This window comes from Musca vetustissima, unplaced genomic scaffold (genome assembly GCF_032173495.1).
Source record: "Musca vetustissima isolate MV318-11 ecotype Yass unplaced genomic scaffold, APGP_CSIRO_Mvet_v1 utg130420, whole genome shotgun sequence".
In the NCBI taxonomy this organism is placed as follows: Eukaryota; Metazoa; Arthropoda; class Insecta; order Diptera; family Muscidae; genus Musca; species Musca vetustissima.
The window spans coordinates 1-52,081 of record NW_026883667.1 but is presented as its reverse complement, the minus strand read 5'-3'; the positions used below and the strand labels follow the sequence as shown (position 1 = coordinate 52,081).

Below are 52,081 nucleotides of genomic sequence, written 5' to 3'. Positions count from 1 at the left end.
GGGTTAGTTTGGGGGATCCTGTTCGGTCTAGATCCTTTCTCGGTAGCGTGTTGAATACGCACACCTAGATTACCTAATTTTAAACAGGCATTTAGAGCCTGAGGCAAACTTGTCGGGTTTGTAACACTCATTAAGCTTGGAAGATTACCATTAAGTCCTCGAATAAAGGTGTCCAAAGCCTTGTCCCTATATGTTTGGGTCAATACATCCAAAGCCTCGTTCCCTATATCCAGACAATCAATCTTGTCCAGAATCAAAGACAAATGGTGGTAAACCTTCTGGTAAAAATCTGTTATGGTTTGCCCACCCTGAGATAGGACGGTCATTTGATACTCTAAGGTTGAAATATCTCTCTTATCTGAAAAATGAAGCACTAAACACTTTCTTATCGCTTTCCAATTTAATGGGGTCCGATAAGACTCCAAAGCCGTGTCGGCCTCACCAACAATTTTATGCCTAACAGTGTGTAGAATTGTGAAGTATTTGGTTGTTCCCCTTTGTGACTCATAAATGTTCATGATCCTATCAACGGCTTTCCTCCACGAACTAAATTCTCCTGGCTTGCCCGAGAATTCCCTTAACGTCTTCACTATGTCTGGTATTCTCTCTCCTTCTGAGATATCCCCAGATCCTTCTATGTCGACATCTTTAGTGGCGGTAACATCCTCCCCCTGTTTGAGAAGGTTTGCCACCGTCTCACTTATTATTCGTTTCACCTCATTAGTCTGACTTTCCGTAAAGGGATTAAACCTTACGGGAGCTGCCCCAGAAGGCGAAGATGTCTGTCCTGAAACACTCATAGCTTCGACCCTTGTTATTAAGTTGTTTAAATCTTCCGGCATTGGCCGCTCGAAAAAAAGGAGAAAAAGAAACACCAAATCCTAGTTCTCGTCACAAATCTATTATCAAAATTTCTTTAAACTTATTTCAGCACGGATATGACTCTTTAAATTTGGATGCCACACTCTATTTTTTGTTTAACTTAATCTAACATTTCATATTTCTTACATTTGTTAATTTCGCACAAATATGATTTTTTGTAAATTTAGATGTCACACTTTATTTTTTGTTTTACCTTACTCTAACATTTCTTTCTTCTTACTTTGTTATTTTTGTTAAACGTATTCTAGCACAAATATGATTTTTGTAAATTAGATTTCACACTTTCACTTTCTGTGTTATTCCTTATTTTGTTTAATTTTATTTTAACATTTCTTCTTTTTTACTTTTGTTAAATTTATAATAACTTACTAATAATAATTTGATCATTTTCCTTATATCCCGGTAGTCCGCTAGTTCTTACGTAACATCCTTTTCGTACTCCTACTCAGGAACGGTTCTCGTACCGGCAGTTGGGATTTTTTAATCCTTTAACGTTGGGCGCCAGTTAATGTTAGAAGTTAAAGTTTATTTCACACTGCTATGGTGTTTCTTTATTTTGTTACTAACATTTATGTTGCGGTGCTATGCACCTCTCTTTGTTGGATTTACAATTATGATTAACTTCAACTTAAAACTAATATTATACTGCAGCCTGGTCGTGCTCGTTATTACGCTGAGTCATCACTTGCGGTGCGCTGGTATTAGTGCGCGTGTTTGTGGCGGATGACTGCCCTGGTGTCATATTCCTGTTGATTTGTCGGACTGCTTGCGCAGCATAATGATGGGAATGTTTACTAGTTGGTTTGCATATTTAGTTTGATGTTTATTAGGGTGAGCCGTTAACTTATATATTTTCGTCCGATTTAAGGTAAATTTTGTACCAAAGTCCCTATATATCTTTTGATTTGCACGGAATTTGGCATAGCGAACTGAATTTAGTCTAGAACGATGTGTGTTAAATTTCGTAAAATTCGGTTCAGATTTAGATATAGTTCCCATACGTAGTTTCGTCCGATTTTATGTAAATGGTGCACCAAAGTCCCTATATGTATGTTTCGACTTGCACGAAATTTGTCACAGCGTAATGAATTAGGTCTAGAATGATGTGTGTTAAGTTTCCTGAAATCGTTCTAATCGGTTCAGATTTAGATATAGCTTCTATATCGGACCAAATGAAAAATTTAGTGTAGGTTGCGGAATGAAATGTTTATGGATCAAATTTCATTTTACTGGTCCTTTCAAAATACGACGTCTGTTAAGATTCATCTGTTGAATATACCCAAAGTGGTGAAGGGTTTCATATAGTCGGCCACGTCCGGCTTTACTACTTTCCTTACTGGTTTCACAGTAAATTTATGTTTGCAACAACGAATCTATTCATTTTGCCCTAGTGGACCTCCCCCCGAAATGAAATCATATATACATCCCTGGAATATATGTATATGGTACATACATATCACATTTTTCATATACATATATGTGATTGTTGTTGTGTGATTGTGTTGATATAAATGGTTTTAAGACAAAGTTACAGCATTTGTATTTAATGTTCATTTAATTTGTTATGGTACTATTTAATTGGGTAACACTGTGTGTTAAGGTGCCAAGGTAAGATATGTGGCTTTGTAGGAATGGGCATATGGACCATACAATAATTTCAAATACACACACATTCATCTTATTCTTATGTGATTGTAATACATACAATTCATTACACATGAGATTTTCCCCTTGCTCTATATTGGGCTGGAGAGCTGTAATTGAAGTAAATATTTAGACACTGATATGGAGCACTTCAAACATAGGTATAAGTTAAGGGAACCATTGAGCCAACAAGTCAAAATGACTTAAAGATTTTTTACATAATATAATACGCACACATTCTTTAAAGACATATAGAACATCTCACATCGAATTGTAGATGTTTGTTCTATGACCATGACTATTCTCAGTTACTTAGTAAATCGTTGAAATAGTAACAACACACAATAACAATAATCTGAAGCAGGCACACATCTCTCATTCCCTCTTGAGATGTTGTCATTCCATTAAACTAAGTAATGCGGAGGCCAAATGTTAATAGGTAAATAATTATACCCCAGATGTACTAGATTGCGGTATATTTCTGCACGAATGTATGATATGTGTGTTTGCCACCATTAGGTACATGCACAACCGCATAAACAAAGCTATTCTTACTCAGGTATGTATTTTGTATTTATTAAAATATTTATGGAATATGTGTGAATGTCATCCTTGCAACACTTTGGGGAGTAAAGTAATGTATGATGGTTACGATGTGATATTTATATCCTTCACCACACTGTGGTACAGGGTATTATGTCTTTGTGCATATGTTTGTAACAGGCAAAAGGAAACGAGATAGACACACGGTTCCTTTTGAGAATATGCATAGAATCACTTTTTAAGTCGATTTATGCATGTCCGTCCGTCCGTCTGTCCATGTTAAATTGTAAACAAAGTACAGGTCGCATTTATTATCCGATATGGATGAAATTTGGCACAGCTCACTTATTTGGCCCAAGGACGAACCCTATTGAAATTGGGAAAAATCGGTTCAGATTTTAATATAGCTCTCATATATATTTTCGTCCGATTTAGGGTAAATGGGGCACCAAAGTCCCTTTATATGTTTCGATTTGCACGAAATTTGGCATAGCGTACTGAATTAGTTCCAGAATAATGTTTGCCAATTTTCGAGAAAATCGGTTCAGATTTAGATATAGCTCCCATATATAGCTTCGTCCGATGTAAGGTCAAGGGTGCACCAATGTCCCTATATATTTTTAGATTTGCACGAAATTTGGCATAGAGTACTGAATTAGGTCCAGAAAGATGTGTGTTAAGTTTCCTGAAAATCGGTCCATATTTAGATATAGCTCCCATATATATTTTCGTCCGATTTAATGTAAATGGTCCACCAAATACCCTATATATCTTTCGATTTACTCGAAATTTGGCACAGGGTAATGAATTAGGTCTAGAATGATGTGTGTTAAGTTTCGTGAAAATTGGTTCAGATTTAGATATTGCTCCCATATATATTTTCGTCCGATTTAATGTAAATGGTGTACCAAAGTCCCACCCAAAGTTTGTTTGATTGCCACACAATTTGGTACAATGAACTGTAGTTAATCTCTGGCAAGTCTCATTGAAATCGGTTCAGATTTTGATATAGCTTCTACAAGTATATTTTCGTTCGATTTTACACATAATTGACACAAATTTTGCACAACGTACTAAAGTTAGTATAACCTAGAAGTTGGATATAAATGCTTCGTCAAGGTGGGTCCAATCGGCACAAAATTTTGCACTACGTACTGAGGTTACTATAACATAACTTGTGGCAAGTTTAGTTGAAATCGGTTTAGATTTAGATATAGCTCTTATATATTGTTTCGTCAGATTTTAAGTAAATGGTTCACCAAAGACCCAAAGGATCGATTGACACAAAATTTTGCACAACGTACTGAAGTTAATATAACCTAGTGTGTGGAAAGTTTTGAAATCAGTTCAGATTTGGATAGAGCTATATATATAATAGCTCTATCCAAATATAATAGCTCTATCCAAATTTTCTCCCGATTTTAAGTTCATAATGCATATAACTTAACCTGTTTAGATTTCGATATAGCTATATATATTTCCTTTACATTGCTTTATATAATTTTGTCCCATTGTAAGAAGCAACCCTATATCTGACCAAATGAAAAATTTAGTGTAGGTTGCATAATGACATGTTTATGGATCCATTTTCATTTTAATGGTCCTTCAAAAATTCCACGTCTGTTGTGATTCATCTGTTGAATATACCCAAAGTGGTGAAGGGTATCAAAGTGGTGAATGGTATCAAGGACGAACCCTATTGAAATTGGAAAAAATCTGGTAGGATTAACCAATATATATTTTCGTCTTTGGTGCACCAAAGACCCAAAATTACGCCTATTAGTATAACTCAGCGAGTGTAAATTTTCGTTGAACTCGGTTCCGATTTAGATATATCTCTCGTTTATAGCTTCGTCTGATTTTAAGTAAATGATTCACCAAGGATACAAATTCAGGACCCATGATTCATCCCCAACTCCTAAGGCTTCTCTTACCTATTGATTTGAATCGAAAATAAAGTGTGTTACGTTTTATTGAAATCGGGACAGATATAAATAGCTCTCGTATATATTTTATCTGTCTGTTCTATCGTATGTACGAATGTATCACATAAACGGCTTCGTCCGACTTTCTTACTGGGTTCTATGTTTGATTCTGTTCAGGTCGTAGTAATAGATAAATACTGCATTTAAGTTCCAAAACTTATAGTTGGGAAATCTTTAACCCTGGCTAAAAATCACTGTGATAGATTTCATGCTGTTGGAACCCATTTGTACAATCCAATTCTATAAAAAAAAACTGCATGGTGATCTAAAATTCTACCAAAAGCTAACATATTTCTTAAACATTTTGTTTCATTGGTATGATGGAAGTTTCTTTCACTTTGAAAAAAAAGGTGTGACAATATTTCCGAATACATTTACCTATACCTTTACTAATACTATCCATGGAGAACCATGTCTCACACTATTTGTATACCCTACACAACTATGTTATCAGGGTATTATAGTTTCGTGTGGTCCCAAGGGTCTGTAACGCCGCGAAATATTGGTCGTAGGCCAATCTTTATGTATACTCATATCTCTACTATCTAAGTCGATCTAGATATGTGTGTCCGTCTGTCTGTCCATTATAATTTGTAAACACGATACAGGCCACAGTTATAGACCAATCGTCACGAAATTTTTCATGTAGAACGTGTTCTGACCAGAAACCCCATTTTGTGTTTGGTAATAATCCGTTAATATGTAGGGGATGGAATGGACCAACAAATTTAAATTTTGTCTGTTTTTCTGGACGCTCTAGAGTTCATAATATTGACTCGAACATTACAAAATTTTACAGAGAGTAAGGTCTCTGTATTTGTATTCTATGGCCTATGTATTTACTTCTGAAGGACATAGACCCGTTGATAGTATATCCAAAAGAAGTTGTGTATGTCATCGTATGTGAGAATTTTACGTAAATATAATTCTTACAGGCATACACCTATTATAATATACTTTAGTATTATCATTACCACATTAGAGGGAGTAAATTTCTCGTTGATGGCTAGAAAATTTAGCTTGAGGTTCCGATTATGGTCATGTTCGATACCTGTAATATTCATTAGTGATCATTAGTCGCTGTGGAGGCCACAATTATTAGTCTAACATTACAAATTTACCATTGGGAAGGGAATGTGGCTGACTAATTAGAAGGACTTTCGTTTGATAAAGATCGGCAACCGTTCTGTGTAAAATTGGACATTACATCCGAAGATAGGGCATTACATACCAAGGTGTGATCCGTCGATCCGGAGCGTTATGATCATATGATCATAACTCTCCGATTGAAGAATAAGGGTCCTTCAAAAATTCTACGTGTTACCAAATATTCATTCATATTCATTTGGTAACACGTAGAATTTTTGAAGGACCCTTATTCTTCAATCGGAGAGTTATGATCATATGATCATAACGCTCCGGATCGACGGAATATTCATTCATATTCATTTGGTAACACGTAGAATTTTTGAAGGACCCTTATTCTTCAATCGGAGAGTTATTATCATATGATCATAACGCTCCGGATCACACCTTCGTATGTAATGTCCTATCTTCGGATGTAATGTCCAATTTTACACAGAACGGTTGCCGATCTTTATCAAACGAAAGTCCTTCTAATTAGTCAGCCACATTCCCTTCCCAATGGTAAATTTGTAATGTTAGACTAATAATTGTGGCCTCCACAGCGACTAATGATCACTAATGAATATTACTAGTTTTTAAAAAAATTTAATTGCTTGATTAATTGATGAGGTTTTCAAAAATGATGGATATAGTTACACCAAACCTATGGTATGTATAAATATTAAGGTCTGAAAAAGGCACAAAATTCATAACACGTAAGAAAAGTAGTAAAGTCGGACTGGGCCGACTATATGATACCATTTATTATATTCAAGATATGCATCCTAACAAACCTCACATTTTTGAAGGACCATTGACATGAAATTGGACTAAATTAAACATGTGATATGTGTCTATATGTGAACCGACTTAACCCTACGACCAATAACCGGGTACATTTGTACCCTGCACCATAGTATGGATGGTTACTAAGTTTGTTTTTCCGTTTATAACTTATCGAAATAATCATTTCCGACCCTATAAAGTATATATTAAGTTGGGGAAAAAGAACTTCATTAATTTTTCGGCAGATGGCTGTACTGATAGATTTCTCGTAAAGTATAGATCAAACAATTTCAGATATATGCTCGTTGGAAGGGTGACATTTCGCAGTAAAAAAATATTTTGCCGTTTTTTGTTTGGACATTCAGTTGCGAGTTACAGGGAAGTGAACAAAGAGAAAATTCAGTACATTTTACATGACAAAGGAGAAAATGCAAGCCAATCGGCTAAAACTGTGAATAGTGTTTATGGTTCCGATACTGTAACAGTCAATTATGTGCAATTTTGGGTTCCGTTCAGGAATTTTTGAATTCCAGGAATTCCGTTCAAGAATTTTTGATGTTAAAGATGCACCTCGCACAGGTAGGCCGGTCGTCGAAAATGTTGATAAAATCGGAGAAATGATGGAAGTTGACAGGCTTGTTAGTAGTCGTAACATCGATTTTTTATGTTAAAGGTGCATCTCGCACAGGTATAAAATCGGAGAAATGATCAAAGTTGACCAGTATGTTAGCAGTCGTAACATCGCCCAGAATCGACAATACAACTGTTTTAAACCATTTACAGTTGACCAGAAACGGCCAGAATTGGTCAAAATGAAAGGTGTCGTGTTCCATCAGGACAACGCTAGGCCACACACATTTACAGTGAATCGCCAGAAACTTCGGGAGCTTGGTTGGGAAGTTTTAATGCATACGCTTTACTGTCCGGACTAGGCACGAAGCGAAATATGATATTTCTTCCATTGCAAAATTTCTTTAATGATAAAAAATTGGTATCTAGGGAGGATTGTGAAAATCGACTAGTACAGTTTTTTGCAATTAGAGAGCAGGACTTCTATGAGAGAGGAATTATGAAGTTACCTTTAAAATTGCAACAAATCATACAACAAAACGGTGCATATTTGGTCCAAATCGGACATTCCGAAGCATTTTAAATAAAATTATAGAGTAGATATTTTTTTGCCCTTTAGACTCCATTTCGAACTTAATGTTGGGTTTGTAAACATATTACGATATACAATCGATGGATGAAATCTAATACTCCGTTTTTTTCCACATGCAAGTTACAAGTCTTCAAAATAGTGACCAATTGTGGGAAAGGTAACACAAGGAGTGAAATGATGCGTCCCATTTTCGGTACTTCAAATGCTATGTCTGTACCTACTATCGACAGGATATTGTAGGGGAGAGGGGGAACACTTTTTATACCCTTCACCACACTGTGGTACAGGGTATTATGTCTTTGTGCATATGTTTGTAACAGGCAAAAATAATCGAGTTAGACCCATGGTTCCTTTTGAGAATATGCATAGAATCACTTTCTGAGTCGATTTATTCATGTCCGTCTGTCCGTCCGTCCGTCTGTCCATGTAAAATTGTAAACAAAGTACAGGTCGCATTTATGATCCGAATTGGATGAAATTTGGCATAGGTCACTTATTCGGCCCAAGGACGAACCCTATTGAAATTGGGAAAAATCGGTTCAGATTTAGATATAGCTCCCATATATATATTTAACCGATTTAATGTGAACGGTCCCTATATATCTTTCGATTTGCACGAAATTTGGTACAGCCTAATCATTTAGGTCTAGAATGATGTCTGCCAAGTTTCGTGAAAATCGGTCCAGATTTAGATATAGCTCCCATATATAGTTTCGTCCGATTTCATGTAAATGGTGCCCCAAAGTCCCTATATATCCTTCGATTTGCACAAAATTTGACATAACGTACTGAATTAAGCCTAGAGTGATGTCTGCCAAGTTTCGAGAAAATCGGTCCAGATTTAGATATAGCTCCCATATATAATTTCGTCCGATTTCATGTAAATGGTGCCCCAAAGTCCCTATATATCTTTCGATTTGCACGAAATTTAGCATAACGTACGGAATTAAGCCTTGAATGACGTCTGCAAAGTTTCGTGAAAATCGGTCCAGATTAAGATATAGCTCCCATATATAGTTTCGTCCGATTTCATGTAAATGGTGCACCAAAGTCCCTATATATGATTCGATTTGCACGAAATTCGGTACAGCGTAATGAATTAGGCCTATAATGATGTGTGCTGAGTTTCAAGAAAATCGGTTCAGATTTAGATATAGCTCCCACATATAGTTTCGTCCGATTTAATGTAAATGGTGCACCGAAGTCCCTATATATCTTTCGATTTGAACGAAATTTTGCACAGCGTACTGAATTAGGTCTAGAATGATGTGTGTTAAGTTTCTCGAAAATCGGTTCAGATTTAGATATAGCTCCCATATATAGTTTCGTCCGATTTCATGTAATGGTGCCCCAAAGTCCCTATATATATTTTCATTTGCACCAAATTTGGCATAACGTACTGAATTGGGCCTAGAGTGATGTCTGCCAAGTTTCGAGAAAATCGGTCCAGATTTCTGTATAGCTCGCACATATAGAGCTCACATATTTTAAGTAATTGACGCACCAAGACACCAATAGGAGCAAAACGTTCTGAAATTAGTATAACCTAACCTATGACAAGTTTGCTTGAAATCGCTTAATATTTGGATGGAGCTTCCATATATATTTTCGCATCAAACTCCTCATGTTAGTCAGATTCACATCAAATTTTGCACAACGTACAAAATTGAGCATAGAATTACGTAGTTGCGTTTTCAAGAAGTACAGACATAGCCCAACGTATGACCTATTTATATTTGTTTGAAGTCGATTTACATACTTTGTCGATATATCTAGGTAGATTCACATTAAGATAAATATCACATATATTATTTCATCCAATTTCATGTTAATAGTCCTGTTTAATATACCCATAGTGGTGAAGGGTATCATATAGTCGGCCCCGTCCGACTTTACTACTTTCCTTACTTGTTGCTTTTGATAATAATATGTGCAAAGTTTAAGTGAAATTTTATTTTCTGTTCGCTTCATATTAATTGTAACATTTTTTAAAATATTGACCCTTTGGTGGGTAGGTACTTGAAGAACTGGACCGATAAACGCCATCTTCAAGCATTATGCCAGAGTTTTTAAAATATTATGTTGTTCAAAGTATGCTTCAAATTCGATACGCCGTTCGCATTATATTATTGATGATATTTTGATGAGCACATTTTTGTCATTAGCCATAAGGCTTAGGATAAAAAAGAAATTTGTATGTATGCTTGGAATCATTTTAAAATTGCAGTATAATTAAAAAAATTCATGTCTAACGTATTTTTAATAGACTCATCAATGTCTTCTTAATTTTTTTCACCAAATGTAATCAATCGAACGACTGGCAGATATATAGAATGTATCACTCCATATTCTTAGTTAAAAATTCCGATTATCATTTTCCAAGAAATTTGTGTTTCAAAATTCTTATTCAACTTCCATTCATAGCTCATCTAAGGTTATTGATGTTTCAATTTCATGTGAAATTCAATTTCGAATTTATGCACATACATTCATTTGAATGTTCAATTCCAATATCCATGTTCATATGTAAGCCTACGATATTTCCAAGAATGTGTTGGAAATCCTATAATGTAAAAGGATTAATTATACAGTCCGGAAGGTTATGTGTTAGTAATGGATATTTTAAATATATATTAGGGTCTAACGGAACAACTTTTTATTTTTTTTTTTGAAAAATTTCTTTAAAAATTCGTTTTAAATTTTAGATTTCGAAAATACAATTTTTTCCATTTTTTCTCTCATTTCTCTACTTACCACAATTTGGTTTGCCTCGTGTACGGGTATTGGCAAATTCGACACCATGCTTATCCACACACCAGCAAACACCAACAGAGTTATGGCATTGGGTTGGCTTATAGAAACCCTGGACATCACAATCCGGTGCATATGCTCCTGTTCGATGTTGTGACATGTACATACACACACAAGCACACACCATGTATATACATATGGAGGCGATAAAAGGAAAAATAAATAGAAAAAAATCAAAAAAATTTAAAAATTTTCAGTCATTCATTCATCATTCGGAGTACAAACGAAAGCCATTATGTGCAATTAACAAAATCCGTAAATGAATTAAAAAAGGTTTTACAATAAGGAATTACATTGTTCAATATATATAAAAAAAATTAATTTGTTTTTGTTGGGCAAGGGGATAGTCAAACGAACAGACAGAGAGAGATATAGAGAGGAATTAGATAGAGATAGGTAGGTAGATTGGTTGGTTGGTAGGTTTGTCAAAGCAAAAGCAGAATTACGAAAAAATTTGATACATAATAACACTGTATATAAATATATGTTTGTGTTGTGTGTATTTTTAATAAATAATTAAAATATAGGCTATTAGTGTTGTTGTTGTTTTAATATTTTGAATATGAAATTTGTCAAAAGTAGCAAAAATTCGAAAATCATAAATTGTTAATAAAATATGCCAACAATGTTTAATTTATAATTAATATATAAAAGGGGGAGGAGTAGCAGGAAAATTACTTCATCGAGTAAATAAAGATATACTTATATTTTTATTAGGCTGGGACTAGTTTTAAAAAAGGAAAGGTGTTTTTAGGTGATATATTGGGTGTAAAATGTGAATTCATTACAAATTCACATACTAATTAAAGTGTTATAAAAATTTGTATGTGTGTTGTATATATTGGCTAGCTAGTTAAATGTTGAGTTTTAAATTCAAACATATTTGAGTATTTTCGTTCTAATATATATTTAAAGCTAAATTCAAAATTTAAAAAATTAAAGGTTCTCTATTAAAGACTTTTTCTATAAATGTCATATTTTTGGAACAAACTAGTAATATTTAGATTGAAATTTTATAGTTATGAAGAAACACCACTAAAATCAGTAATAATTTATACGTAATTGTAACCACAGCACCACTCTGTGTACCACCACTCTGTGGTACAGGGTATTATGTCTTTGTGCATATGTTTGTAACAGGCAAAAGGAAACGAGATAGACACATGGTTCCTATTGAGAATATGCATAGAATCACTTTTTTAAGACGATCTATGCATGTCCGTCTGTCTCTCTATCTGTCCATGTTAAATTATGAACAAAGTACAGATCGCATTTATTCCTTTTGCATTTATGATCCGAATTGGATGAAATTTGACACAGCTAATTTGTTTAGCCCAAGGACAAACCCTATTGAAATTGGGAAAAATCGGTTCAGATTTAGATATAGCTTCTATATATATTTTCGTCCGATTTTATGTAAATGGTGTACCAAAGTCCCTAGATATCTTTCGATTTGCACGAACTATGGCATGGCGTAATGAATTAGTTCTAGAATAATGTGTGTTAAGTTTCTTGATAATCGGTCCAAATTTAAATATATCCCCCAAATATATTTTCGTCCGATTTTATGTAAATGGTGTACCAAAGCCTCGATATTTCTTTCGATTTGCATGAAATTTAGCAATGCGTACTCAACTGAGTCTGGAATGATGTGTTTTAAATTTCGTAAAAATCGGTTCAGATTTAGATATAGCTCCCATATGTATTTTCGTCCGATTTAATGTGAATGGTCCACCAAAGTCCCGATTTGCTCGAAATTTGGCACAGCGTAATGAATTAGATCTAGAATGATGTGTTTTAAGTTTCCTGAAAATCGGTTCAGATTTAGATATAGCTCCTATGTATATATTCGTCCGATTTAATGTAAATGGTGCACCAAAGTCCCAATATATCTTTCGATTTGCACAAAATTTGGCATAGCATAATGAATTGAGCCTAGAATGATGTGTGTTAAGTTTCTTGAAAATCGGTTCAGATTTAGATATAGCTCCCATATATAGTTTCGTCTGATTTAATGTAAATGCTATACCAAAGTCCGTATGTATCCTTCGATTTGCACGAAATTTGGCATAGTGAATTAGCTCTAGAATGATGTGTGTTAAGTTTCCTGAAAATCGGTCCAGATTTAGATATAGCTCCCATATATATTTTCGTCCGATTTAATGTATATGGTGTACCAAAGTCCCTATATATCTTTCGATTTGCACGAAATTTGGCACAGCGTGCTGAAGTATGTCTAGAATGATGTGTGTTAAGTTTCGTGAAAATCGGTCCAGATTTAGATATAGCACCCATATATATTTTCGTCCGATTTAATGTAAATGGTGTCGTCACACGTACTGGAGTTAGAATAACCTTGAAGTTGGTATTAAATGCTTTACCATGGTGGGTCCAATTGGCACAAAATTTTGCTATACGTACTGAAGTTACTATAACATAATTGTGACAAGTTTAGTTCAAATTGGATTAGATTTTCATATATATATATATATATATATATGATTATAATTGATTGTCATAACTTTGTCCCTGGTCCTTTAAAAATTCGACGTCTTTTAGGTTTCATCTGTTGGATATACCGAAAGTGGTGAAGGGTTCGGCTCCGTCCGACTTCACTACTTTCCTTATTGTTTTTTTAATTTGTTTTTAATTAAAACTAAGTTCAAATTTTAAACAACACCACATGTTTCAGTATTAAAGTTTATTTTTATATATATGACAAATCAGTTTCCCCTTCGAGAATTGTATTGAGATCTCTAAATCGACTCAAAATTGTCTGAAAATATTGTGGTCCATAGGAATTTGAGATATAAAACCGATATTTCCAACATACCCTTGTTAATAAAAGGCTAAGCGAATATCGATTTTAAGTGGGGCTTGCGAATTTATAAACTACTCTGTTCCTGGCCTGGTAGTCTTTTAGAATAATATATTTTGGAACCAGTGAGCGGAGCAGTATAGTCGGACGGGGCCGACCATATGATACCCTACACAACTTCCACGAAAATCGAACTTTCCGTGATACTACATTCTGAGATTGGGCAATATTTCGCGATATTTGCACCCTCTTGATCGACTAGAGGCCAACAAATATTAATAATATTCAGTACATCTCTTCTACTTACTTGCCCCGATTGCTTTCACCAGGTGTTGTGTTGTGATGTTCGGCTTTCAATTATGGCCTATAGATCAATTCGAAAAAACACAAAAAAATAAGTTTTCGGTCCACTTCATCCCAAAATTATTATCTGATCATCACCGAATATTATAGGCGTTGTACTTGCCCATAACTGGAACCTCATGGAAATATTCAAAGCGATCAGCGCTATATTTCCGCCCTATAGTGTGGTAATGGGTTACTAAATAATATATTAATACGTAAGCACCTGTAAATATTTACGTGTAACTCCCACATCCAGGTACATACGACAATATAATTGGTATCAATTTAAAGGCCAACCACACCTCTTGGATATATTATCAACTTCTCGGCTCTATGTCCTTCAGGAGTAAATATATACGCTATAGAATACAAATTTTATCATTTTTCACACAAAAGTCAGGGTGAATTTGACCCGCTAAATATTGACCGATCTTTATCAAAACGGGCATGGTTATTCTCTGGCCCGATCCCTTTCTCAATGCAAAAATTCGCGGTGTTTGGGCCATAACTGCGGCCTCTGGAGCGACCAGAAAATCAGACAAAAATAAAGTTTTTGGTCCATTTCGCCCCCTTAATATTAACTGATCTTTCCATTGGCCAGAACCCATTCTACATGCAAAATTTCGTGAAGATTGGTCCATAACTGTGGCCTGTATCGTGTTTACAAATTATAATGGACAGACGGACGGACGGACAACATGTCTAGATCGACTCAGCTAGTCGGGATATGACGATCGGTATACTTAAAGGTAGGTCTAGGACCAATATTTCGCGGTGTTACAAACTTTTGGGGCTGCACAAAGCTATAATACCCTGACAACATAGTTGTGTAGGGTATAATTATATTCTTTAATTATAGTTTTCAATTCGCTTTTCTATTGAAATGCTTGCAAATAGTTCTCCTACTCACTGAAGCCAATACTCGTGTTCGGGATGTTCGTACAATATCCATAGACATAACATATTTGGAGGACCATTGAAATGGAATCGAACGAAATTAACTGTGTGTAGTGCATAGATATTTGAACTAAATTATAACAACCCATACACATAGCAATGTAAAGCTTACGAATGATTGAATAGGAGAGCTATATATAAACCGACCTAGCTATATCTGGAAGCTATATCTGAACCTGAAACGACTTCAATCCAATAAGCTATGCAATATTTCATGTAAAGCGAACAGACAAAGACTACCCGATGTGCACCAATTGCTTAAAATCGAACAAAAATATATATGAGGGAGCTAATGGAACAGGATCTATGGTGCACCATTTAAATAAAATGGGATTAAAGTATATATGTATGCTATATTAAAATCTGCACCGATTTCAAAATTAACAAAAAGCATTCTAGACTAAATTCCATACACGTTGCTAAATTTCGTGAATATAGAAAAAACATAGACTAATCAGTGCGCCAATTACATAAAATCGGATGAAAGTATGTATTGGATTATACATCAATCTGAATATAATTCAGTAAGCTGTTCAACATTTTGTCTCAATCGCACAAATATTGGCAGTATGGACAAATATATGGCAGCAATATCTAAATTTGAACCGATTTCAACAAAATTTCGCAAATGTCAAATTGCAGTAATTTCAATACGCTATGCAAACGTTGGTCCCAATAGGACAAATATTGCGAGTTTGGTGCACCATTCACATAAAATCGGACGAAACTATATGTGGGAGCTATATCTACATCTGAACCGATTTTAACAAAACTTCGCAGACATCAGTCTGGACATACTTCAGTACTCTGTGCAAAATTTTATCCCAATCGGACAAATATTGGGAGTTTGGTGCATCATTCACATAAAATCGGAAGAAAACTATATGAGAGCTATATTTAAATCTGAACCGATGGTGCATCATTTAGAATCACTCTAGCGGCTAAACGATCAAGTTCGAAGATGGACTATATCGGTCCACGTTTAGGCATAGCTCCCATATAAGGGTACCCTCAAATTTTCGGTATTTTGAGGTTCTTGAGCGTGTTTTTCAACCGAATTCGCTGAAATTTGGTACTTTGAGTTCTTATTGGGTAGCAAATCTCTCCACAAAAAAATTATAAATATCGGTTTTGATCATATTTTCCGCCGAATTAGTTGTAATTTAGTATTTTGAGTTCTTAATAGGTACCAAATCTCCCCACAAAAATTATGAATATAGGTCAATTTTTCGGATAGCCCCCATATAAGGGTACTCCCAATTTTCGGTATTTTGGGATTCTCGAGCGCGTTTTAACCGAATTTTCTGCAATTTGGTATTTTGTAGTCGTATATGGTAACAAATCTCCCTACCAAAAATTAATAATATTTGCCCCCCTTTTTGGGGTAGTCCTCATATAAAATTCATTTTTCCTGCGGAGGATAGCGAGATAAAAAATTATAACGTAAGGTTCGATAATGAACTATAGCCGCATTTAGACCTAGTCCCTGTGTGGAGGTTCCAGAAGGAGTGGACCGATATTCCCCATCTTTGAATTTGAACTAAGTTTGGAAGAAATAATAAGATGGGCAATGTTTGAATGAAATCTAAATTTTCCGAAACAGATTTGGTCCAAGGGGTCTAGAACCAATATTTCGATGGGGCACATTTTCACCTTGTTAAATGGTAAACACCCTCATTAGCCATAAGGCTGAAGGTATAATCCATTAAAAATTTCTGAAATTTGTATTATGGTTTCCATAATCCCTTTTTAGAAATGTAGGTATAGGTCCACTTTTAAGTAAGTTCCCTATGTTTTTATTTCAAGTACCTATCAGTATATCAATGGTGGAGGGTATCCAAAGTTCGGCCTGGCCGAACTTAACGCTTTTTTACTGGTTTATTATACCCTTCACCACACTGTGGTACAGGGTATTATGGCTTTGTGCATATGTTTGTAACAGGCAAAAATAATCGAGATAGACCCATGGTGTCCGTCCGTCTGTCCGTCTGTCCATGTTAAATTGTAAACAAAGTACAGGTCGCATTTATGATCCGAATTGGATGAAATTTGGCACAGCTCATTTGTTTGGCCCAAGGACGAACCCTATTGAAATTGGGAAAAATCGGTCCAGATTTAGATATAGCTCCCATATATATTTTCGTCCGATTTAAGGTAAATGAGGTACCAAAGTCCCTAAATATCTTTCGATTTGCACGAAATTTCGTACAGCCTACTGAATTAGGTCTAGAATGATGTGTGCCAAGTTTCGTGAAAATCGGTTAAGATTTAGATATAGTTCCCATATATAGTTTCGCCCGATTTTAGTTAATGGTGCCCCAAAGTCCCTGAAAATCATTTGATTTACACGAATTTTGGCATAGCGTATTGTATTAAGTCTAGAATGACGCGTGCTAAGTTTCGTGAAAATCGGTTCAGATTTAGATATAGCTCCCATATATAGTTTCACCCGATTTAAGGTAAATGGTGTACCAAAGTCCCTATATAGCTTTCGATTTGCACGAAATTTGAATAACGTCTAGAATGATGTGTGCTAAATTTCGTGAAAATCGGTTCAGATTTATATATAGCTCCCATATATATTTTCGTCCGATTTAAGGTAAATGGGGTACCAAAGTCCCTATATATTTTTCGATTCGCCAGAAATTTGGTATAGCCTACTGAATTAGGTCTAGAATGATGTGTGCTAAGTTTCGTGAAAATCGATTCAGATTTAGATATAGCTCCCATATATATTTTCGTCCGATTTCAGGTAAATGGTATACTAAAGTCCCTATATGTCCTTCGATTTGCACGCAATTTGGAATTGCGTACTGGATTGAGTCTACAATGATGTGTGTAAAATTTCTTGAAAATCGGTTCAGATTTATATATAGCTCCCATATATATTTTCGTCCGATTTAAGGTAAATGGGGTACCAAAGTCCCTGAAAATCATTCGCTCTGCACGAATTTTGGCATAGCGTACTGAATTAAGTCTAGAATAACGTGTGCTAAGTTTCGTGAAAATCGGTTTAGATTCAGATATAGCTCCCATATATAGTTTCGCCCGATTTAAGGTAAATGGTGTGCCAAAGTCCCTACATATCTTCCGATTAGCACGAAATTTGGTATAGCGTACTGGAATGAGTCTAGAATGATATGAGTAAGATTTCTTGAAAATTGGTTCAGATTTAGATATAGCTCCCATATATAGTTTCGACCGATTTTAGGTAAATGGTACGCCAATCTCCATATATGTCTTTCGATTTGCACCATCGATGGTGCACCGAACTCCTCATGTTTGTAATATTGACATGAAATTTTGCACAACGTACAACTTTGAGCATTTTGATGTTTGCTTTGAATCGATTTACATAATGTTGTCCCATTGTAACAATCGATTGGCATGTTTATCGATTGATCTAAGTCGGTTCACATTTAGATAAACGTCACATATTTTAGTTCATCCAATTTCATGTTAATGGCCCTTCTGTTAGGATGCATTCGTTTAATATACCCATAGTGGTGAAGGGTATCATATAGTCGGCCCCGTCCGACTTTACTACTTTCCTTACTGGTTTTATCTTGTAGATATGTTGCGATTTTTATAATAAAATCGAAGGTTTTTCATTGCAAATTATCCGATGCTGATACGCTCTTGTGTTAAAAATATTTTCCATGCACATTTGACGTAATTTGACAGTTTGATTTTTCTTGAGTTATAAAATATTATAGGGTGGACTATAATATTTCTTATTTATATTATCTGAAATAAGGATTTTCTATAGTAGGACTATGAATAAATACTATAAGATACAAGGGACAACAAGAAATCTGTCTACCGCAAAACTTCACATTATGGTAGTACATATTGGATCCTATATATATACAGTAACCAACAATGGACTTAAAATATATAAACTAAGGGGGGTTGAGGGGCAATACTATGAAATATATAATGAACAACAAGAAAACGTTATCCTATATTAGAACATCACTAATAAAATATCATCACAATTGTATGCAACAACATTCTATATATCTACTTCTTCTATAAATATTGTTGAAAATATATTATACAGTGGAACTTCAATAACACACAATGACAAGGGATAATTTTTAAAATTAGTTATTAAACTGTTGAGAGACCAACAGCTTTATATAATTTACAGAAGGTATTTCATTTATACATATTCGGAATTCCACAGTTATAAGAATTACTGTATTTTTTCAAAATTTTATTTTGAATAGGCATATTCAAAATAACCCTGTTGCACTGTATTCAATATCTAAATGCCTGCTGAATGATTTTGCCTGAAGAATCCTAATAAATTTAAAATAACAGCATGTTTTTGTAGAATTCCAAACGAAAGAATTCGAGTGACTTACGACCAAACCTTTATTTATGTTTATAGATGTTTTCTGATTCAAATCAAAAATAAATGACATATTTTTCAAAACCAAGGAGTTTGGTCGTAAGTCACTCGAATTCGTTCGTTTGGAATTTTACAAAAACAGGCTGTAAGTATCAATGAAATCGCATATATGTGAGTATGTTTGTAAAAGAAAACTAAAAATAAATCTTCCACTTTCTGAGTTTTTTTTTTAATTTCTTCCATCTTTATGTTTGTTGTTGCTTGTTCTTTGTTTTGTTTTCATTGTATCTTGTTGTTTTTTGTTTATTTTTTTGTTTCAGTAAAAAAGTTTAAATAAAAGAAAACAAAGAAGAACGGAAATTAAGATGTCCACCTGTACCTATCTCACCTGCAAAATCGCCAGCGATTCTTCGTCGTACAGCGGCACAAGGACGATCTGTTTTCTCAAAGCAACGACACCATTCGCGGGTATTTATCGAATTGTCCTGATCCAAATCGCAGGTGTCAATAAAAGGTTTAATGCATCGTTCATTTTGATCATGTTCCAGATCGTACATTTCCTGCAGCGACAAATAGCCATCGTTGTTCAAATCCAAATGTCCAAACATCCATTTGGCTTCGGTCTTGCAGGCGGGTGGGAAATGAGCTTTAGATTTTTGACTATGTTGGCGACGTTTCTTGCTATCGGCCATAATCACAGAGAACCAATCGAGTAGGCGATTACCAATGGCGGTCAGTTGTTGAGGTTTGCATTCGGGTGATTTGGAGGGATAACCTGCAGAACGAGAAGAGGAGGAAGTGGAATATCCTTAAAACGGTGTTGTTGGTTTGTTAGGAGCAGGTTGAGATTGGGAGTGAGTTGCGTGAGGAAAATGTTTGGCAAACTTACCATTGTTGATATTGTTGTTCTTTTGATATTTCTGGGGCTTTTCAATCACCTCATTGTAGCCACGGATTTTATGTTTATCCTCTTGATATTGCTGGTTATCCTGAAATCGATAAATTGAGGTTATTAGATAATTTTATTCCAATTTTTTAAAATAATATCACGAATTCGATAAAGAAAACAAATTTAGGAACATTTTTTAGAATTTTTATTAAAAAACTCTTTGAAAATTTTTAAAAAATCATGTAACAATGTTGTATTCGGCCTGGCAGAACGTTTTTTACCCTCTAAAATATATATACTGGCATTTATAAGAATATATTTTTTTGGAACATTTTACTAAAACTTCCGATGTAATGAAAATCGTGATGTACCACAGAAGTGAACCAATTCCTATTACTTGTCTAAAATCTTCAAATGTTCACACTAGTTGGTCCATGACCAATACTGATTATTTTTGCTAAAATGATTTGAACTCAAAATATTTATTTTGACCAATATCACCCCAAAAATACCGAAAATACCGGAGTGTTTCGATATTTATAAGAAGGCTAGAAATGAATATGAACCTATATTGATAAAGATAATTCATTAATTTTAATCGATTCGGTCAAAAACCTTCTAGGAAATCATCAAAATAAAGAACATCGGAAGAATAGGAAAAACCCTATTCTCAGCTTCAGATCAGTCGATAAAGGCCATTCGATATTAAGCTCATCTATGTACATATATACCTGACCTTCATCAAAATAAAGAACATCGGAAGAATAGGAAAAACCCTATTCTCAGTTTTAGATCAGTTGATAAAGACCCTTTGATATTCAGCTCATCTATGTACATATATACCCGACCTGACCTTCAGCTGATTTAAAAAAAAAATTCCCGAGCTTCGGCTTGTCTACAGAGGCTCCCCACCATTCAACTCGCCTATAAATACTCCCTACCCATTGGCTAAAACTGTTTCCCGAGCTCCAGCTTGGTATATTGTCCATCCGATCGTCAGCTCATTTACCCGATCTTCAGCTTTTTTAAAATAAATTAGCGAGCTTTGGCTCGTCTATAGAGATTCCTCGCTATACAGCTCGCCTATAAGAACTCACAGCCCACTAGCTCGCCTATAAATATTGTCTGACCTCTAGCTGTCTTTAAAACATTTCCCGAGCTTCAACTCGTTTTTAGAGGTTTCCCTACCTTCAGCTCAACTATAAATACCGACCAGACCTTCAGCTGGATTAAAATAATTTTCCGAGCTTCAAACTGCCTGACCTTTAGTTTGTTCAAACACATTTTCGAGCTCAAGCTCTTCTATATAAACTCTTCTACCTTCAGCTCACCTACAAAGCCTCCTTTAAGTCTATTAAGACTACACAATCTTCAGCTGGTTTATCACGATAGCCCAAAGATCTGACCTTCAGTTGACTTAAAATCATTTTCCAATCTTCGGCTCGGGACTCCCTGCCATTCAGCTCGCCTATAAAAACTCTCTGACCTTTAGCTCACTTAAAATTGTTTCAGCAGTTCCACCTCGTCTATAAAAACGTTCCGACCTTCAGCTCAACTATTAAGACTACCCGACCAGACTTTTAGCTACTTTAAAATAATTTCCAGAGCTTCGGTTTGTCTATTGAGACTCCTCACCACTTAGATCGCCTATAAATACTCCCTGACCACCAGCTCTACAGTAACTTCCTGACATTTGGTTCAAAAACATTTTCTATAAAGACTCTATTACCTTCAGCTCATCAATAAAGACCGACCTGACCTTCAGCTGGTTTAAAAAGATTTCCTGCAGCTCGATTATAAAGACGCTCTGGCTTTTATCTGGTTTAAAAAAATTCCGGAGTTCCGGCTCGTCTATAGAGGCCCCAGAACTCCAACCCGTATACAAAGAATCCCCGAAAACCTGAACATATAAAAACACTGTCAAACAAAACTCCCAGACCTCCGATTGGTCTATGAATGTATCCTGTCCTTCAGGTCGTTTATAAATACTCACTAACATCCACCTCATCTATAAATGCACCCTGACCTTCAGATTATCTACAAAGACAGCCTGATTTCGCCGTCGGATCCATAAAGGGCCGTTGGGCTTCAGTTTGTCTAAAGCCCAACGGCCGCCCCTTGACTTCACGTTGCCAATACAGAATCGAGTTTGTGTTTAGGGACTCCGGACCATAAGTTCGTCAATAAGGACTCCATAAATACTCACGGGCCTTAAGTTCGTATATAAAGACTCCCCGAAATTTAGCTCGTCTTTTAAGGATTCCCGACCTTGAGCACTTCTCTAAAGGTTGCTGTTCTATTAATATTGCCTAACCTTCAGTTGGTCTATAATGACTGTCCAACCTTCAGTTCGTTCATAAAGACTTTCTAATCCTCAACTCGCCTAGAGAAGTATTCAACTCATATATGAAGATTCCCCGACATTCAGCTCGTCTACCTTCATCTAGAGATGAGACTTTGTCTATAAAAACTTCCTCATCTTGGTATGGTCTATAGAGGCTCTCTGACCTTCCGTATGTCTATGAAGATCCACAGACAGTGTATAAGAAACCCCGGAGAGCGTATAAGAAATCAATAAGGACTTCATAAATACTGCCTTGTTTCTAGCTCATCTATCAGCACTTTCTGGTCTTAGCTTGTCCGAGAGGACTCCCTGGCTATCAATCCGTTTATAATTAATCTAAAGCTTTCAACTTGTCGATAAGAACTCTCTGACCTTCATATAGTCTATAGAGGATATCTTCTTTTCACTACGTCTATAGAGATTCACTGACATTCAGCTAATGACATTTACTTCGTCTATAAGGGATCCCGGACTATCAGCTCGTAGATAAGGACTTCATAAATACTCCCTTGTTTCTAGCTCGTCTATACGGAGTCCATGTCCTTTAGCTCGTCTATTAGGACTTCAGGAACTCCCTTCACCCTTCAGTTGCCCTTCAGCTTTCCCTTGCCTTCAGGTCATCTATAAATGTCTGTTGGGATTCATTTCGCCTGTAAAGACTGCCTGGTTTTAACGTCGCCAATATAGACTCCCTGGAATAGAGGTTGTTTATACGGGCTCCGGACTATCAGTTCGTCGATAAAAACTCCATAAATACTGGCCTTAAGTTCAAAAGTAAAGACTCCCCGAATTTTAGCTCCTCATTAAAGACTCCCTATAAATACTGCACAACCTTTAGCTGGTCTATAATGGCTGCCCAAACTTTAGTTCAACTATCTTCAGTTCGTCTAGAGGAATCTTCAACTTGTATATGAAGATTTCTCGACCTTCAGCTCCCTTCTTGGGCTTCTTTGTAAAGATTCTCTTTTTCTTCAGCTATGAAGACTTCCTGGCCCCATTGTATCCTGTCCGTCTATAAGAACTCCCGAACCATCAGCTCGTCGATATGGACAAACCCATAAATAATATTGGTTTCCAGTTCGTCTATAGGGACTCGTGGATATACAGCTATACGTACTCGGTGTCCTTCAGCTCGTCTATACGTTTGTCCGTAAGGACTCGAACAATGACTCTAAAGCTTTCAACTTGTCGATAAGAACTCCCCGGTCTTCATAGTTACATTATAGTTACACTCTGTTTTTTTTATTATAGTTACATATATTACAATGCAGATCCTGACTATCCTTTAATCCCAATAAAAGTATTTTGAGTTGTTATACCCTTCACAACTATGTTGTCAGGGTATTATAGCTTTGTGCAGCCCCAAAAGTTTGTAACGCCGCGAAATATTGGTCCTAGACCCATCTTTAAGTATACCGATCGTCATGTATCGTCTAGCTGATTCGTCTAGCTGTGTCCATCCGTCCGTCTGTCCATTATAATTTGTAAACACGATACAGGCCACAGTTATGGACCAATCTTCACGAAATTTTGCATGTAGGTTGGTTATTGGCCAATGAAGACACCTATTGTTTTTGGTAAAGATCGGTTAATATGGACCAAATACTTAATTTTTGTCAGTTTTTCTGGTCGCTCAAGAGACCGCAATTATGGTCCGAACATCGCGATTTTACATGGAGAAGGTAATCGGGCTAAAGAATAAGCATGCCTGTTTTGACAAAGATCGGTCAATATTTAGCGGGTCAAATGGACCCTTACTTTTGTGTGAAAATGACAAAAATGAAGGACATAGGCCCGAGAAGTTGATACTATATCCAAGAGGAGTGGTTGACCTTTAAATTGATACCAATTATATAGTCGTACTCGGATGTGGGACTTACACGTAAATATTTGTAGGTGCTTACGTATTCAGATATTATTTAGTAACCCATTACCACATTAGAGGGCGGAAATATAGCGCTGATCGCTTTGAAATTTTCCATGAGGTTCTAGTTATGGAACCTCAGATTATACTTATGGGATGAAGTGGACCGAAAACTTAATTTTTTTGTGTTTTTTCGAGTCGATGCCAATAATAAGCCAAAAATCACAACACAACCCACGGTGAAGGGAATCTGGACAATTAACTAGAAGCACTGTACTGAATATGAGTGATATTCGGAAAATATGTCAGTGTAAGGAAGAGGTGCTGTTGACCTCTAATATCACGAAAGAGAGTTCCGTGGTAGTTGTGTAGGGTATCGTATGGTCGGCCCCGTCCGACTATACTGCTCCGTTCACTGGTTTCCGAATAACTTTTAAATTGCAATTTTCAATTTCTTTGAAAATCATATAACATTTTGCGAGTGGATTTTATTACGTTTCTGAAGAAAAAAAAACGTAATCATACACTATACATATATTGTTTACACCAGCACCCTATATCCCGTTAAATTAAATAATGTATCGCAAAAATGGTACTTACCTTTTTGTAAGCAGTGTACTTGAGATATTTGTAATGTTTGTTGTCGTATTTGATCTCCTCGGGCGTGAAAGTGAATTGCGAATTGATGTGATTGTAATGACGATTGTTATCATCCTTATCCTGTTGGCAGTGGGGTAGTGCGTTAGTGTGTGCAAATTCATTCAAACAGACAGTCAGTTAGTCATTTGTGCAGAGGGCAAACCGGTAGCAGGATAGTTATTTGTGGGGGATATTATTGGGATTGTTTATGATTGTTTTTGTACAAGGCAAAATGGGATGTACAAATGTATTGCCATATACCCCAATTCAAAAACACACACACACCGCACATCATCATCGTCGTTGTTGTGATCATCGCCATCATTCATCCATCCGAATGGCATGTTTGAAAAGCAAATAACATTATATGAATTACACACCAAATATATGGATAGATGTGTGTGCATGCAAAAATCCAATGTATAATGTGTAATGATTGTTGTTGTTGTCAGTACATCCAGGCATCATGGATGGTGTCAGGACGGACGGACGGACGGAAGAATGATTGAATCAACGAACGGTCCATAACACGAATGAATGGTTTAGAGGAAGATAAATCCAAGGAAATAACATTTTTCGACAATCACGTTTACATCCCGACGCACACACACACGCACAGATAATGACCGAGGAGCCGAGACCGACAAATAATAACAGCAGCCATATGAATGGAGACCAATGATGATGATGATGACAAATCATGGTGTCGGATACGTGATGTGAGATTCACACACACCCACAAAATGCAGGAAACGGATATATACAGACGAACATATAGGGCGTTGGGCGGGTATTTAGATGACAGACATGTAATGAAATAAAAGTATTGTTCCAAGAAAAATTAGAAAAGTGTAGAATAATAATATTTCAGAGATTTGTATAAGTAATCTAGAAGAAATTTTATAAAAATGCATTTAAACTATAAAAGAGGTAAGTATGCATCAGTCAAGTAATGTCTATTAATTAAAAAAAATATTTAAATTTAACATGTGTTTCTTTATTTTTGGTCAGAAAGCCTTTATAGACGAGCTAAGTGTCAGATAAGCTTCATAGATGACCTTAAGTTCGGGGAGTCTTTATGGAGAAATATAAAAGTAGGGGCCCTTCTTAGCGAGATGAAAGGTGGGGTAATGTTGTAGACGAACAAAAGGACCTCGAGGTTCATAGATGTCCTGAAGTGCAGATAGTTCTTATCGACGAGCTGATGGAAATAAAGTCTGTACTTACGACCTAAAGGTAAAGTAGTCATTACGAACGGACAGAAGTACTGAAAAGTTTGAGGACAGAGGGTCTCAATAGACATGCTGAAGACAAAGAGGACATGCTGAAGGCTAGTAAGTCGTAATACACGAAATTAAGATTTGAAGTAAGTCCAATAAACGAACTGAAGACCAATAAATCTTAATAGACCGGATTAAGACCAGTAAGTCTTAATTGACGAGTTGAGGGAAAGTGAGTCTTTATGGGCGAACTGGATTGAGTCTTTATAGGTGAGTGAAGGCCAAAGACTACCTGGTAGAGACGAGATGCATGGAGGAATGTCAGTAATGGCACCCATACAATTAGAGGTTCTCAAAATCCAAGCCGAGGGACAAGCCGTGTATACTGAAGAACAATTATGGTTTATAGGCGAGTCGAATCTCAGAAAATCTTTATGAGAGAACTGTAGTGTAGATAATCATTATAGGTGAGTTTAAGGTCAGGTAATCTTAATAGATAAGGTATAGAGTCTTTATAGACGAGTTGAAGGTCGGGGAGCTTTTATAGACGAGCTGAAGAGCAAAGAGACGAGATTCCCGGACCTACTGCTCACCTACCTTCATCCAGAGACGAATCTTCGTCTGGTCTATAGAGGCTCTAAGACCTTCAGTACGTCTATAAAGATTCACTGACATTCCAGTTCGTTCATAAGAAATCCCGGACCAGCAGCTCGGCTATTAGGACTTCACAAATACTCATTTGTTTATAGCTCGTCTTTGCGGACTTTGTGTCCTTCAGCTCGTCTATCAGGACTTCAATTCGTCTATAAAGTCCCCTTGGTACCCCGTTCGTTTATAAGGACCGCCGGCTATCCTTTTCGTGTATAACAAATCTGGGACCATCAGCCCGCTGATAAGAACTCTATAAATACTGTGTCCCTCAGCTCGTCTATCAGAATTTTCTGGGCTTCCAACCCTTCCAACCCTTTATAAGATAAGGACTCCCTGACCATCCGCTCGTCAATAAGGACTCATTTATAAATACTTCGCCGTTCCCAGTTTGTTTATAAGCACTTCTAGATTTTTAGTTCGTCTATATGGACTTGGTGTCCTTCAGCTCGTCTATGGGGGCTTCCTAGTCGTACGCTTGTCCGTGAGGATTTTATGGGGGAACTGGAGAGCCGAGGATCTTTATAGGCGGGTTGAAGATCAGGGACCTCTCATAGACTAGCTGAGGGGCAAAGAGCCCTTGTAGACAATATGAGACTTTTCGAACTGAATGACAGGAAGTCTTTATAGATTTTCAAGCTTTCAGAAGCTGAACTGAACTGAAGTCTAGGCTGTTTTTTTATCGAGGAACTGAGAAGCAGAATGTCGGAAGGGCTTTTATGCGAGCTGAAGGCGAATGATACATTTCAGACGATCTGACGAGGGAGGGTGGATGGTCTCTATAGACTATCAGAATCCCAAAAAATAATAGTAAAAATAAAATCCAGAGTTGATACATAATAAATAATGATGAAGGTGGGATATGTTAACAGACAAGCTGAGGATTGTCTCTTTATGGGCGGATTGAAGATTAGGAGACTTTACATACGTCATGAAGGCCATGAAGACTTGTAAAAGAGCTGAACGTAGTCTTTATAGGCGAACTAAAATGGAATAGATGAAAAGAAAGTATTTATGGACGAGCTAAAGTATTCAATTTCTTTTCTCAGACGAGCTGAAGATGCGACTGCTAAGGATGTGTTGAAGGGGTGTAGAAGTGAGGCAGGAAGTAATTTGAAGACTACAGAGTTTATTTAGACCGACAGAAGTCTAGGCAATATTTGTGTAGGATTTGGATAACATGAGTATAGCCTCTTTATAGTCTATGTTGGCGGAGACCCGAATGGAGGCTTTATAGGCAATCCACAGATCTTCTGGTCATCTTCCATGTCGTTTGTGTACAGCAAATCGGGACGAAATACATTTGAAGACCTCCTGTCGTTCATCTATAGGGTTTCCCTTCCAAGTCTCCCTTTTGCTCGTCTATAGAGACCACATTTGGACATCTATAGATAGCTACTTCCTATCGGTCATCGATAGTGACTCCAGTTCGCTCATCTATAGAAACTCCCTTTCGCCTGTCCACAGAGACTCCATATCGCATATCTATAGAGAATCCCTTCAGGTTGTCTATAAAGACTCCTTTCAGGTATATAAAGATTCCTTTCAGTTATATAAAGATTCCTTTCAGGTAGAGACTCTCTATCGCTCGTCTACAAAGACTCAATTCAGCTCGTCTTTAAAGACTCCCTTCACCTCGTCTATAAAGACTCCCGTTTATAAGGACTATTTTTTGGTAGTCTATAGAGACTCCTTTCGGGTCGTCTGTAAAGACTCCCCTCAGGGCGTCTATAAAAACTCCCTTTCGCTCCTCTACATATACAAATTTTCGATTTTCTTTGGATCCTCCCAGTCCACCTCCTCTATGAATCCCATGTTCTCGGAAGCCTCCTTTAAATCTTGCCCATAAAACATCCATTTACTCAACTATAAGCGAGAATCTCCTCCCATTTGGCTTATCCCAAAAATCCCTCCACATGTATCTGACAATTTCGATATTATATTTCTGTTGCTGACTTTCTTTATTCATTTTTGTTTCTGATAGGTTACAGTACACATGTTAATGTTAAATGTCAGTGTCAGTTATTGTCCATTTTTTGTTGTTGACTGGTTGGTTGGTAGGTGTCACAATTACTGATGTTGTTGTTGTTGTTGTTGATTGTTGGTGGCAACAATGCTGTAGAGAGTCAACAATCATTGGCGTGTGCTGCAGCAGCAGTACGAGTATGTCAGTCTTGTTTGGATTAAAAATGCCTGATACAAGTGTCGTAAATATTTGTTCGGATGTCGACCTTATTTGTTTTTGTACTTCATGATTGTTGTCGTTGCTGATGTTGTTGTCATTTTTTGATCTCTTTACAATATCAACATTACCATCCTGGATACACACGAACAAACAACAACAAACATAGACATGAAGCCTGACACAATTTACTTCAATCTTCTACATTATTTGTCCATCAATGGCTGGCTGGATGGATGGATGGATGGTTGGAGAAGACTAGTTGTAATTTGTTCAAGTATGTCCACAACTGGACGACCACAATTCAAACCCACACAATCAACGTAAATGGTCTTGGAGACATCTTGTCTTGATTGAGGCATACTCCTCGATGTGAGTGAGTGAATGAGTGTCAAATGTCCTTCCCTACCAAATCAAAATGGGGACGGACATCTATTTATTGGTCTTTGAGAAAATATTCTTTGGAAGAAGAAGAAGAAAGTATTAGTTTACTTTGGAAATAAGTATTAATTGAATTTATTAAGCCAATTTAATTTGGGTTTTTGGGTCGCCAAAGGATACTAAAACTTATTGGGAAGTCTTAAACATTGGTAGAAAAAAAATTCTTATTATAAAAAAATCCACGCCTAAGGCTATGACAATTGACATGATCTTTATAGTCTAGAGACTTGCCCGTCTAGAAAATATTCTTTCTAAAAATCCACGCCTATAGGCTATATTTCCTCGCCACGCCTAGTCTCTTGAGAAAATATTCTTTTTGTTAATAAAAATCCACGCCTAAGGCTATGCTAGTCTTTCGAGAAAATATTCTTTAAAAACATTATATGAGGCCATTTCGCCTAAGGCTATGCTAGTCTTTGAGAAAATATTCTTTATAAAAATCCACGCCTAAGGCTATGCTAGTCTTTGAGAAAATATTCTTTATAAAAATCCACGCCTAAGGCTATGCTAGTCTTTGAGAAAATATTCTTTATAAAAATCCACGCCTAAGGCTATGCTAGTCTTTGAGAAAATATTCTTTCTAAAAACCCACGCCTAAGGCTATGCTAGTCTTTGAGAAAATATTCTTTCTAAAAATCCACGCCTAAGGCTATGCTAGTCTTTGAGAAAATATTCTTTCTAAAAATCCACGCCTAAGGCTATGCTAGTCTTTGAGAAAATATTCTTTCTAAAAATCCACGCCTAAGGCTATGCTAGTCTTTGAGAAAATATTCTTTCTAAAAATCCACGCCTAAGGCTATGCTAGTCTTTGAGAAAATATTCTTTCTAAAAATCCACGCCTAAGGCTATGCTAGTCTTTGAGAAAATATTCTTTCTAAAAATCCACGCCTAAGGCTATGCTAGTCTTTGAGAAAATATTCTTTATAAAAATCCACGCCTAAGGCTATGCTAGTCTTTTAGAAAATATTCTTTATAAAAATCCACGCCTAAGGCTATGCTAGTCTTTGAGAAAATATTCTTTATAAAAATCCACGCCTAAGGCTATGCTAGTCTTTGAGAAAATATTCTTTATAAAAATCCACGCCTAAGGCTATGCTAGTCTTTGAGAAAATATTCTTTATAAAAATCCACGCCTAAGGCTATGCTAGTCTTTGAGAAAATATTCTTTATAAAAATCCACGCCTAAGGCTATGCTAGTCTTTGAGAAAATATTCTTTATAAAAATCCACGCCTAAGGCTATGCTAGTCTTTGAGAAAATATTCTTTATAAAAATCCACGCCTAAGGCTATGCTAGTCTTTGAGAAAATATTCTTTATAAAAATCCACGCCTAAGGCTATGCTAGTCTTTGAGAAAATATTCTTTATAAAAATCCACGCCTAAGGCTATGCTAGTCTTTGAGAAAATATTCTTCATTTAGCTATACACTAATCAATAAAACCTTAATTGTTTAAATTAACAAAAAATTAAATGTTAAATTTTTAAAATAAATATATGTATAGTGTTTAATATTTGCACATAATTTATATGTAATTTGATAGCAAAATAAACCATGTATATAATCATTTAATTGCTGACATGCCAATTATTGTAATTCGGTTCGCAATCCAAAAAACGCTTTAGTAAAATTTAATAAATCCACAAGAATTTGCTTGATTGGCATTTAATCCACTTTTAATATACGTTCATGTTTTTTGTTATTGTAATAGAAAAAAAACAAAACAAAAAATGCAAACATTTAAATTATCCACCAATCGTGCGTGTGAAAATATTTTAAATGTTCTAACGTTCGATTACAAAAACAAGTTGGGTTTTTATGGCTGACCATGAAAACCCTTTTAATGGCATTTCCAGTGGCAAAAACAAGGATATTACGAGGAAAAAAGGAACGCCATCGAAAAAACGGCGAACTAGAAAATGGCCACAAAAACGTCCAATGGCAAGAACAACAAAAACAACTTAGAGAAACCATGGAAAATATAAGGGTAAGAAGCGAACGAACTATTCAATTAACAAAAAATCAATTAACCCGCATAGATTGAAACTGGCAGGGGGTACCAATTTCATGTAGTTAAATTTGAATGAAAAAAATGTACGGAGAAAATATTTTGCCTGTGGCTAGGAGGAGAAACCTGCATTAACTGACCGGAGCAAAACACATCAGCATTGTAAATAATAAAAGATTAAAAAACAACCATAGATTACTTCACAAAAAAAAAAAAAAATACAAAAATTGAGTGGTTCTCTGTTCTGAAATCTCATAAATATTTTATAGGGTATGAGAGGTTTACAGATTGGAGGATCACAGTAAAATCACTTGCATATTATTAAATAAATAAGCGCTAAAATTTAATTTAAATTAATTAGATTATAATGAAATATGAAATGTATTAATCATAAAATGGTCACAATAAGTCACATGTTTTAACTTAGTTCCCATAAAATGGTCCCGGTTCATAGCCGTTATTTTCCCACAGAAGTGGCTGTACTTTGAGAGCGAAAAAAATATTTGTAGAACATTTTCAATGGAGATCCCTGTTTCGATATAACCCGTCGTTTTTTGGTATTTTAGAGAATTTGATGCATTTTCCACTTGAAGTTATTAATATTCTAGGGTTTTGGAGGTTCATTATAGGTGCATGTTTTGACATAAATCCGTGATACCCATCACCGTACTGTGGTATGTTTATAACAAGCAAAATGAGACGAGATAGACCCATGGCTTCTTATGAGAATATGCATATAATCACTTTCTGAGTCAATTTATGAATGCCTATTCATCCGCCCGTCTGTAAATGTTAAATTATGAACATAGTACAGGTCCCACTTATTTGCCCCAAGGACGAACCCTATTGAAATTGGAGAAAATTCGGTTTAGATTTTGATATAGTTCCCATAGTAAAGTCGGACTGGGCCGACTATATGATACCCTTCACCACTTTGGGTATATTGTACATATGTATCCCCTCCGAGAAACATACGCAAGTCTTTCTGCAACCTATGATAAATTTAATTTCATTCGGCCAGATTTAGAGTCGACTTTGTACCATGGACAAATTTATGAAAAACGATTTATAGCAAAATTAATAAACGCTATTCGGTCGCCGCACTGTTAAAATTTTAATTTCATTCAGACACCCATTTGAAATACATATGGAAGCTATGGCAGCATCTACAGCAATTTCAACAAAGTCTCAACTTGATACGTTGTTCAAAAAATCGTGTTAATCGGAAAAACATTAGAAGGTTGGTGCACCATTTATGTAATATCGGGCGAATGTATATGTATATGTAGTAGCTATATCGAAACCAGAACCGATTTTCACGAAACTTAGCACACATCATTCTGGACCCAAGTCAGTACTTTATGCCAAATTTCGTGCAAATCCAAGGATATATAAGGATTTTGGTCCTTGAGCCAAATAAGTGACTTGTGCCAAATTTCATCCAAATCGGATCATAAATGCGGCCTGTACTTTGTTTACAATTTAACATCTACAAACGGACGGACATGCATAAATCGACTCAGAAAGTGATTCTATGTATATTCTCAAAAGGAACCGTGTGTCTATCTCGTTTTCATTTGCCTGTTGCAAAAATATGCACAAAGACATAATATCCTGTACCACAGTGTGGTGAAGGGTATAATTAAGTCTAGAATAAGTAAAAGCGATGTTAATTTCGGCCTGGCCGAACTTTTATACCCTCCACTATGAGAATGACAATCAAAATATCTAAAATTAATGAGGGCTCCTAAATTTCAGAGCTCAAATATTGCAATCTCAATCGTGATTTCAACAGACCGACAGACTGACATGCGAACTCCGAAAGTTTGGTCGATTGAATTTTCGAAAATGTATCGAATTAAGTCTAGAGTAAAGTGAGTTAAATTTCATTCAAATCGGAGCAGATATATCTTCCATATAAACTTTTGTCCGATTTTATGTAAATAGTGCACCAAAGTCCCTATATATCTCTCGATTTCAACAGAATTTTGTGTGGTATGTTTCGTGAAAATCGGTTTAGATTTAGATATATCTCCCATATCTCCGATTTTATGTTAAAGGATTAGTTTCGTGAAAATCGAATTAGATTTGGATATAGCTCCTATATTTATTTGCGTTCGATTTTTAATGTTTGTCCGATTTCATTTAAATAGTTCCAAATATCTTTATGGAGTGGTTATTGTATCTATGCCAGGAGTGCGCAAAATAGGTCCCATGGGCTGTCAAATTTGTCACACACACAATTATAAAAGAGAAACATTAAAAAATAGAAAAATTATTTTTAAAATGTTCATTCATTCCTATTTGTTTTCACACACTGAACGAAAAAATGAGGATATTTTTGGAAAAAGTTATTTTGCCACTAGTGATTTATACGACCCAAATTATTAGAGAAGGACGTATGTTGTACCTTACCAAAATCGAACACATGGTCTGGGGGTAAATTTTGAAAATTTTGCTCACTGTTCTATTCCACTGGGGAGCTATTCTCATCACCCGATGACATAGTGAGCTAATATGTGCCGCAAGTTCACCCATAAGATCTATAAAAAATGGGTTGAGGCGTCGGGTTATTTGCCCACTCTCGGAAAACCCAACCTACTATGAAAAAGCTAAGAAAAGAAAACCAAACCCCCGTAATGTTGACGACCCCCGTAAACAAATAAAGTACCACGATCTGCGAATCTGCACTTGGAATGTGCGCACCTTGTACAGAACAGTTTTCGCTTTGGTGGATGTACTCAAGAAGTACAAAGCCGATATCATTGCCTTACAGGAAATGCGATGGAAAGGACAGTCGTAAGTAAATCAGACGATTACGCCCTGTATTATAGCTGCCATGAAACGAGACATGAATTTGGCTGCGGATTTATGGTTAACAGGAGAATAAAAGACCTCGTTTCCAGATTCACTCCAGTAGATGAGCGAATTGCTATAATCCGTATAAAAGCGAAGTTCTTTTACATCAGTCTCATTTGCGCCCATGCTCCGACCGAAGATAAATATGAACAGACCAAAGACATATTTTACGAGCGCCTAGAAACAGCATATGACCGTTGCCCTGGCCATGACATTATAATCCTGCTAGGAGATTTTAATGCAAAAATCGGAAGGGATAATATCTTTGGCCCCACCGTCGGAAAATTTAGCCTTCATGAAGAATCATCCGACAACTGCATTAGGTTGATTGACTTCGCTACAGCAAAAAACCTGGTAGTTAGCAGCACCAGATTCAAGCAACGAGAAATCAATTTGATCATGTTGTGATAGACGGAAGCCATTCATTCAGTGTTTTAGACGTCCGATCGATCCGGAGTCAAAATGAACTTCGGAAATTTTACCAACGAGTAAAACACCAAACCGAAGGCTTTGGTGCAGGCACATCCTCCTGTAGGTATGAAGAATGAAACCTAGTGACAGATACAGACATCGTGTTGAGGATCTGGAAGGAGCATTTTGAAAAGCTTCTGGTATCAAATAGTGGCGTTGAAGAAGATACCCCAGAACCAATAAGAGATGATGGTATAGAGTGTATACCACCTAGCCAAGATGAGGTCATAAAATCAATTAATCGGCTCAAGAACAACAAAGCAGCAGGAGCCGATGGGTAACCAGCCGAACTGGTGGTCAGATGCTGGTCACGAGCATGCACCAGCTGATTAGTACAATTTGGGTAAAAGAATGCATGCCCAATGATTGGAACCTCAGCATCCTGTGCCCCGTTCACAAAAAAGGAGACAAGACGATATGTGCCATCCATAGTGCTATCCACCATATAAAGTGCTATGCAGCGTGCTGTGTAATCGACTGAAGGCAATGGCCAATGACATTATTGGTCCATACCTATGCGGCTTCAGACCTGGCAAATCCACCATTGACCAGATTTTCACTCTGCGCCAAATCCTGGAAAAGACCCACGAAAAACACATCGACACATACCACCTATTTGTTACATTCGACAGCCCTATCCGTTCAGAGGTGTTTAAAGTCATGTCTACGTTCGGCATTCCTGCAAAATTAACACGGCTATGCAGGATAACTTTAACTGGCCCAAGGTCAGCAGTTTGGTAACCACAAACCTCTCAGAGCCCTTCAATACCGAACGAGGATTCAGACAAGGTGACAGTTTGTAGTGTGATCTTTTTAACATCCTACTGGAAAAGGTCATACGAGACGCAAAGGTGAACCGAAATGACACTCTGTACACCAAACAACACATGTTACACGCCTACGCCGATGATATCGATATAATGGGTCGAACATTACGTTACGAGCGGTAACAGCCACCTTTGAACAAATTAAAAAGGAGTCTGTCTGGCAGTAAACGGCGAGAAGACCAAGCTCATGGCATCAACGGGCAAGACGTCCAGTAGACTTGGGCAACTGTTGAACTTGAAAACTACAGCTTCGAGGTAGTTAAAGACTTCATATACCGTGGTACCTCCATAAATAAAACGAATGACATCAGTTTTGAAATTCGGAGAAGGATTGTGATGGCCAACCGATGCTACTATGGTCTGAGCAAACAACTCAAAAGCAAGGCCACCTCCGGCCAGACCAAACTCACACTTTACAAGACGCTGATACTACCCGTGCTATTATATGGATCAGAAGCATGGGTACTCGCGCAAGCAGATGAGGCAGCTCTTGGGGTGTTTAAAAGAAAACTTCTCCGAAAGATCTACGGGCCGATCTGCATCGACGGTGAATATCGGCGTCGAATGAACCACGAGCTCTACAATTTATACGCGGGCATCGACATAGTCAGTCGTATTGAGGTGCGGTGGCTAGGCCATGTTGTGCGGATGAATGAGAATGCCCCAGCTCAAAAGGCATATAAAAACGAGCCTACTGATGATTCCCGTAGAAGGGGAAGGCCACGAATTAGATGGAAAGACCAAGTAGAAAACAACATCTTGGAACGTGGTCTCCCCAATTGTTGGATTTGCGCACAAGACCGATGGGTTTGGAAATCTTTTTTAAGCTAGGCTTATGGAACAACCGTTCTGTAACAAGCCAGCTAAGTAAGTAAGTTCTATTCGACTCCAATGTCGTGGTACATCATGAATTCTTAACACAAAGTCAATTGAAATTGAAGAAAATTGGATCAGATTTAGATATAGGTCCCATATATATTTTCGTCCGATTTAAGGTAAATGGGGCACCAAAAGCCCTATTTATCTTTCGATTTGCACGAAATTTTGCATAATGTACTGAATTGAGTCTAGAATGACGTGTCTCAAGTATCGAGAAAATCGGGTCGGATTTAGATATAGCTCCCATATAAATGTTCGTTCGATTTAAGGTAAATGGGGCACCAAAGTCCCTAAATATCTTTCGATTTGCACGCAATTTGGTACAGCTTATTGGATTGGGTCCAGAATGGTGTGTGCTAACTGTCGTGAAAATCGGTTGAGATATAGATATAGCTCCCATATATATTTTCGTCCAATTTATGTAAATGTTGCACCAAGACCCCTATATATTGATTTGCACGAAATTTTGCATAGTGTACTGAATTGAGTCTAGACTGACGTGTGTCAAGTTTCGAGAAAATCGGATGATATTTACATATAGCTGGCATATATATTTTCGTCCTATTTAAGGTAAGTGGGGCACCAAAGTCCATATCGTTAGCTAAAATGCAAAAAGGCGTAACTAACAAAAAATTGAAAATTTACTTTTTGAATGAATATTGTGAATGTCAATAAACTACATGTGTTGACAAAGTTTTACACGTCTGCGGTCAAAAAAGGAGCTTCTATTAACAAAAAACAAAAAGACGTAACTACAAGTTGGTTTATTTGATAAATGCAAAAAGGCGTAACTAACAACAAATTCACGTTTTTACTTAATTGTTATGAGTGCCATTAAACTACATAACTAAATTTGTTAAAAAAAAATTATAGTCTATTATTTGCCATATGCAATATCACCCTGCCGGGCATACTTTTTCATTTCACATGACATGTTTATAGTTTTGATTCAAAACAGTTTTTTGCTTCTCCTACATAATTATGATTTTGTTAGTTACGCCTTTTTGCATTTTAGCTGACGATATATATCTTTCGATTGCACGAATGGCAAGTTTCTTTGAAATCGGTTCAGATTTAGATATAGCATAGCTTCCATATATAATTTCGACCTATTCATGTTTCTTGTACACCGAATGGGTGTCGGATTGATATTACATTTTAAACAGTGAAGCGTACAAAATAGAGTGTGTTTTAAATCTATTTACAAAATTTAGAATAGGTTTCAGAATGGCATATGTTGGGATTGATGTTAGTTAGTTTACGATGCTTATAGATAAAGATTGCATATTTAGTTAGTTATTGATATTACATTTTAGGTTAGGTTCAATATGTAGAATATACCCAAAGTGGTGAGGGTATCATATAGTCGGCCCAGTCCGACATTACTACTTTCATTACTTGTTTTTATTTCAAAAAAGCTTTTAAAAATCTAAAATCCTTAAAAGTTCATGTTTTATTTAAAAACATTCGTCAACGCAAGTTGCTAATAGGCCATTAAAATTGTATTGTTTTTTCTAATGAATTTAAAATATCTCATTTTTCATGAACATAAAACCAACTCCAATACCAATATTTCAATTAAATTGGATATATTTCATCTGTGATTTGATATTTCAATTTCTTATAGTAAAAAAATCTTCTTTGCGATACATTTTAATAAGGAGTCTCTTATTGTAATTGATTTAAGTACATATTCCTATATAAGAGACATGGATTAAGGATAACAAAAAGATAAATAAAAAACTGTCAACATGTTCCATTTTAAAGACTATTTAATTTTCCCCAAGACCAAAAATATTATATGTTTCGTATTCTCTAATAGTTTGTCGATTTAAGACACCCTCCTACCTCATAACATTGTTAACACTCACAGTAGCAGCTGGAATTCGAGGTGTTATGTTCAATTTAAATTCAAATTAAATTTTATTGTCAAGCGATAAAAATATTTCTTCACTTTGGCTTCACTTTACTTGAAAGATAAATCAAGTTTAAATGTCAATGAAATGTAAGACAAGGCCATAAAAAGAAAGGAATTTCAACGGAGCCACCGCCCTCTCCTTCGTGACAGATATTTGTTAGTTCTTTTACAGTTTTACTCAAACGTGGGCAAATGTGTGTGTGAGAGAGAGGTGTGTCCTTTTGTTTTTTTTTTTTCGAAGCATAACCTAAGAATTGAACATTGTTTGGTTTTTATTTTAACACCTCAGACTTTTATTAGATTTTAAATGACTTTTTGATGACGATTCTTTTGTTTGGAAATGTTCTGTGATTACAAAAAAAAAAAAGAAAAGGTTTTTGGGTTATTTTTTTCGTTTAACAGGCCATAAAATATAAGCACACACCTTTACGACAACGAACCCAGATGTCGTTGTGGTTGCAATATTCATTGACAGCATAAAATATAGGCTTTTACGGGTGGTTATTTTCTTTTAATAGGGGTTTTTGGGTGAGGGGGGAAATAATAACTTTTTAAGGAAACTCGATTTAAGATTTAAAGAAACAAAAAATTGAAAACTTTGAATGATGTCACAATGAACTTTTTCGACACTAAAAGAAGTGCGAAGTTAATAGAAGTTATTATCTCCAGCATGCCTGAAATTAATGGAATTACTTGTAACTGTCACAGTGGGCTGGGATCGACAAGGATTTCTGAATACTTTATCATTTCAATATTGTATACAACATTATAGTTATTGACATTTTTACAACTTAATAAAAAAAAAACACTTCACATAACCCACCACTCACATAGGACCCACTACTCCTTTACCACTTAGCAGCAGCGGCATGTAAACCATGAAACTATGGCTCGTTTTTAAGTACTTGGCCGGAATAAAAAAAAAACTTTTTTTAATATCGCCATTATTGCTCAACAAATCACTCCATTGCCACAATAACCAAAGTCTGAGGTCATTATTGCTGTAGTTGTTGTTGTTGTTGGTGCATGACCAAATAGCACCTATCAAAAAACCAATGAACCATTTTAATGCTTGAAAGGCAAATCACTTACACACCATTGCAAAACTTGGTACTCAATTTAGCAGAATGTGTAACGCCACTGAAATCATGGCATTTTCTGTTATAATAAACGTGTAAGCGGAGGAAATGGGTTTCTGGTGTGTAGCGGTATATTTTATATGTAAGGGTACTTTATTAACATGATTTTTGAATTCGATTGCCTTAACAATAGGTCAGGCGTAAAAGTCATGAGAATTTTTTTTATGACGGAAATATTAAAAAAAAACAATAAGGAAAGTAGTAAAGTAGGACGGTGCCGACTATATGATACCCTTCACCACTTTTTGGGTATATTCAACAGATGGGATCCTAACAGACGTCGCATTTTTGAAGGACCATTAACATGAAAATAAACATGTCATTCTGCAACTATAGAGCTGCAGATATAGAGTTGCTTCTTACAATGGGACAAAATTATGTAAATAAATTTAAAGCAAAATATCGAAATCTAAACCGATTTCATCGAAACTTATCACTTGTTCGGCCACATTTTGAGTTCTTCATTTACTTATAAATTCAAATTTCGTGCAAATGGAAGGATATATAGGGACTTTGGTGCACTATTTAACTAAAATCGGACGAAAATATATATGGAAGCTAATCTAAATCTGAACCGACTTTCAGGATTAGCAATGGTTGTCTTTGGGAGGGTTGTATACTGTGAATATTCTTCCATTTAAATTGACCCTGACGTACGTGGAGAAGACGGGCATAGAATTCGTGATTGTAGATTCCTGTACATTATTTCTCAAAAACGAGAAGATTTTTTGAGGAAAAGTAAACATGAGATATCCTTCGGCATGGGGAAACAACATTTGTACCTACCAACGCACAGTTGTCGCAATCGTAAAATTTTTGGCCAAAATTATATTTTTGAAGTTTCATATTTTTATAATTTTTTTGCGCGGAATAATAAAAAAACACTTCAAACCATCCGAAAATAATTGGTTTTTCTAAATACCATTAATAGCCGCTCGTTGGTGTAATGCTAAAGTTGAAAATTTTTTGTATAAAAAATAGAACAGACTGTGTGCTGTAAAATATATAGTTTTTGGTGTGCTGTGTGGTCGAATGGGTATACGAAATTCAGACCAAAGTTATTATGAATCTGGAAGCTGATAATAAGTGCTTTCATAATATATAAAGAAAGAACGAAGAAAGTTGTAATATCTGGGTAGGGAGATAAAAGTTTGTGTGTATAGTGAAAATTATTTTTTACAAATATTTTTGAAATCTTCTTAAACTTTAGAAAAAATGTAAAAATATCGTCTCCTCCAAAAAATTTTTGGAAGCTGGCAGGGGTATGTACTATCATATTCAGATGAAATATTTTGCCTTATTTTGCCTTTTTAGAAAAAAAATCTATTTTTCTACTTTAAGTTGAGTGAATTTTTTTATAAATTGATGTTTTTATTGTATATAGTATTGAACTGAAAATGTGGGATAAAGACAAAGTTTCATCCGATTTTTCTTAAAATTGATATTTAAGGTTTTAATAGTATAAAAAACATTTCTGCAACATTTTTTGAAAATTTGCCCACACTGTGACATAGCCGTATCGTCCGATATTTTAAAGATTTTAGCGATATTATTTAACCGATTCGGCTCTAACTTTGCATTTTGACTCCATGGAAAGTATAAACTGTTTGTACCAAATATTTTGGTTAAGACCTCCCACAACTGCGCCTCACTATTTAATTAATTTTCGCTGTTTTTGGCGAAAATACATTTCAATTGATATTTTGGGACATTTGACCTAGTAATCAATTTTAGTATAAAAACGTCGCACAGTTGCCCCGATTTTTGGCCAACTCCAAAAACCGACCATTATGGTGCAATATCACCCCACAATCTACTCGATTTTGTAGACCCATAAAAGTGGAATTTGTTAAAGAAACAAAAGAAGTTATTTTAAAGGAAAATTCTTTTTTGAATGAGGAAATTGACAAACGTGACTTTTCAAATCGAAGGATCAATGACAATCGAAATAAAATTTAGATTGTTTCTTACTCTAATCGATGGAAAGGTTTTAAATGTCTTAACTGGAACTAACTCAAATCTTGCATGTCCTATATGTGGTGCCACATCAAGTGATTTTATAAAAATCAAGGACTACAGTTCAGAAAAATTTGTTGCGAAAGAAAACAACCTTAAACATGGAATGAGCTTCACTGTCGTATTCGATTTTTCGAATTTTTATTACATTTGGGGTACAAATGTGAAGTACAAAAATGGCAGATTAGAGGGCAAGAAGACAAAGAAAATGTTTCTAAAAGGAAGCAAAAAATTCAAAACGACTTCTGGACAGAGTTTGGAATTCGCGTTGACGTTCCCAAAGTTGGTGGTTTTGGTTCCACTAATGATGGTAACACATCCCGTCGTGCTTTTGGTAGTTACCAGAAGTTTGCTCAAATTATCGGAATTAAAGAAGAGCTTGTCAATTTCCCCTTGATTTGGAAAAATTTGAAAAATACTGTTTCGAAACAGCTAAATATATTCAGGGCCATTATCCTTGGGTAGCGATGACACCAACAGTGCACAAGGTCTTGATTCATTCTAAGCAAATAATGCAGAATGTTGTGTTGCCAGTTGGATGTTTTGGAGAGGATGCTGCTGAATGCAGAAACAAAATATATAAAAATTACAGATTATTACGAGCTAGAAACAGTAGTCGTGTCAATAATCTCACAGACGTATTTAATAGAGCATTGGATACATAGATCCATTTATATCATCTATACGCCTAAACGACCACTTACAAGAAAGAAAGCGGTTAAACCTGCCATCTGAAGTAATCGAATTGTTAGTTTGTGAACTAAACGATGAATTACGGCCCGCGAATGATACTGATTGTGATGAAAACAGATGAAGAATTCGAAGAAGAATATGGCGATGAAAATATATTTCTGGAAAACGAAATATCTACATATATTCAATAATTAATTCATTTAAAACTTAATAGAGTTCTTTTATTTTCTTTACTTAATAGTATAAAACAACCTTCTTAAGCCTGTTTTAAGTCATACTTTTATAAAAAGAGTAAATTTTGAATTATGTTTACCGCATTTTATTTTGTTTTACAACTCATGTTTGTACTAATACATCACATTTTGTACCCTAACATTTTGTATGCCTTTGCATATCTAAAAACCTAATAAATAGTACTATATTGTACCTTATGATTGCAGAAACGCGTTTCAACGGATTTGCAATAAATATTAATATTATTATAATCAATATTAATCTATTTATAAACGAAAAGTATACCTTATTTTGTATTAAATAATTTTGGCCAAAAAAATTTGAATTGGGACAACTGTGCAACGGAGAGACTGAATACAGTAGATATCGGATATAAGCACATCTCATATAAGAAAAAATCGCATATAAGAAAGATTATCAAAAACACCGAGCTTATAATTTCTTATATCCGATAATTCCATATAAGAAAAAAACGCATATAAGAAAGAAATGTCCGGTTTTTTTGAGTTTCTTATATCCGATATCTACTGTATAGCAAATGACAAACCCTAAAAAATATTGTAACCTACACACCACGTACATACCTAATTTTGAGGTTCTTTATTCGTTCGCCCAATACCTATTGTACTAAATTTAGTTTCAAAACAAGTGAAAAAGCGTTAAGTTCGGCCTGGCCGAACTTTGGATACCCTCCACCATAGATATACTGACAGGTACTAGAAATGAAAATATAAAGAACATACCAAAAAGTGGACCTATACCAACATTTCTAAAAACGGATTATTTAAACCTTAATACAAATTTCAGAAATTTATTTATAAAGGATAATTATACCCTCAGCATTATGGCTAATGAGGATGTATACACTTTAACACGGTGTAGATATACGGGCAGGTACTAGAAATGAAAATATAGGGAACATGTCAAAAAGTGGACCTATACCGACATTTCTAAAAACGGATTATGTAAACCATAATGTAAACAACAATACAAATTTCAGAAAATTTTAATGGATAATTATACCTCCAGCCTTACAGCTAATGACGGTGTATACACTTTAACACAATGAAAATGTGCCTCATCGAAATATTGGTTCTAGACCCCATGTTTCTTTGGACCAAATCCGTTTCAGTAAAGTTGGATTTCATTCAAACCTCGCACATCTTATTATTTCTTCCAAACTTAGTTCAAATTCGAAGATGGGGAATATCGGTCCACTTCTTCTGGTACCTCCACACAGGGGCTAGGTCTAAATGCGGCTATAGTTCATTATCGAACCTTACGTTCTAATTTTTTATCTCGCTATCCTCCGCAGGTGAAATGATTACAACAGAGTCTTAGAACCAAAATTAAAACGCGTAACAAATCAGATAACTATTTTAATATAAAAAAGGGGGTTATATGGGGACTACCCCAAAAAGGGGGCGAATATTAATAATTTTTGGTAGGGAGATTTGTTACCATATACGACTACAAAATACCAAATTGCAGCAAATTCGGTTGATAAACGCGTTCAAGAACCCCAAAATACCGAAAATTGGGGGTATCCTTATATGGGGGCTATCCGAAAAAATGGATCTATATTCATAATTTTTTGTGGGGAGATTTGGTACCTATTAAGAACTCAAAATACTAAATTACAGCTAATTCGGCGGAAAAATACGATCAAAACCCCCAAAATACTGAAAATTAGGAGGTACCGTTATATGGGGACTACCAGAAAAAGTGGACCTATATCCATAATTTTTTGTGGAGAAATTTATTACCCAATAGGAACCCAATATAGCAAATTTCAGCGAATTCCGTTGAAAAACGCGGTCAAGAACCCCAAAATACCGAAAATTGAGGGGTACCGTTATATGGGGGGTACCAGAAAAAATTGACCTATATTTATAATTTTTAGTAGGTTTATTTGGTACCCAATAAGAACTCAAAGTACCAAATTTCAGCGAATTCTGTTGAAAAACACGCTCAAGAACCTCAAAATACCGAAATTTTGGGGTTACCCTTACATGGGGGCTGTCCGAAAAAATGGACCTATATTTATAATTTTTAGTGGGGATATTTGCTACCCAATAAGAACTCAAAGTACCAAATTTCAGCGAATTCGGTTGAAAAACACGCTCAAGAACCTCAAAATACCGAAAATTGGGGGGTATCCTTATATGGGAGCTATGCCTAAACGTGGACCGATATAGCCCATCTTCGAACTTGACCTGCCTGCAGACAAAAGACGACTCTATGCGAAATTTTGGGGCTCTATCTCAATTCGTTTAGACGCTAGAGTGATTACAACAGACAGACGGACAGACGGACATGCATAAATCGTCTTAGAATTTTACGCTGATCAAGAATATATATACTTTATAGGGTCGGAAATGAGTATTTCGATGCCTATACTCATAATTTTTTGTGGAGAGATTTGCTACGCAATAAGAACTCAAAGTACCAAATTTCAGCGGATTCGGTTGAAAAACGCACTCAAGAAACCCAAAATACCGAAAATTGGGGGTACCCTTATATGAGGGCTACCCGAAAAAATGGACCTATATTTATAATTTTTTGTGGAGAGATTTGACACCCAATAAGAACTCAAAGTACTACATTACAGCCAATTCGGTGAAAAAATGCGGTCAAACCAACCCCCCCCCCCCAAAACTGCTATAATTTTTAGTTGCGAAATTTGGTATCCAAAAGAGCCCATTTTACCAAATTTCGGCGAATTTGGTTGAAAAACGCGCTCAAGAACCCCAAAATACTGAAAATTTGGGGGTACCCTTATATGGGAGGTATGCCTAAACGTAGACTGATATAGCCCATCTTCGAACTTGACCTGCCTGCAGACAAAAAATTTTTATAATTTTTAGTAGGTTTATTTGGTACCCAATAAGAACTCAAAGTACCAAATTTCAGCGAATTCTGTTGAAAAACACGCTCAAGATCCTCAAAATACCGAAATTTTGGGGTTACCCTTACATGGGGGCTGTCCGAAAAAATGGACCTATATTTATAATTTTTAGTGGGGATATTTGCTACCCAATAAGAACTCAAAGTACCAAATTTCAGCGAATTCGGTTGAAAAACACGCTCAAGAACCTCAAAATATTGGGGGGTATCCTTATATGGGGGGTATCCTTATATGGGAGCTATGCCTAAACGTGGACCGATATAGCCCATCTTCGAACTTGACCTGCCTGCAGACAAAAGACGACTCTATGCGAAATTTTGGGGCTCTATCTCAATTCGTTTAGACGCTAGAGTGATTACAACAGACAGACGGACAGACGGACATGCATAAATGGTCTTAGAATTTTACGCTGATCAAGAATATATATACTTTATATGGTCGGAAATGGTTATTTCGATGCGTTACAAACGGAAAAACAAAACTAATATACCCTCCATACTATGGTGGAGGGTATAAAAAGGTGGTAATATGGGGACTACCCCAAAAAGGGGGCAAATTTTAAAAATTTTGGTAGGGATATTTGTTACCATATACGACTACAAAATACCAAATTGCAGCAAATTCGATTGAAAAACGCGCTCAAGAACCCCAAAATCCCGAAAATTGGGGGTACCCTTATATGGGGCTATCCGAACAAATGGACCTATACTCATAATTTTTTGTGGAGAGATTTGCTACGCAATAAGAACTCAAAGTACCAAATTTCAGCGGATTCGGTTGAAAAACGCACTCAAGAAACCCAAAATACCGAAAATTGGGGGTACCCTTATATGAGGGCTACCCGAAAAAATGGACCTATATTCATAATTTTTTGTGGAGAGATTTGACACCCAAAAAGAACTCAAAGAACTAAATTACAGTCAATTCGGTGAAAAAATGCGGTCAAAACCCCCCACAAAACTGCTATAATTTTTAGTTGCGAAATTTGGTATCCAAAAGAGCCCATTTTACCAAATTTCGGCGAATTTGGTTGAAAACGCGCTCAAGAACCCCAAAATACTGAAAATTTAGGGGTACCCTTATATGGGAGGTATGCCTAAACGTAGACTGATATAGCCCATCTTCGAACTTGACCTGCCTGCAGACAAAAAACGACTCTACACAAAATTTTGGCGTTCTATCTCAATTCGTTTAGACGCTAGAGTGATTACAACAGACGGACGGACATGCTTAGATCGTCATAGAATTTTATGCTGATCAAGAATATATATACTTTATAGGGTCGGAAATGATTATTTCGATGCGTTACAAACGGAAAATCAAAACTAATATACCCTCCATACTATGGTGGAGGGTATAAAAAAACGTCCTTCTTAAATCAGCCTTAAAGAAGCGAACACAATAATAATCCCATGGTGAAAAGTGGGGTTATTGCACTTTTTGGCCGAACAATATCAATGGTACTGAATTAAGTACCTTTTGCAAATGTTATAAAGACTGTCATAATATTTTCAATGTGTGATTGTCAATGATACGCTTTCTAGGTCAAATATTATCTAATGTCTAAACAATATTTATATTCCAAACCCGAATCTTAATTGAGAGTTATATTCAGATTTCGGCAGACAGAGATTTTAACAGTTTTTCATATTTTGATACAAAGTATAAAACTTATATTTTAGAACTTCCCATTTTATTTGTATATTTTCCTCTGATTTCTTCTTTTTGTATTTCCATGAATTTTTCATACAATTTATGGCTACAATCTGCAAATTAATTTTCATGTTGCATTTGCAAATTTATGTACAGTCACTTCGTACATATTTCAGGATGGCCATTTTTTCCCCCTTTTGGGGGCCATGGGTTTGGGGATTTCCACTTATTTATGCAGTAGAATCTTAAAATACAATTTGTTTGAAACCGTTGGCCCCTGTGGCAAATATTCCTTTGCATATTTTACTGTTGCATCTGACCAACACCAGTCTGTGACAGAACAGTCAGTCAGTCAGTCTGTGGTGGTGGTGGTGTTGTTAAATCCAATTCATATTAAATTTCATTTTGTTTTCTCTTTAACATCATCCAGAAATGCTTTCCTGGAAGTGATAAATATGAAGAGTTTGTGCAAATATTGTTCTTTTTTATTGAAGAGACAATGGTTGTAGAGCTGTTGAAATATGTAATTCTTGGAAATCAAGAACATTACCTGTATGCCAATATCCAATACTTCTACAAATGCCAAATGTTATAAATTCGAATTTATATTGCAATTTTGTATTCAAAGAATTATGAATCCGTAATAAGTGTAGGAATTGCTTGTTGATTGCATATAAATTGTTGCAATATACAATTTCAAATTTGGAGTGTTAGTCAAAAGTATTGGCTAGGACAAATTCGTCCCAGGTCAAGTTTTTATACCCTTCACCACACTGTGGTACAGGGTATTATGTCTTCGTGCATATGTTTGTAACAGGCAAAAGGAAACGAGATAGACACATAGTTCCTTTTGAGAATATGCATAGAATCACTTTCTGAGTCGATTTATGCATGCCCGTCCGTCCATCCGTCTGTCCGTCTGTAGATGTTAAATTGTAAACAAAGTACAGGTCGCATTTATAATCCGATTTGGATGAAATTTGGCACAAGTCACTTATTTGGCCCAAGGACTAACCCTATTGAAATTGGGAAAAATCGGTTCAGATTTAGATATAGCTCCCATATATATTTTCGTCCGATTTAAGGTAAATGGGACACCAAAGTCCCTCTATATCTTTAGATTTGCATGAAATTTAGGACAAAGTACTGAATTAGGTCCAGAATGATATGTGCAAAGTTTCGAGAAAATCGGTTCAGATTTAGATATAGCTCCCATATATAGTTTCGTCCGATTTAAGGTAAATGGTGCACCAAAGTCCCTATATATCATTCGATTTGCATGAAATTTGGCACAGAGTACTGAATTAGATCCAGAATTATGTGTGCCAAGTTTCGAGAAAATCGGTTCAGATTTGGTTATAGCTCCCATATATAGTTTCGTCCGATTTAAGGTAAATGGTGCACCAAAGTCCCTATATATCATTCGATTTGCATGCAATTTAACATAGAGTACTGAATTAGGCGCAGAGTGATGTGTACCAAGTTTCGAGAAAATCGGTTCAGATTTAGATATAGCTACCATAAATAGTATCGTCCGATTTAAGGTAAATGGTGCACCAAAATCCCTATATATCATTCGATTTGCATGAAATTTGACATAGAGTACTGAATTCGGTGCAGAATTATGTCTGCCAAGAAAATCGGTTCAGATTTAGATATAGCTCCCATATATAGTTTTATCCGATTCTATGTAAATGGTGCACCAATGTTCCTATATACCTTTCGATTTACATGAAATTTGGCACAGCGTATTGAATTAAGTCAAGAATGAGGTGTGCTAAGTTTCCCGAAATTCGGACCAGATTTAGATATAGATCCTGTATATATTTTCGTCCGATTTTATGTAAATGGGGCAGCAAAGTCCCTATTTATCTTTCGATTTGTACGAAAATTGGCATAGGGTACTGAATTAGGTCAAGAATGACGTGTGTTAAATTTCCAGAAAATCGGTTCAGTATAAGATATAGTTTCCATACATATTTTCGTCCGATTTAATGTAAATGGTGTACCACAGTCCCTATATATCTTTCGATTTGCACGAAATTTGGCACAGCGTACTGAATTAGGTCTAGAATGATCTGTGTTATTTTTTGTAAAAATCGGGTGTTCGTTTGATATTTGCTTAAAATTGATTTTCATAATTTTGTCCCATTTTAAGAAGCAATCCTATATCTGACCAAATGAAATTTAAGAATGGGTTACAGAATGACATGTTTATGGATCCAATTTCATATTAATGGTACTTCAGAAATGCGACGTCTGTTAGGCTTCAACTGCTGAATATACCCAAAGTGGTGAAGGGTATCATATAGTCGGCCCCGTCCGACTTTACTGCTTTCCTTACTGGTTCAGATATTGGGGTATGCATTTTTGCTGGTAACTTTAGTATAACCTCAGTCTTATGGCTAATGAGGGTATAATGGGAAATATTGGTCCATTCTATGACCTAACATCCTGCTGGAAATGACCATACGAGAGGCAAATGTGACCAGTTAAAGTTATATCTCCACCTCAAAATGGTGAAAATTGTAGCTTCAGCCCCTGCACACATCTGTGTTACAGGCTGAGGTTTTATATCTACCAACATTACCGACGGTATGAAAGGTTTCTACTTGTTTTTTTTACAAATACACCTTTCACCCACTTCAAGTATTAACGATTCAAAGCTATCTTTCCTTAATGTCATAACAACACATTTCCGGTGCTAGCACAGTGAAATGTGTAACTCCTTCGAGTATGTCGGTCGCACACATAATCCAAGTGGCATTCTTAGGTACGTAACAATAATTTCTCAATTCATTAGACACGATTCCACTTCATAGTGTGACTGGTTATAACCGTTAAGACATACTTCAGGGTGTTGATGGAATGATTGCTTGGAGTGAACTAAGTCTCTTAAGAGTATCTTCACACATGCACACAGGCACCGCCTCACCACCTCTGGTGAGATTGTAAAACATCACGCTAATAGTATTGCCAGTAAATGGGAACTACACAGGACACAGGAACAAAAACGAAAAATAATAAACAACAACAACATTACTTCTATTCTCTACTACTTACCCTTGCACGGACAGAATCCTTTGCAGGCGATCCTTATGGACGTTGCATGTATGCAATTGTGATAATCCAATCTGCATAACGATGAATACGTTCTATTGTCGTTGCCACAAAGGAATGTGGGTTTTGCTACAGGACACGGTTTGCAATTGCTATGGTTTTGCAATGTACCGAACAAAAAGCGGCAATCATTCATTTGTACGATGGTGTGTTGGTCGTTTGGTTGATTCGTTCGTTCGTTTCCACACAGCATCCATGACACATATCCGGAAGGTATGCAGGAGATATTAGAAACATTGGCACAAGAACAACGCCATCATCATCATCATTCAGGTATTCAGTTTTTTTAGTTTTTCGTTGAGGTTGACAGGTTGATGTTGAAGGTGGGCGGTTTGATGGTGCGAAGTTAGGTTCGTTGCATATTCAAAGAAGTAATTTTATTAGCATGAAGAAGATAGAAGAAGAGAAAAAGGAAGAGAAGAGGAAAACATTTATTTAATTAGTTTTTTACGTTGTTATTATTATTTTAATATAATTTAATTTGTGTCTTGTTGTCATGGCATTCGTTGTGGGATTTCATGGAAACTGCAAAGTCTCAGAGATTGTGGTGAACAGTATGTAGAAAACCTGTTTGGAATTATAGAATTCTAGGATGAATGGTTGCCATATTTATGTGGGTTGTGGTGGGTGGTGATCTTTGCTTTAAAATTTAGTAAATAGTTCAGGTCTCAAGATGGATTTTTTGCCAAAATGTATATTTCAAGGTAGAGAGAAAAACACTTTCAAATCTATGCACTTCAGACCACCAGTTAAATTTTGGTTTACAAATGAAATGAGGTCAAAGTAAAGATTTTCTATATCTGTGAATGTAATTTATATTTGAACCAGTAAGGAAAGTAGTAAAGTCGGACGGGGCCGACTATATGATACCCTTCACCACTATGGGTATATTAAACAGGTCTATTAGCATGAACTTGAATGAAATAAAATATGTGATATTTATCAAAATGTGAATCTACGTAGATCTATCCATAAAGTATGTAAATCGACTTCAAACAAATATAAATAGGTCATCCGTTGGGCTATGTCTGTACTTCTAGAAAACGAAACTACATAATTCTATGCTCAATTTTGTACGTTGTGCAAAATTTGATGTCAAACTGAATAAAATGAGGAGTTTGATGCCCAATTTACTTGAAATCGGGCCAAATATTAAGCGATTTCAAACAAACTTGTCACAGGATACGTTATACTAATTTCAGAACGTTTTGTTCCTATTGGTTCCTTGGTGCGTCAAGTACTTAAAATCAATCTATAATAAAAGGGAGCTATATCTAAATGTGGACCGATTTTCACGAAACAACGCAGACATCAATCTAAGCTCAATTCAGTACGTTATGCCAAATTTCGTGCAAATCGAAAGATATATAGGGACTTTGGGGTACCATTTACATGAAATCGGACGAAACTATATATGGGAGCTATATCTAAATCTGGACCGATTTTCACAAAACTTTACGTACATCATTCTAGACCTAAATGATTAGGCTGTACCAAATTTCGTGCAAATCGAAAGATATATAGGGACTTTGGGCACCATTTACATGAAATCGGACGAAACTATAAGTGAGAGCTGTATATAATTGGGAGCTATATAGAAATCTGGACTGATTTTCATAAAACTTCGCAGACATCCTTCTGGGCTCAATTAAGTACGTTATGCCAAATTTCGTGCAAATCGAAAGATATATAGGGACTTTGGGGTACCATTTACATG

General features: G+C 35.9%; 1 protein-coding gene across 1 annotated transcript; it reads right to left on the bottom strand.

Moving 5' to 3' along the window:
* Nucleotides 1–10,873: 10,873 nt before the first annotated feature.
* Nucleotides 10,874–25,495, bottom strand: LOC133330578 (proteoglycan Cow-like). The gene is made up of 5 exons (XM_061539016.1): nucleotides 25,437–25,495; nucleotides 25,113–25,278; nucleotides 20,305–20,404; nucleotides 19,804–20,190; nucleotides 10,874–11,019 (listed from the first exon to the last, which is right to left on the bottom strand). The coding sequence occupies exons 1-5, from the start codon at nucleotides 25,493–25,495 to the stop codon at nucleotides 10,874–10,876; spliced, it is 858 nt and encodes a 285-aa protein (XP_061395000.1).
* Nucleotides 25,496–52,081: the final 26,586 nt, after the last annotated feature.

What these genes read in the sequence shown, in the direction of transcription:
- LOC133330578 (XM_061539016.1), bottom strand. Translation starts at nt 25,495, where the DNA reads ATGCCATTCGGATGGATGAATGATGGCGATGATCACAACAACGACGAT. An exon ending in AACGACGATGATGATGTGCG is followed by an intron (nt 25,279 to 25,436) that starts GTGTGTGTGTGT and finishes ACTGACTGTCTG; the next exon opens with TTTGAATGAATTTGCACACA. An exon ending in AATCGCTGGCGATTTTGCAG is followed by an intron (nt 11,020 to 19,803) that starts GTGAGATAGGTA and finishes AACATCGAACAG; the next exon opens with GAGCATATGCACCGGATTGT.